The sequence below is a fragment of the Carya illinoinensis genome, chromosome 5 (genome assembly GCF_018687715.1).
Source record: "Carya illinoinensis cultivar Pawnee chromosome 5, C.illinoinensisPawnee_v1, whole genome shotgun sequence".
NCBI classification, from domain to species: domain Eukaryota; kingdom Viridiplantae; phylum Streptophyta; class Magnoliopsida; order Fagales; family Juglandaceae; genus Carya; species Carya illinoinensis.
Genome location: NC_056756.1, coordinates 38,078,864 through 38,134,059, shown reverse-complemented (window position 1 = coordinate 38,134,059; position 55,196 = coordinate 38,078,864). Strand labels below are relative to the sequence as shown.

Genomic DNA, 55,196 nt, shown 5'->3' with positions numbered 1-55,196 from the left:
CCCCATCCCCCCTAACTTGCTTCAACTCTGTTAAAGAAAAGGAAATTGATAGAGATGCCACAGGATGAATATTTTGGGGCCTAAGACAGTATTAATACGAGACCTTTTATACTACTAGTTTGTTGTTTTTTCGTCTACTCCCATTTATAATTTCTATTTCTGAGTAATAAATTAGAGTTGATCCATGCAAAAATGGCAACCCCCTCCCCCCTAACTTGCTTCAACTCTGTTAAAGAAAAGGAAATTGATAGAGATGCTACAAATATTGAGGGATGTGTTATTTGTAAGGTTTTAAAGAATGGGTTACATATTGCATATATGGAAAAGTATTTTTTTTTTAAATAAAATCAGTATGGAGTAATGCTACAGTGATTGTGTAAGTGCACTCATTCTGAAAAAGAGTGGAGTTCATCGTTAAAAAAATTAGTTTTTTTTTTTTTTTTCATTTCAGTCTCATATTTATTCATTTTAAACAAAAAAAAGTGAGTGACGTTTGCGCATTCTATGATTACAAATTGCAAATATAATTTCTCTACATTTCATAAAAGTAAGAAATTTTTCAAAAAGAAACATCTATCTGTTATGAACTTAATGAAAAAAAGAGAGAGTTTCAAGAGATTGAGAAAGAGCGAGAGAGGAGATTCTCTTATTGATCTGTTATCAAACTTATGAATTCCTTAAAAAATTCAACTATATATATAGGCGTACAAAATGGACTATGCTTGCTCACTATGCTAGGACTATGCACTATGCATATGTCGGCCAACTCACTATGCTAGTACTATGCTTTTGACGACTAGCTAAATGTGGTCATACAATTCAAGATAGTTTATAACACTTCCCCTTTAGATGACCATATTTAAAGAATATGCCTCGTTAAAACCTTGCCAAGGAAAAACCCTGTGGGAAAAAACCAATGGCGAAGGAAAAAGAGTACAGTATTCATGTGTATCGCCGAATGCTTTAGGATTGCCTCATTAAAACCTTGCAAAGGAAAACCCAGTAGGATAAAACCTTAGCGAATGAAAAAGAGTACAATCAGCACAAGTCTTCAAGACATTACTTCCCCTGAAAAGTGCATGTTAACAGGTCTTCAAACCTCCGCATTCCAATGTTCTGCACAATTTTCTTAAATGTTGCAGTTGGTAATGCTTTAGTGAGTAAATCTGCCAGATTTTACTTGACCGTACCTTCTTGATATCAATTTCAACTTTCTTCTCATGAATTGCAATGATCTTCTTGTGTGTATCTGAAAGATAACTTGCATCTGTACATCCAACTAACTGTGGACTTGATCCATGTTGATAAAATAATCACAACTGGATCTTTCTGCTGATCACTACTCTTCTGGAGTTGTACTCTTCTGGAGTTCTTGTAAATAACGCAGTTAGTGGAGAATTCATCAACATTAAACCGCTAACCTCATTTTTAATAAAAACGGTGGCCAGCCTTTTAAGATCAGACAAGTATCGCAGATTTTCAACTCCTCTGTAGGTGTCAGGCATGCTGTCAGGTGCTGCAGCTGTCAGGTGTGCTGTCAGGCGCCGCAGAGCTATGAAGCTATATTTCGTCTCTTTTCTCTCGCTTCACGAGAGATGTTGTATCATAATTTTCTCTATAAAAGAGATATTCAGCTCATCTTCATTCGCATCTCATCTTCTTCACTTTTCTGTAATCATACTGCATTTTTACTCTGCAATCTCTTTCTGCATTTTTACTCTGCAATGGCTCAGCGATCTTCTCATGGCCAATATATGAGGTACTTTGCACCTCGTTCATCAGCTGTTCCTGCTTCTACCACAGGTGCTATCATGCAATGTAATAATCTGACTCATAGGTCAGATAATGAAGCTATCTATGAGCTTGTATGTCTCGGTACCCGATACTCATCATCCATTGTCGCATTTTCTCAGCGACTGCAATCCAGAACTTGTGGAGTTGACAATCTCCACGAGAATATTGCTATACTTCAGCGACTTCTTCTGGAGTCCAACATGAAGATAGAATCAATAAAGCAAGAGAATAGGAATTTAAAATCCTTGCTTAAATCTTCTTTTCGATTGCCCACCCCTTTAGATAGGGATGCCATGTAGATTCTTGAAGTACAAGAGCGTTTGAAGAATGAGGCAAAGTGCCTCAAATTTCTGTAATTCTTGCTTCAAGATAATAAAATAATATTTCACAAATATTCATATTTGTGTATCTATCATCTGGTAGATTTCTGTGTGCTTTATTTTATTTCTCCTTTAATTATGCACACTTCTTATCAAACCCATAATATGAATCTGAAATACTAATTGTATTCAAAAGATGGTATTTCAGAACTAATAATATCATCCATCTTCCCCTTGAAGCCGCAAGGGTTTCAGATTTATATATCAAATATGTGCAGTTTTCATGAGCTCTTCTGGAACCTCAATGACATTTAAATCATATATATAAACTGCAATAATAACTTGTTCCACTTGAAGTCGCAAGGGTTTCAGATTTATATTTCAAATATGTACAGTTTCCATGAGCTCTTCTGGAGCCTCAATGACATTTAAATCATATATATAAACTGCAATAATAGTTTGTTTCCATTTGCGTTTGGATTGCTTTAGGTCATATAAGGATCTTTGAAACTTGATAGAATACATATTTCTTGATGCATTCAGATTAGAAGTTTCAGGCATTTTCTATCCTTTAGGGATTTTCATATATATATATATATATATATATATATATCATGATCCAATGATCCATATAAATATGCAGTTAATCATGCAATCCAAACTCTCGGTAACTTTCAAGCTAATAAAAATCTCAATATGATTTCAACCACTTTAAAAGCATATCAATATTGTTTCTTCAAGAAACTAACTTGTGATTTCTATATCACCTTTTCATTTAAAAGCTTCAGGCTTTTTATATTATGTATATAAATATCCACTGATATTTAACAAAAATCACATCTTTAGGTGTTTGGACTTCAAGTCCATATTTATCACATTTTACTTAGTGATATCAATTCTGCAGGAATTGAGAAACTGACTCGTGATTTATATATCACACTTTTATTTCCTTTCTATAAATACCCACTGATATTCAACAAGCATCACCTCTTTTAGGTGTTTGGACTATAAGTCCCGATGCATCATATTTTACTAGTGAATCAATTCTGCAAGAATTGTTTCTTTCAAATTTGGCCAATATTTTTACGTCGTATTCTTCGACGATTCTTGATTCACTTTCATCATTACTTCTGGTAATGTCAATTGCCATCTCATATGGAAATACGTTGTCGACAACGATTTTATTTCTATCCATAATTTCTCCATTATTCATAAAATGTAATGAGATCTCGTTATTTTCAAGTACCTGTCCCTCTTCAAGGGAAGACATTTTCATGAAAAACCTCTTCAAGAGGCACTCTTCAGGAGATTTATACTCTTCAAGAGTTTATATAGGAGAATTTTATACAGAAAATTTGGATGGACTTTATTGCTTGTTCTGTGGGTATGGCCTCTTCAGGAGCACCAAATTATTTGTGTTTTTTCCTTTTGAGATGCTCTATCTTTTGTATCAATAAGTCTCACGTGCCTTTAGACATGTCTTATGTTCATTAGACTGCTGAATTTCTTAATTGTCTTTCAGGGACTTCAATCCTCGCTGGGATTTTAGCAGCTAGAATATGAGACATTTTTATCTTATTGCATCCAAAATTTAATTATTATCTGAACTTCTGGTTCACATATGATAATCAAAATAACGTCGAATTATTTCATCTTATTTGCTTCTGGCAAATTTTTCTTTCCATTTCTGATGGTAAGACTTTATAGTAAAAGAATCTTCTGGTTCTTTTATGGACGTCCATATGAAAATCATTCGACTTATCATAATTGATTTTGGATGATCAAGATAACTATAAAAAGATACAAATATTTTGAATCATATCACCTTTTGATGCATCATAATATTTGATTCAATAATTGTATAATATCATCTCAAAGAGAAAGTTTACAACTTTTCCAATACGAGCTTCTGGCCCGAAAAGATATTCATTATCACGTACAATCTCTTAGTTTCTTTGAATGAAACGCATCATTCTTTTCACTTCAGGGAATAGAATGATATAAATTCATTATCATTCACTTCAGGGAATGATGTAGATCTAGTAAGACGTGACTAATGATTTTTATTAAAAGCTCATTATTTTGCTCAGTCACTGAAAGACCTGATACAAATTTAAAATATATTGTGAACGTTTGCATTTCATATTACTACTTCAGGAGCATACTCAATATTGCTACTTCAGGAGCACATTCGAGACGTTCATTCAAATATATATTCTTTCCACAGTTTCAATTATGCAACTTCAGGTACATAAATTATAATGAGCTTTTGGTACAAGTATCAATCATTTAAACTATGAGATACTCAAAAGCTGTTATTGATTTAGGACGATCCTTCAGGGATGCTCCATTTCCATTCTCAGATAAATCATATCATCAATAAACCATATCATCAATAAATATAACTTGTATCTAAACTATGTAAATAAACATAGAATTTATCAAGTAATAATAATGAATATAATCATAAATATTCACTTCAATAATAATATATTAAAAACTTACTTAAAGTTAAAGATCAATAACTTCAGAATCATCATAACCATACACACGCAACGTACTGAATGATTCCTCACAGCCCCTCTTTGCTGACTTTGTTGCATAAACCGAAATAGTAGGGTCCCACCCTTGCAAGTTGTACAATGCCTGCAGGTCTATTGTTAGATTTGAAAAAGGAATCATAAATAATCATGATCTTTTCAAGATTTCCGCCTCTCTCTCCTTCCAAAGACTTTTCAAACCTCTTTAATGTGTCACTCCAAAATCTGATTTTGTTTATATCTGTACTGTCTTGCCTCTCTATCATTGAGTTCTTGTCCAAGAAACAAGCAGGAAAAGAAGATACAACGACTAGTAAACGGAGATTGCGAGGACTGAAAAATCGAGATTCCAGAACTGACCACAGTTCTCTACTCTGGGACTCATAACGATAAAAGTATATATCCAGATTTTCTGTTTAGCTCGAACGAAGGGATCCTGTCCAAATCTAGAAGTTTGTCAGAGAAAAAGAGTTTGAGATTAAACTGCAGGTTCTTGTTCGCATCAGGTGATCGATCTGGTGGAGTACGATTCGGTCCTCCTCGAAGTTGATGTTACCGTCTCCGTCGGAAAATCATTTCTTTACAAGTATATATTTTGCTAACGAAACCTCAATGAAAACAAACGCAAAAGTAAACGTAAAAATAGGCTTGTACTACTTTGGAGTAATAAGCGGAGCAATAATCTACATAAAGAGGACCTGAAAATCATTGACGTCAAGGTTGAAATCCTCGCCGAGGTATGAGTCCTCCTCTCTGATCCTCAGGATCTGGCTGTGTACATACTCCACAGCTAACGCCGGATAGAGACCATGTGTCACGGCAGCACCACATCCAGAGAGAACTCGCGCACGAACGTTGTTGGCGGTCTCTCCGTTTCTCGAAGAAGATGGGCTTCAGATCTGTCCGTAATTCCGCCCAAATCCATCGATCTGGCGGCATGTCCGTCCTTGTTACCGGCGTTCTTCATTCTCACGCTCTAATCTGTTTCACTCGGGTTGGTCGAGATCTCTTTTGGCCAGGAGGAGGACAGAAGCACGAAGAGGATTGCTAGAGTAGGTGGAAGAATTTTCAGCTCATATAACGTGTTATGAACTTAATGAAAAAAAGAGAGTTTCAAGAGATTGAGAGAGAGCGAGAGAGGAGATTCTCTTATTGATCTGTTATCAAACTTATGAATTCCTTAAAGAATTCAACGATATATATAGGCGTACAAAGGGGACTATGCTTGCTCACTATGCTAGCACTATGCACTATGTATATGTCGGCCAACTCACTATGTTAGTACTATACTTTTGACAACTAGCTAAATGTGGTCATACAATTCAAGATAGTTTATAACACTATCATGTTAATTTATTTATTCTTAGTTAGACTTTACCTGACTGATACAAAATCCTGAACCATCACTGCCTATATTGGTTTAAAATCAAACATGTACTAAACCGCTCTCCTCCGGATGAGTTTCCTCCCTCCTCTGAGTAGCTTTCCTCATCAACCCTATACGAAACTTTCACTGAAACAGAGCATCACACAACACTCACCCCATCGTTTCACCTCAAAACAATCAGAATCTTAACTCCACCCATCAAAGCTTCCACCTAACCCCATTACTCCTTGAACCTATCCATCTTTGACCCTCACCCATCGTAGCTCACACCTACCCCACCTCACCAACCATTCAATCATGAAAGAATCAACTCCAGATATTGACTGCCTTATCACACAAACAGAAGCTCTAACCTGGGATGATATAATTTTAGAACCACAAACGAAGGCAGCTGAAGCCATTTCAAATCACATCCTGGTAGGCAAGCTTATCTTCTCCAAACCTCTAAACAAATATACATTCCACACCACCATAAAAGCCGTATGGAGTTTCATCTCAGGATTAGTTATAGAGGACCTGGAGCAAAATACCTTCATCTTCACTTTTCCAACCCCACAGGACAGAAATAGAATATTTCATCAGCGGCCTTGGAACTTCAAAGGGTATCACATGTTATTAAAGGAATGGTTGCCAGGTCAAAGCTTACAGGAGGTTATATTGGATTCAGATTCATGGCCTTCCCTTAGAACAGATGAACCAAGATAACGCTGAAAAGGAAGAGTTCTAGGCAATCTTCCGGAATTTGACCAACATGCAGTCTCAGTTAAAGGGTTCCTCAGAATTAGAGTTGAAATTGATACGTCAAAGCCTCTCCAAGAAATTTTCTTTCTATCAAGAATCAACAGAAAATCAACAAAAGTGACCTTCAAATATGAACGTCTTTCTGAGTTTTGCTTTATCTGTGGTCAACTTGGCCATGTGCACCAAGCATGCCCTCACGACCAAGGGAGGAACTTAGAGCTTCAGTTTGGGACGGGTTTGCGGGTTGAAGGTCAAGATCAAAAGAGACCTCTCAGGGTTGATGAGCCAGTGCATGAAGCTTTCCCTATGGAACTCTAAACTCCCACTGTGCCACTTCCACCTTTCAGAATCAAAGAACCCATGAGCAACATCAACATTTCAGTCAACAACTAACCAATCATCAAGCAATCCCAACATCAACCTGCACTAAAAGAAAAAGGCAAGCAAATGCTGGAAATAAGGGGTGAAGCAACAAAAAGCTCAAAGTTGCATCAGAGAATGCTTTTCAAGGGCAATAGTAGTGATTTTTCTGAGTTTGGCACTGTTCTTCTACTACCTTCGAACCAACAGTTCAGCAATCTAGCAAGCCCATGCAAAACCTCCACAACACGTGGCGCCATCCTAGACCAACAAACAGCACATTCAAACAAAATTAAAGATTGCAGCGGAAGTCAGGTGCAGTCTCTGTTTTCCCTAGCTACTGGCCAATCTGTTACCCTACAGGCTAGTCACCTCAATTTGCCTTTCCTAGACGAATCCATAAATTTCTCCAACCACGTGGCCCAAACTGCTTCATACATAGAATCTCCAAATACAGACAACCCGCCGGCACACACACAAAAGGCAACTCAGCCTTTATTCAATCTCATTGACTTTCTGAATCAAAGCACTTTCCTACAAAGTCCAGCATAAACCCGAAACCATCGATTTTCCAAAATCTCACTGCTCAGCTTCAAAATGCTTCCAACCCACATGCAATCAAGGCCCAAAGCCCAAAATTATCTCTGATGGTCAGCCCTTCAGGCCGAGCTTGCCTCACCCTCAGCCCACACCAAATGGATCCAACCTCATTCTCAACTCAAACTCACACACAAGTAAGTAATCTTACACATGCTCAGCCCCTCAACCCAGTAGTCCAGCTTGCCCACTTTGACCCATCAACCCCTCAATCCAGTCAGAAATGGCCAAGTGAAGTCAGTAAAATTAACCAAGCATAAGCGATCCAGCCATCTAACACAGAATTCCCTTCCGACCAAGCACCAGCCAAAATTCACTTCAATGAGGAAAAAATACCAAGGAAGGGGAAGGAAACTCCATCGGGCAGCAGAGCACGTTTATCACTCCCTAAACACAGCAGTCCCAAACCAATAGTCGGTGAGATGAAATATCAAACTATAGCCCATCTTTTATCAACACTGGAAATCAGCAACTGGGCGACAACACTACTGCCTCCTTGTTCCAATCGGGCAACACAGCAGGCTCACAGAGGTGGATATCCAGAAAGGCCCCAAAGAAGCATAGATTCTCACCCTACAAGCTAGAAGACGAGCACCAATAGGGTAATCTCTACAACTCTCCAATCATAAATCTATTCCCTTTAAATCCAAGGACCGAAGTGGCAGGGTCTGAACTACCCTCAAATGAACCATGTAGATTCTCACTTGGAATTGTCGGGGTATTGGTCGACCCCGTGCAATTAGAAATCTAAAGGCCAACATTAGGACTCATAATTCAGATGCTATCTTTCTTTCTGAAACTCTTTTGCATAATGTAAATATTGCTGCTGTTGTAAATAGACTAAGATTTTCCCTTTTTGTTTATAACCCCCCAACTGGGAAATGGGGTGGGCTTTTGTTTATGTGGCGAAATGGTGTTGATGTAAAAACTATCTTTATTTCCAGCAATGTAATAGCTATGTTAGTTTATTTGGATCCTGCTCATACTCCCTGGTTGCTCACTTTAGTTTACTGCCTAGCACAGAAAAAACACAAACCAACCTTCTGGAACATTTTAAAAGAGCTCTCTGAAAATTATCCTGGACCTCTGCTCTCTATTGGAGACTTCAATTCAATCCTTAAACAATCTGAAAAAACTGGTGATAGGCCTTTTGCAACCTCATCTTCTCCTAATGATCTGGCTCTTTACATGAAACAACAAGGCTTAGTCGACTTAGGACACACGGGACCCACTTGCACTTGGACAAACAACAGACAAGGCCAAAACAACATTAGAGAAAGATTAGACCGTAGAGTCGCAAATCTTCAATGGAATAATCTCTTCCCTGATGCCAATGTAAAAACTCTCCCTAGGATTTCCTCAGATCACTCACCAATCCTTTTGGACACATCAAATTGCCATCAAGGAAAAAAGTCTTTCAAATTCGAAGAATTTTGGATCAGGGACCAATCCAGTTTTGAAGTGGTTCAAACAGCTTGGCTCACCCATGTGGTTGGTACCCTTGCCTACATCCTTACTAGAAAACTCAAAGCCACAAAACACGCCTTGAAAAATTGGAACATCAATTCCTTTTGTCACATTCAAACTGCCATCAAGAATCTCACCTTCAAACTCAATGACCTTCAAAATGCTCTGCCAACTCTTGATTCTATCATTTTGGAAGAGAACGTCAAAGAGAATCTCAACGAGCAACTCAGATGAGAGGAATCCATTTGGCACCAAAAATTGAGAAATACTTGGTTAACAACCCTGACCTCAACACCAAATATTTCCACAACTCCACGACCATAAGGCAAAGGAAAAATAACATCAACTATCTCAAAACTGAAAATAGACAATGGACCTCAGACCCCTTTGAAATCAAGGAAAAGTTCCAAAGACACTTCCATGGAATTTACAAGTCCACGAATCCGGACATCTTTGAAGATTTTGAAATGCTTTTTCCCAACAAAATCATTGAAACTGAAAATGAGTTTCTTTGCAAATTTCCAACTGAATATGAAATTCTAACCACAATCAAGCAAATCCCTTCCACAAAGGCTCTTGGTCCTGATGGCTTTACAGGTCTTTTTTATAAGCACTACTGGTCCATCATAAAAAATGATCTTCAAGATGCCATCAAGAACTTTTTCACTCATGGGAAAATTCTAAAAGAAATGAACCACACAAACATTTCTCTTGTTCCCAAATTGGATAATCTGACAACGGTTCACCATTTTCGACCAATCAGCCTTTCAAATGTTTGCTACAAAATCATTGCAAAAATTTTGGCAAATAGGCTAAAGACCATTCTTCCAAGCTTGATTTCTCCTTACCAAACGGCTTTTGTCCCTGGTAGGCTCATTCAAGAAAATACCATTCTTGCTCAAGAAATCTTCCACCAATTGAAAAAAAAAAAGAAAGGCAAAATAGGAAACATGGCTATTAAGATTGACATGGAAAAAGCCTTTGACTATATGGAATGGTCCTTTATACTCTTTATCTTTAATTCCCTTGGCTTTAGTATTAGTTGGATAAAAGAGTGTATCCCTACTGTCTCTTATTCCATCATAGTCAATGGTTCCCCCACAGGCATGTTCCATCCTAAAAGAGGCCTTAGATAAGGAGATCCCTTATCTCATTTCTTGTTTATTTTAGGTAGTGAGGTTCTCTCGAGATTAATCCTTAGAGAGGAAATCAGGCAAAACTTGGAAGGAATTAGTATCTCAAGAAGGGGCCCCGCTCTCTCCCACCTCCTCTTCGCAGACTACCTCATTCTCATTGGTTCAGCTACTAAAAAAAACTGCCCAAGCGTTTGCAAGTTGTCTTGAAACTTGGTCTGGTCAAAAAATTAATTTTGAGAAATCCTCCATACATTTCAACAACAACATTCACAACAGAATCATAAGGGATATTAGAGAAATCCTCAATATCAAATCTTCACCTCCAGAGCTACGTTACCTTGGTCTTCCCCTTTTCATCCAAGCCTCAAAAGAAATGTTTTTAAAAAATATTCAAGAAAAAATTCAAAACAGGCTACAAGGTTGGAAATCAAAGGTTCTATCCCAAGCTGGTAGAACTACCCTCATTAGAACTATTGCCAGCACAATTCCATCCTATTTCATGTCTACTATGTGGGTTCCAAAATCTATAACCAAAAATATGGATGCATCCTTCTGAAGATTTTGGTGGGGAGTTGACAACAAAAAAGCTTTCACGCCCAAGTCTTGGAAATCCATTTGTCAGCCCAAATCTTTAGGTGGTTTTGGCCTTAAATGTAGTTCTCTATTTAACATAGCCCTGATCTCAAAATTCGTTTGGAACCTTATTAACAACACTAGTGGTATCTGGGAAAACTTTTTGACAAGCAAATATCTTAGAAATACTACTTTCTTTGAAGTGAATCCCAAACCAACGGACTCTTGGTTTTGGAAATGCCTCCTAAAGCAAAGAGATTTCATTAAATCAAGCATCTACTTTCAAATTAACAATGACACAACTGTTAGAGCTTGGCTTGACCCTAGGATCCCGTCTCTACAGAATTTTCTACCCCAACCGAACCCAAACATCCCTCACATGGATCACACTCTTAGAGTTTCGGAATTAACTTTGGAGGAGCCAAGAAGACGGAACACCATTATTCTCTAAGCTCTTTACTCAGCAGAAACAGTAAATGAAATCTAGAAAATTCATCTTTCTCTGTATAACTACTCAGCCATAGAGGACAAAATAAAATGGGTTCACCACTCTTCAGGAAAGTTCTTGGTCAAATCAGCCTATGCAGCCTTGATTAACACTCAACATAATGACCTCAATTCACAACCTGCCGAGATTTGGAAAAAACTGGAAGCTTAAAGTGCAAGATAGGTTAAAACTTCTTCTTTGGAAAATTCACCACAACATCTTACCAACTAGATCTCTACTTAAAAGAATCATTCCTTTTGAAGATGAGCAGCTTCTCTGCCCTCTGTGTAATTCTGGAGAGGAAAGCCTCACTCATCTTTTTCTCAGTTGCCCCTTCTCTAGGATCCTTTGGAGACATTCAAAATGGCCCATAAGCATTGACCAGATTACACCCCTCTCAATCACAAATTGGATCAAAATCATCCTAAATCAGGAAAGAGAGTTAGCCTTTCCTGAAAATGAAAGAGAGTTACACCCCTCTCAATCACAAACTAGAGCCCCAGGCTTTGTCAACACAAATTTTCTGCACAGCACTAATCCTAATGTAGGAGAAGCCACAGCAGCCCTGCTAGCTATTCAAGAAGCTCACAACAAAGGCTTGGGAAAGATTTACATTCAAGGAGACTCCAAGCAAGTAGTACAATCGACAAACAATCTAAAGCAAGCTTCAGACTGGAAAATGGATGAGAGACATCAAGTACCTCTTGAGCAGATTTGAAGACTGGAAAATGGTGAAAATTCATCGGTCTCAAAACCGAGGCACACATGGTATTGCGCAATGGGTAGCTTCCAATATTCTTTACAGAAGCATACGCCTGATTTCAATTCCTCCATGTCTATTAAGTTTTTATAGTGGAAAGGACCCCAATTCTTTTGTGTAAATTTCTTTGAACTTTCTGTATTTCTAGACTTTGTTTTGATTATGTAATGAAAGTATCTTGCTTAGAAAATAAAAATAAAAATCAAACATGTACTTTATTAGCCGTTGTATTTTCCAGTACTCTATATGGTCCAAACAAAATACACACACACAAATGTATACAACTTGGATTAAGAGACGTAAGATGTTAAAAGAAAATGATGTTTATTGAAAATGTTAAATGGAAATGAATAGATTATTGATATTTCCTTACCAATTTACCACCAAACTGACTATTCAAATCACTCCTACGACTAAGTTTCTGAGTATAGATTACATACAGAGATTATACAATTAATTATTTATTAAATTGATGCCTTGAGATACCCTTATAGCACCCGGCCACACTTTGCTTCTATAGAGGCACCTTCCAAATCCCCAATGAAGAAAAGTATTTTGTCCAAAATCCCTCTACAGGATTGCTTTTCTTTTAATCCTTCCCCATTGAACTCTCTTATGGTATTTAGAGTATAACCAGCTGTCGTTTTCCTTTGTCTCCTTGAACCCAGATAGCGTTGAATTTCACCTTGATGAACAAGATAGTAGTTACCACCTTCTCTTGTTATCTTCAAGCCCTTTGAAGCATTAAAAAGAAATCGAAAAACACTATCATACAATCACCACCATGCATGTTGCAAAGAGAGGGAGAGAATGAAGTGAGAAAGTGATGAAATTTGCAACATATTGGTCATATTAACTTACAATCCAACTCATTGAACCTCATATACATCTTTCCACGATTTTGAACCAACAGGGGCATAGAACACAACATGATCTCCTCCCCATCTCTCCCTGAATAGGCTAGACCATAGATTGTTGTCCACAGCCAGGACCTTCCACTTCCGACAAACTTTACAATAGCAAATTCCCACATTCATAACAGATTAAAGATAATAATTCAAGCTATGAATCAATAAGAAAAAGAAAAGGCAGCAAACAAGGGGGGAACGTTTAACATCTTAAATAGGAAGTTTTAAGAAGAATTGCATCTTACCTTTTGTTGAAGATTATACTGCCGACATAATCATTAATCAAAGAAATGTCATCATGCTTTTAACAACATCTTATATTTCATTCTCATCATGCTTCCACTTAATCATCAATAACAAAGAAATGTAAACAATGACATTGAAATCCTACAACAATTATAGTAGATTTAGCCTCAAAATACGAATCTGAAAGTTTCATAACTGCATAAGTTACAACAAAGAAAACTTTCTTTTTACATTCTTTTTTATTTTTGGAAAATTAAAGAACTTAAAAATTGTACTTTTATGGAAACTAAAAAGCTGCAACTTGAACTAACCAAATTCCTCTCTTTGGGATCTGGATTCGCAATCTGGTTTTCAATATTTGTTTTACCAATTCGAAAATTAGGCTTAGGTTTCAATTTGGAACTACATAAGGTCAATCGGCCATGAACATGATTCATTTTTCAAAACACTATAAGCAACAAAAGCTCTCAGACTCAAATCTACTCTGACCATTCAATAAAGGGATGACAGATCGCATGTATTGTCGACAGTTAACAATTCCCATCATGAAAGGGTAAGAAAACATAATTGATGAGAAAAAAAATAAGAAAAACATAGAAAAGAGAAGAAAAAAGGTAAAACTCGAGCAGAATTCTCAGAAGTTAATATCCAATCCAAATATCCAAGCACAAAAAGAAAGTTACAAACCTTGTTGTGCGATTGCAAGATTGTGGTAATCCAAGAAACAGAAAATGTTAAGGCAGATCTCCACAGGTAAACTCTCCATATTTTAGTACAGACAATACAATCTTAAAGCATGTTTGTGGCACTGTCAGAGAGCTTTGGTAATATCAGTTCCTGCTCAGTTTCTTCCTGTACAGAAAATCTTCAGTTACTCATTACTGATGTCGTTATTGATCTGGAAAGTATTCCTGGATGTATTCAGTCTGTTGTATTGATTGAGGTTGTTCATAATTATTATTATTATTATTATTATTTTGATAACCAACAATTCATAGCAACAAATAAAGTCCTTACAACAGATTGTTTTTATCAAACTAAACGGCTTGACTTATGAACGAAGGACAAAAATCCTTCCACATCTCAATATCCCTAACCTTCCAAGCATGTCTTGCCAACTGATGTGCAGCAATGTTCCCTAGTCTGTTAACATGCAAAACTTGAACTTCTTGAAAGCAAGTCATCAGTCTTCAAATATCTTGGAGTAGAAAATCAAAATCAGTGATATACTCAGTAACATTATTCAAAACATTTACCAGAAGCAAACAATCAGTTTCAAGCATTAACTTTGGAACACCCCATTGAACACAATTGCAATCCTCTTATCATTACCGTAGCTTCAATAAATTCAGAGGACACAACCTCTCTTTCCACTATGCTGCAATCGACTAGAACCTCACCCTTGTTATCTCTAAGAAGCACTCCTACCCCAACGATCTGTTGATCATAAAAGGTTGCCCCATCAACATTCAACTTAAGGAAGTCTATTGGAGGAGGGTTCCAAGATACAACTTTCTTAATTTGGTTGTGAGAAACATCAAAGATCTGAAGCTGTTTGAACTTTAAATTCAGAGATAATGCATTATTAACCACCCAATGTGTTCCAAGAAGAGTATTTATATATAAACTTGTTTCTTCTATCCCATAAAGCCCATGCTATTGCAATAAAAGTGGCCAAATCCTCTTCAGAGCCTGTCTCGAGCCATATTAGCCAGGTCCCAAAAACTCAACTCAGAATCTGCATCCCTGTACAACTGAACTTGATCTAATTAATATATATGAAGTTCTTTATTAAAAAATAAAAAAGAAAATCTTCAGTTACGATGTTGCCTTGACTACAAGTAAATTTATAAAAACTTAAAAGTTTTTTTATCAAAATTTGTGAATAAAGTTCTTTAGAAGACTCTCGAAGCTTGAAGAGCTGCAATCACCTCTCCTCAAAGAGTCCTGATAAGAATCACACACCTATACCAAGCTTCATGTCGTCTTTATCTACAGCCCCATCCCAATTAGCCTTTGTATGTCAATACTAAAGTAGGGCATTTGAGTGCATAAAACTCCCGTCATGGATCAGCTTATTTCTTGTTAAACCAGTAGTGACATGCAGCCACACCCTTTAAGCTCATGCTCCTCCGTGTCAAGCTTAACCACTAGGCCTTCCATTTTGATGAAGAATCGTGATTATCGTTAGTTTGGCCAAACCAGGCTTTGTTGGGTTGGATGGTCACGAAAGTTACTTTTGATTGAATTTGCATGGCTGGAAGATAAAGGAGCAGTCGTCTACAGAAGGATCCAACAAAGCAGATGAGATGGCAGCCAAAATTATTGGAGAAAGTGAGGAAAGAAGACTACTCCATGCGGGGTTGAAGGCTTCGGCCATGTCCTCATTTTTTTTAGGCTGAATGTTTTATGTACATGCAAGAAGTATGTTGTTTTGAATCTAACAACCGGCACTAAAAGGGGATTGTTTCGAGTCTATATGCAAGGATTTGTAAAAGAGCTTGCGTATAACTAGCAAAAGCCAAAAGGTGAGAGCATTCAGAGGTTTGGGTGGAAAACTCAATTTGGAGACTTGGGAAAACATAGATCTTCTAAAGTTTTTGAATAGGGCTTAGACTTAAGGGTGGGAGAAATAGAAACATGAAATAACCCCACAATATTTATATATAGCAGACTGAATGCGTTTCTCGAATAGTATTAAATGAAGACCATTTTTTTGTGTTTGTCTTACCTCTTTCTCAATTAAACTCCAGAGTTCAATCAGGAGATCCGAATCCGTTTTTCGATAGAGATCTGGAGCACGCAGACCACGCAGAAAGAGAAAAACTCCAGACAAGAGAGAAGACATCCCGCAAGTTGATGAAAAGGGCTTATGCCCCCACAAGAATTAACGTACGGCTGAGATTTACACAGCAATGAAACTGCATGTCTATTTTCCATTAGGGTTTCTTTTACCCGCGTAAAAGAGATTGCTATAAACTCAAAATACTTAACAAAAGTTCCAACCCCTCTCTGCCTCCTTTCTCTTCTTTCCCCAACAGAAGAAGCCTTTTATACAACACTTTATACAACTCCAAATACAGTTGCATAGCTGTTGTGGAGAGAAAAAAAAAAAAAAAAAAAAAAAAAAAAAAAAAAAAAAAAAAAAAAAAAAAAAAAAACAAACTCAACATTCTCATCCAACATTACGTGGAAGTAAAGACAAAGCAGATTGGATCAGATTTCCCAACTTCCCTCTCAAACTGCAAGAAGTATTCTTCAATGTTTCGCAAGTCTCCTCGAGGGCAAAATCTTCATGCTCCGATACATGGAGTTGCCTCTCCAAATATCTTCGAAGACTGGCCTCGGCTATGTTAATGAGACTGAGTGATGCATTTGTGCGCATAATTTTCGTAATAAGAAATCCTGCCAGAATCTGCTGACCTGCCTTCACGAGCTCCGTTATAAAAGCAGGGAAGATGACTTTTACAAAGAGTAATGAGTTGTCTCCCTCACTGCTCTTGCTCTGGTTCGATCCTTTTTGTGTAAGCCTGAATGACTGGGCTTCTTGATACTGGTGCGACAAACTTCCAATCATATAGCATAGATATGAGAAAGTCGTACCATAGGAAGATTTGGTGATGATAGTTGATGTGATCCCTGAAGATAGAACAAGCATTAAGAACTCATGGTCTCTTGCAATTGTGTCTGAGATGCCTCCTTGTTTCAGCTTCTCCTCAACTTCATCCAAGCACTGTAATCGTAATGCTTCATAAGGCAATAACAGCATGGCCTTTAAAGCAACAAAACAATCTACCTGGGTTAGAATCTGGCACAAGCTCCTAGCACCATCTTCATCAAGCAACAATCCATTAGATTTTGATAAGGATTGGTCAATCAGTGTTAGCAGATCTCTTTGCCGAGAGAGACTTAATAGTTTCTTGAAAACCTCCATAAAACAGGGGTGTAAAGGGTGAAAAGATACAGAGCTTCTCGTCATTTCTTTGTCAAGAGGTTCTACTTCCTGAAAGTTTTCCCATCCTTCATCCCAATTATCATTGACCCAGTCATTTCCTGCACCAGAGACTTCTGCAGAGGCCTCCTCATCCCTACCAATGATGAAAAGCCCCTCCCACTCTACCAAAATGGAAAGTAAAGTATCAATATGGGAATCTGTAGTAGCAGCTCCACACAACTTTAAGAAGCAAGAAACTGCAGTCTCCACATTCAAGAGATCATCAGGGGTAATTTCTATGCTAGGTGAGATGGTTGCTGCAAGCTGGGATGATTTCAGGGCAATCAACGTACTCGTAAACCTGCTGGAAGTATCCTTCTGATCTGGCAACCCCTGATCAGCAATAGTCTCCCTGTTCTTAACTGAAAATTGCAACTCATCCCACCCTTCCCATGGTAGAACGTTAGATTGTATCCCAGGTGAGAAACCCCTGATAGTTTGACCTGTGATGAATTGCATAAGCTCTAGAGCATGAACACGAACAGAACTTCGCAGCTGCAGATTACCAGAAAACTCGGCCATTCTTTCCCAAACTACAGTCCTGGCCCTCTTCAAGCCCTCCAAATTAGCTTCTAGTTTACTCAGAGATGACAATAGATTATACAAATTCTGATGTTCATGGGACTCATTGACCATATCTTGTAAAATGGGTTCCAAGATATTTAAATACAGACAGGAAAGATCACAATCTTCATTGTCACCAGCTGCTGCTGAACCACTTGACTGCTGTGATATGCCTACAGAAAACACTTCTGCAATGGCTCCAAACCCACAACCAGAGAATATCATGGCTTTGCAGAAAATGAAAATATCAACAGCAAAATCATCAATTAAACCACAATTGACATAGTTGATAATGGTGCCCCAGCCCTGACTTGGTGATACAATGTCCTCAATCACCAACCTCATAAAAACCCTTAGAAAACTCATTATGCTTTCTGGATTAAACTTGATATTTCCTCCTGGAACCATGTTAGATACAATATCCTTCATTCCATCAGTCAATCTAATCCAAAAGTTCAAAAGGACGATGAGGCACTCCTGCCATGCAGAGTTATCTGGTAGACTCCCATGAGAACCATAAATGGGTGCTATTACTTTGAAGTACCATTTCATGATGTCCAATGCATCTGAAGGAGTCAGGAGTTCGATATACCTTCTGCAGAAATCATGACTCTGCTCAAGTTGACTTATAAAGCCCTGAAGGTTCTCAGGGCTTTTAATTTTATAATCAGCCATAGCTCTAGTCTCCAAAGCTGTCAACAAACTTAGGACATAATGCTTGTAGACATCCTGCCATGTTATGAGACCATCAGGCACTGGATCAGTATAGATACTGGCAAGGCTCTGTACCATTTTTGCCAGAGCTTCCAAGCTACTTTCATTGATGTTTGTGCAGACTTCAGTGCTGAAACCCACCAAGTTCAAACCAGCTAACCCAGCAATATTTTTAAAGTTCAAGTTCTTAATAAAGGAAACTCTTCTGCATTCTTGTGCAATGAGCTTGTAGAATTGAGCAAATCCAAGAGTGGACATATTTGTTTGGTCTGTTTTAATGATTGCTAATGAACGGTTAGTTTCTTCCAGTTGTGAGTAGCAGTCAGAGAGCAGACTGTACACATAAGCAAGCCTCAACTTGTTACACCCATTGATTGCAGGGTACACAATCAAGGAAATAAGTTTGATAGTTTCTACAGCATGATCAATTATTTCTCCCCTAAAGTTTCCAATTTCAGCCATAATATCATCATTTGTCCAAATCTCGGAAACAAGGAGAGAACTTAGGCATTGCAATAGCACCTGCAAGGAAACAGAGGAAGACATTAGATTCTAATGGGTCCAAGAGGCTGGCATTTTTCCTCTAAATGACTGCTTTTGATAGATATACTCTGGCACAGCCACATACCTCAGTACGACTCAAGCCATAGGCATTAGCTATTTTCAAAAGGTCACTCAAAATGCTCTTCTTCTCCAACTTTATTGATTCAATTAGGGAGACAACAACATCCTCAACGTATTTGACATCTCCAGATAAAAAGCGTTCGGTTTCAACCCCAGGAATTATTTTCTCTAATTCCCTAGAATGATCTGCCACACGTTTTTGTTCTTCTAATTTCAGCTTCCATTCTCTCCAAAATGTGGACTGTGCTTTATCAATCTTTTCTATTTCATCTGAAACAAACAAAAGAATAACATCACACGCAGACACAGACAAGAGGTTGACCCACTAAAAAATAAAAGAGAAGGTATAAAGATTTTTTCTGCAGTTTCTTTAGTATTGGAGGACATCATATGCAGAATAGCATTGTATGAAATTTAGGAATGAAATGACGAAGTTTGCCAATACCAGAACTAAGTTGTGTGTGCTTTTCTTCAAATTTCCTCAGCAATAGCTCCCTCCTCCTAGCAGGCCCCTCACACTCTAGCCCAGAGTTGTGTAATAAGCTATATGTCATTCCCACATTCATGATGTGACTAATTTCTTCGTAATCCTTCCTTGTTCTCAGCTGCTCTTCTATAACTTCAACTCCAGTAAATGCATCCACAAGATTTAAGAGAAAGGAGCATCCCATGATGTCTTCCTCTTCAGTAGCAGGAGGTTCAATAATTGATTTTACCAGAGAGGCAATCAGATCATCTCTAGGGGCAAAACCATTCCTTGCCAACCAAGACAAGATAGTCACCACAGCCTGTGTTCTTACAGTAACATACTGCTTTCCAAGAATTAAGCCAGGAATCAATTTCTTACCATGTTCTGCTTTCCTGCTCAATTCAAGCAACCATGGAAGATGTAAAGCAGCAAAAGACACAGCTTTTCCATTTTCTCTCAGAGCAGACTCCCAATTGTTCCCATTCTCAATGGGTAGGCTTTTAGCAACGGCAGAAAATACATTTTTTATGTTATCAAAATGAACATCTCGGTCATCACCACTGACCCCTTGAACCAGTCCAAAGGAATCTTTCAAGTCAACAATATCTTGCATACTAGGGACTGGAAGTGAGACAATTGAGGAACCTTGAACTGAGAAATTGGGAGGGATTGTCCCCGTCAAATTCATTAATGTCTCACACTGGCCTTGCATATCTAAATCTTTCCATGCATATAACAACTCACCTATGGATTCCTCATCACAGTGGCTTAAAGCAAAACCTAGTAGCTGCTTTCGAGATCTGATATCCATGTTTTCGAGGGCAGGACCCCTAGCTATTGCAGCACATAAGTCCCAAATGAGACCATGTCCTTTTTTAGCCAAAACAAGGCAGAGATCAAATGCTAATTGCAGATCACCTGCAACTGCAGCTTCTCTCGCAATAGCTTCCTCAACGGCTGATATATCTTCTGGAGAGTTTAATCCAAGAAGTTTGGCGACCTCAATTAGTTCATCAACATGCAAATAAGCACCAGTTGGACTTGTGATTGCCATTTTAACAATCTCCATTGGGTCTTTTATTTGTCTGAATTGCATGGGTAGAAGAGTCACTCCAAGGTTTGGAAGTTTAACTGTAAGCGCATTGATAATGTCATCCTCTGCTTTCACATTTCCACTACTTGGATATAGATTCAGACATTCCTTGGCTTTCCAAATCTGAAACAAGTTTCAATGATAAAATAAATAATTTACAAACAAAAATTTAAAATCTGACTTCCATGATGAAATTGTATGTGCATAGGAGAAGCCACCCATTTTTCATACAGGTTGGGCAGCTACCATAAGTTCTCAAAAGAAGAAAGATTTAGGTATAATCAAGTATTAAGTCTTAGTTAGCTTTAAGTATGTCAAGCAAGAATGATACATGATTATTACCCTATGACCTAACTATTAAGATAGAAAGACAAAGTACTGATACAACAAAATCTCTATGTAACAAACAGAGGATTGTAAAATTTGAGCAGCACCTCTGTTAAAACAGCCCACCTGGAACCTGAAGTTTATTGCACAGTATTTGCCAACCATCCTGAATCAGAATAGTTGATGGAAAATGTTTGGAAAGGAGATCCCCATCTTTACCTTGGGTCGTACAGGGATGAGTGGAGTTGAGATCACTGTTAGGTTCATGTCTTGCCAAGGAAACAGTGGTGCGGGAAGGAGTCCCACCAAATCTTTTTGTCCATCCCCTCATTTCAGGATAAGACAATTTAGAGATGTATAATGTGATTCCCACTTAATATATTGCAGTTCTTATGCCTGTATATATTTATGCTGCTTGTGTCAGAAGTCTAAAAAATGATTTTCTGATTGTGCAGATTATGGTAATACAAAACAGCATGCATATTTGGTGACATTATTTGTAGTCATTCGCATCATCTTTATAGTCAACTAATCAATTCATCATGACCCACCCATTAATAGGTTAATCAGAATCTTGAATGAATTACTGCACCCCTATGCATTGAGTTTAATCAAAGAATATAGCCTTTCTATAAACTTACTTCAGTACATGTAAGACTTGAAGCTGAGAAAAAATATTCCCTTGCAGCTTGAATGACAAGATTTTCTGCCTTCTCTGATGCCAAAGCAACGGAACTTGTACCTTTCAAATAATTCCTTGCAAGAGAAAATTTCCCAGCTTTCAGCAGCCCTCTGCAGAATTCCATCAGCATGTACTCCAGGTCCAGAAAAGGAAATGCCTTCTCTCTCAAACTCATTATATCACGCCACATGTTTGCCCAATCATTATCAGCATGGCCAGGTTGTCGACGAATAAATTTTGAAAGTATCAGGCGAAGAATCTGCTTTACGCCTTTTCCATCTGAATGAGCTTCTAGGAAAAAACTCATAGGCTTTGGGACCTGCAAACCAACATGTATCATTAAAATCTAATTCTCAGAATTACACACATACAAATGCATAAATAATAGAATGAAGCAATACACTGACAAATCAGTTTGATCTACTCTGAGGCACAAAGTCAAGAGTTCCATATCCCAGTCTAATGCTCATTAGAGCCAAATATTTCATCCTTAGGAGAAGTTCAGATCATTAAATGCATTCTCCATAAAATAAAGAATACAAACCTGGTAAAATGCCAAAAGTCGTCCAGCTTCAATATGGCCTTCAGCCAGTTTCAGCCTTCTCTTGAGGCCCTCAGCACGTGTTGTGGTACCTGTACAGACAGCATGTTTCAATTCATCTAAAAAAGATCCCAATAAAATGACCATAACAATCTCATCAAAGAAAATGCATGCATTTAAATGCACAAGCCAATAAAAGTATATTATATTCCACATTACAGATATCTACAGAGCCCAAATTCCCATTTATCAAACTAATTTTATTACCCCTCATTTTGTAAGATGTTAATAACAGTATACAATATTTGAATTTTCTAACCTTGCTGATTCAAGAGTGACTTTCGATATGAAGTGATCATCCCAAATTAACAACAGAAAGCAGAAAACTTTTACTTTTGATAAGTAATAAGATATTTTATTGACTAGTAAATAGGCACAGAAAGTATACAAGAGAAAACACCTAAATACAAGCTTGGAACTAGAATAGGATAAAAGAAAATCATGAAAATTGTCACCATTCAATACAAGAGCCTTTGCCCAAATACACAAAGTACCAAAGAAAAACTCTCTAAGTTCTCCCATCAAACGTTCTCTATCTTCAAAGCACCACCCATTTCTTTCCAACCATAAACATCACATCAAACATGAAGGGGTCATCCTCCAAATAGCAACAATGGGATTATTCCCCTTAAGACATTGCCAACAAGCTAAAAGATCCACCACTCACTTAGGCATCACCCAAGCAATACCCGTTCTACCAAAAATCTCATCCCAAAACTTCTTAGCCCTCGCAATGAAGAAAGAAGTGATCAACGATTCACCATCTTTCTTACACATGAAGCAACAATCCATTCTATTAGCCACCCCTGCAGGCAAAGGAAAAAGAGAAAGGAACTATGTTGGAAGATGAGACAACATACTCCAAATCTAAGTAACTCTTCCCCCTCTAGACAAATCAATCATTTTCCAACCAGCCAGTCTCCTCTCAATCTTTTCAATCCCACCATTCCAGATCATCAAAGATTTCTGTGGAGCTCCCAAGGGAAGACCAAGATATCTCATAGGTAACGATGAGACCTTGCAACACAAGATATTAGCCAAATCCAAAATATCCATAACAGAACCCACAGGAACCATTTCTGACTTAGATAAACTAACTATAAGCCCAAAAAACAGCTTCAAAACATAACAAAAGGGCTCTCAAAGAATGAAGACGATCCTGTTCAGTCTCAATGAAAATTAAAGTATCATCTACAAAAAGATGTGAGACTTTTATGCTACCCCAAGAGTCATCTCCCACCACAAAACCCGACAAGAAACTCCCATCAACCGCCGCTTCAATCATTCTACTCAAAGCATGCATGATAATGACAAAAAAGAAATGGAGACAAAGGATCCCATTGTCTCAAACCACGGAAACTATTGAAGAAACCAACCGGGGAACCATTCACCAAAATGATAAATCTGACCGTCGAAATGCAATGCCTAATCCACAAATACCACTTCCCTCCAAAACCATATATCCGGAGTAAATACGAGAGAAACTCTCAGCTAACATGATCATAAGCATTTATCCAATTTTACAAGAACGCCAGTATTGCCTGATCTGATTCTACAATCCAAACATTTATTAGCAATTAATACCGAAGCAAGAATATGTAGAATATGTCAACCCTGGACAAATGCATTCTAAGATTTCAAAATAATCTTTTCCATCATCACACTCATACGGTTAGCTAGAACATTCGAAAAAATCTTGTGCACCCCATTGACCAAAGTGAGTGGGCGAAAATCCCTCATCTCCATTGCCCCCACCTTTTTAGGGATAAGGGCTATAAATGTAGCATTAAAACTTTTCTCAAGTTTCATAAATGAGTGAAATTCAAGAAAAACCTTCATAACGTCCTCTCGCACAATATCCCAACAAGCTTGGAAAAACCTTCTGGGCCTGGAGCTTTATCCCTCGCCATTCCTCTAACCACATCAAGAACTTCCTACCTACAAAAAAAAAAGTACTTCCTCTTCTTCAAAAGCTCTCTTCAACCACTCCATACTAGACTGATCAATGAACTCAACCACCAACCCATCCAATTTAAGTCTCCAAGTATATTCCTCCCGAAAAACTATTCAAAAAAATTCACAATATGATCCTTCATAGCCAAATGATCTGAAAGAATATAATCACTTGCATGAATAACCTCAATAGCATTATTTCTTCGATGTAGATTGGCCATTTGGTGAAAAAACTTCGTACACTTGTCGCCTTCCTTCAACCAAATTACCCTAGATTTTTGCCTCCAAAAACCTTCCTCCAAAGGAGTGATCTTCTCTAAGTCAGCAACCACCCATCTTTTCTCTCCTTATCCTCTTCCGAGATTTCCCCCAACACCTCCTGTTCCTCCATAACCTGCTACTGCTCCATAAGATGCTTCCCGACTTTCCACATTCCCAAAAACCTCCACATTCCATTAAAGTCATTTTTTAAAGCTTTAAGTTTTCCAGCCAAGACAAAACTCGGTGTACCAGAAAAATGACACAAAGACCACCAAACCCCCACCCTATCCACAAAGCCTTCATCCTCCAACCACATATTGTCAAATTTAAAATACCTACGTCCTCCATTGATGCCCCTAAAATCCAAAATGATGGAAAAATGGTCAGAACATAACCTTGGAAGACTTTTCTAACATAAATCAGGAAAATGAACTTCCCAAGAATAAGAAACCAAAAATTCTCTCCAACCTAGACCATGCCCTCCCATTGGACCACGTAAAATCACCACCAGCCAAAGGTAAATCAACGAGGTCCATCTCAAATATAAGACCTGAAAAATCAGCCGTAGCAGAAGAGATGTGAGAATCCCCCACTCGATCACTACAGAACTGAGTAATGTTGAAATCCCCACCGAACGAAGTGTCCATGACTTTCTATTTTCGATTGTAACCTCTAACTAGGTGCTTCTCATGTATACTACCTATATACCTGATCTTTGCTGTTGGTGGGATCTTCCTTGGTGTTTCGGTGGGGAGTTAACAGTTAGGAGGCCTCTCCTTGCCTTCACCTCTATTTGCAATCCCTTCCCTAGCATCATAATTGATGGAACACAATAATCTCTTCAGTTCCCTCTCCTTTCTTGAAGCAGATCGAGCCAATGAAGGTTGACAAGCCTCAATAGCAATAAGGAGAGCACTGAATTGTTCTTCAAATCCATAACAGGATATCCCCACACAATCCTTGATTTCATCCACCTTTCTCAACACCCAATCAGTAGAAGAATTAGGCCAATCAATACCTGGAGGTATAGAGCATTTAGGATCTGGGTCAGATCCAACATCATAATCAACCAACTCACCATATTCTCGAAAATTAGAGCCTTCCCCTTTCCCAAGAACCAACAGAAAGCAGAAAACTTTTTATAATGAAGATGAATTTTATTAAAACAGAAAAGAGAATTACCCCAACACACAGGATCTATTCAAGAGATCCACCGGACTAGCAAAACGAAAAACTGCTAGAAATTCTTGAAAAGAAAATAAAATAGAAAGTGGAAAAACAATGAACTAGGTCTACAAGCAAATAGAAAGAAAAAATCAGGTATCTTATAGCTGGGCTTTGTCTATGAGCAAATGGTATAAGACTCATTCATATGGTTTTATAAAGTCTTTAGCTCAATAGTCCAAGAAGGTTACCTAATCCTAAAAGGTTTAGGAAGAGTCAAAGAGGAAATATGTTTTGATTTACTCGAGAAGTACTGAGACATGCTTGCCTAGTATGTTCTTTATTCTTCTTTTTCTTTGCATGCAGTTATGGCTCACACAGCCTTGAAACAAGCACAGACTACTCTCTTTTCTTCCTTTACTATTTATAATTCATGTCCCTCTCTTACTTATCAAAAAAATAATAATTCATATCCCTCTCTTAAGCATTTTGAAAACCTAAAACCGCACCAAGAAGCTTTACCATTTAGCCTTAAAAGAGCCATCTTAACTGTGGTCACATCCAAACAAGCATAATTAGAAGCTTGTATAGCCATCAACATTCAATCTTTTCAAACCCCATCCAACCTAAAAGCTCTAAACCATTTTTGAACGAGTGACTATCTTGAGCACACTATGTTGAGTCGCACCCAATTTATAAAAGGAATAGAAACAGAAAACATGGAGAGAGAAATCCCTATATTCCAGAAGGGCTCACAACATAAACTGGGTCCAACAATCAATTAAAAGAAACTATAGAATCCTCAAATAAATCATATAAGAGGTGTTACGGTGCAAAATCAATTTAGATATAAATAGAGATAGCTTAAAGATATCCAAAAGTCATTAACCATGCCGATCCAAAAATCCAAAAGATATTAACAGTTCACATGACTTGATACGAATTGTAAAGCTTATAAAGAATAAATCACCTTGTATTTGTGGAAGTTTTGACAGTATGGCTGCCAGGGTGCTCCACCTATCTGTTACTGTGCACATATATATGCACTGCAGGGCACAATCCACAGCTTCAGCCTCATCCTTGAAAAAGTCATTTCCCTGGAAGTCATTCCATCCTTCCTCAACCACCATGTCTCCACATCCTTCCTCAATCACCACCAAGCACATATCCAATTTATTCTCCAAAGCAATTTCCTTCATCCATCTAACAAGAAATGACTCGTCATTGTTGTAATCTACCAAAAGATGGTTATCTGTCGCCTGACCCAGAGAATCTGAGGCCGCTTTAAACCTATTCTGCATGAATGGAATTGCTTTATCTCGTAATTGCTTAACCACATTTTCCTCTTTGACTCCTTTAAGCATCATTTTAAATTTATCATGGTCAGATAATTGTTCCCACTGGGCAAGACTCATCCTGATACTCAGTTCACCATCACTGTCATCAGAATATATAAGTTGGTGCAAGTACGAGACATCATCAAAGAACTGCTGCAACTCATGGATACCTCTGCGATAAGCAAAGTCAAGCAAGCAGAGGCAATTTTCCAGCTGCCCAGTAAAACTATCAATATCTCTAGCTCTATTCATGTACCATCTCGAAAGTTCAATAGTTGACGGCCAAGCCCATCCAAGGCAACGCTTGACCATGGGCTCAGTTCTGATCTGGATACCAAGCTCATAATTTTTGGGCAAACTGTTAATAAAGTTTACCATCTTCTCACATTCAACCCAATCTTCTTCCCTCACAGCAACACTAGTAGGAGGAGACCTACCAGGAAGAAGCTGCCCATATGTTTCTATAGGAACAGTTTCAGGAATAGCAGCCAAAATTGTCAACATGGAAGGAGTCAGAGAATAAGGATGACGCTTGAATAAGAGGTTTAGGGCCCCGATTTTTCCACTTTCAGCGAGTGTAATGGCAGCTTCATCAATAGGCATAACACGAAATTCTCTGTACTCCTGCATAGAAAACCTGCACAACACTATGTCATTAAACTGTGCGTCAGTAGAAACAATCAGAGGAAATAAATAAAATCAAGCATTAAAATTTATCACTATTAAGCATGCTTGGGCACTAAATATAAATGCAAAAACAAACTTCAATTTTTTCTTTACACAGGATCAAAGATTTTTTCCAGCAATATAAAAGAGAGTAATGAAATTATTCTTTTTAATAAGTTATCGAAAAAATAATCAAAAGAAAATCAAAAGGCATTGCCACAATATACAAGACGTGTACAAGAGAAATGCCTAATTAGAAACAGAAATCATGAAAAATTAGTTCATTAAAGCCTATAGCAACTGCCCATAGGAACACAGTATTGACGAAGAAAGTTTTTTGCTCATCTATTGTCTGCTCACGGTCTTCAAAATTAATATCATTCATAACCCTCCAAATACACCACAGCTAACAAGTGGAGGTCATCTTCCACACTGCAACAATTTGTGAACTCAAGAAGACCTACAAGCCTTCTAGGCATAAGCCATGCTAACTCAACTCTACCAAAGAAGTCATTCTGCAAGGCTCTAGCAACCTCACACTGGAGTAAATTAATGAAATTTCTACACGTAAATGAAGTTTTAGTCAATCTCAAAAAGTAGTGAAATTTTTTTTTTTTTTTTATCAGTAAATAAGAATTTTATTAAAAAAAAGGCGAAGCCAAGTACACAAAACATATACAAGGGCAGCACCTCTGCATGAGTGTCTAAAGATGGAAATCATGTATGTTCATGCCATTAAAGTCTATTACAATCGACCACTGGAATAAAGTATGAAGGAAAGTTCTAATCTTGTCCATTGTCCGTTCACGATCCTCAAAACTTCAGCCATTCCTGTCCATCCATATGCACCACCATAGACAAATTGGTATCATCCAAATTTCCTATCTTGTGTGAATCTAACATATTCCTCATTGATTGTTTTTTATATGTCAACACATTGGACCCTAAGGCTAGATAATGCAAGAGGCTGATTTTTTTCAAAGAAACTGAGGAGGACAGATTCTGCCACTTAACTTTACCTCTAGTACACAGACTGTAAAAACCTTAGGTAAGGGCCTGTCTAGACTTGGTTATGGTTTATAGATGTACCCTATGATAGTTATGTGATCGATTGTTCATTGGAAACAAGATGTTAATGTTTTTTATATTTTATACATGATCTCCAAATGAAACAGTTTTTTTGTAAAATTTGTCCCAAAAGTTCTGCTTATGACAATATCACATTATCCAACACGATCATTCACAAATTGAGGATTAGATAGGTGGGTGGGGCTGATATATGCCTCTTAAGGGCTGCTGTTTAGACAATTTTTTTTTTTTAAATTAATAAGAGAGTTTTATTACCAAGTAAATAGGGATAGCCCAAGTACACAAGAAGTATACAAGAGAAAGTACCTAAATACAAGCTAGAAACTAGAAGGGGCTAAAAGCAAATCATGAAAATTATCTCCATTCAATACAAGAGCCTTAGCCAAATACATAATGTATTATAGAAAAACTCCCTAAGTTCTCCCATCGAGCATTCTCTATCTTTTTTTTTATAGGTAAACAATTATAATATATTAATACGAAAAGGCATAGCCCAAGTACATAGGGGGTTATACAAGAGATAACACCTATTTAGGAAGAAGAAACAGAAATAAGAAAGTAATGAAAATCAAGGCCATTGAAATCTACAGCTTTGGCCCAAGAAATAGAGTTCTAACAAAAAGCGATCTAATCTCCTCCAAAGTCTAGACAAGCCCTTACCTTCAGTTTTCAGTTAATTTACATAATATGAACGTTCAGATTGTTCAGTTGAAGAACACTTGATGGGAGTACAAAGAATGTCAGTTGAAGAACGCTCGATGGGAGTACAAAGAATGTTCAGAAGTGCTGGGAGGTGGTGAGAGAGATGTAATGCAGGTTTTCCAGGAATTTTTCACATATGGCAAATTCGAGAAGAGTTTGAATGCTACTTTCATCGCATTGGTCCCAAAAAAAAAAGGGTGCTATAGAGGTGCAAGATTTCAGGCCTATTAGTCTGGTGGAGAGCATTTATAAGATAATCTCTAAAGTCCTGGCTAATAGAATGAGCACAGTTATGGATAAAATTATTTCTAAGACTCAAAATGCTTTTGTGAGAGGGCGCTAAATACTGGATTCAGTTCTTATAGCAAATGAGTGTTTGGACTACAAGATCAAGTCGGGAGAGCCAAGTATTTTATGCAAATTAGACATGGAAAAGGCCTATGATCATGTCAACTGGGACTTCTTGTTATACATGTTGAGTCGATGTGGTTTTGGGACAAGATGGAGAAAGTGGATGAGACATTGTGTGTCAACGGCTCGTTTCTCAGTGTTAGTAAATGGAGATTCGGTGGGCTTCTTTAATAGCTCGCGGGGACTACGACAAGGTGATCCATTATCACCCCTTTTATTTGTCATCGTAGTGGAGGCCCTAAGTCGAATGCTGTCAGCTGCGGTGGAGGGGGGATTCTTGGCTGGTTTTGTAATGGGAAACATTAACATCTCACATCTATTGTTCGCGGACGACACATTGCTGTTTTGTGAGGCAAATGCAGGACATGTACAAGCTTTGAAGGCCATTTTATTGTGTTTTGAAGCGGTATCGGGGTTAAATATTAATCTTGCAAAGACGGAGATGGTTGCGGTTGGTGAGGTGAGGAACATTAGAGGGTTGGCCAACATTTTGGGATGCGGAGTCTCTTCTTTGCCATTGAAGTATCTTGGCCTCCCCTTGGGGGCTACATTTAAAGCCAAGGTAATTTGGGAGGAGGTGTTGGAGAAATTAGAGAATAAATAGGCCGGGTGGAAAAGGTTGTATTTAACTAAAGGGAGGTGGACCACTCTTATCAAGAGCACACTATCCAACCTTCCTACATACTACTTGTCTCTATTTCCTCTCCCTGCCAGCATAGCAACAAAAATGGAGAAACTTCAACATGATTTTCTGTGGAGTGGCTTAGGCGAGGAGCTCAAATTCCATCTAGTAGGGTGGAATAAGGTGTGTACTCCGTTGAGAGATGGGGGCTTGGGGGTCCGGAATGTGAGGGCCTTTAATGAGGCATTATTAGGAAAATGGTTATGGCAGTATAACAAGGAAAGGGGAGCCTTATGGAAAGAAGTGATTGATATGAAGTATGGAAGTGAACGGGGGGGTTGGTGCTCTAAGGAAAGTAGGAGGACTTATGGGGTGGGGTTATGGAAGTACATAAGGAAAGGTTGGTGTACCTTTTCTAGTAACACTCGTCTTTGTGTGGGAAATGGCATGAGGGTCAGCTTTTGGAATGAAGTGTGGGTGGGAGACACGGTTCTAAAGGAGGTTTATCCTAATATTTTCAGAATTGCTCGGGACAAAGAAGCAATGGTGGCTGATTTGAGGGTAATAAGCAATGGTGCACAGGAGTGGAATATAAGTCTTACCCGGGATGCACATGATTGGGAAGTTACCGGGATGGTGGAGTTTCTCAGCTTGCTGTATAACACGGTTATTGATGCTACAAGTGAGGACAAGATAGTATGGAAACCTTCGAGGAAAGGGAAGTTTTCTGTGTGCTCCTTTTATGATACAATTACTATGCAGCGAAGACAACAATTTTCCTTGGAAGAACATTTGGAGGAGCAAAGCACCTAAAAAGGTTGCATTCTTTGTATGGACAGCAGTATTAGGGAAGATTCTTACTATGGACAATCTAAGAAGAAGAGGCATAATCATAACCGAATGGTGCTGTATGTGCAAAAAGAATGGTGAAACGGTAGACCACTTACTTTTACATTGTGAATTTGCTCGGGAAATCTGGAATTATTTCTTCAGCAGAATGGATATAGCATGGGTCATGCCGGGAAGAGTGATAGAATTAATTGCAAGCTGGAGAGGAATTGCGGGGACACCACAGATTGCAGCTGTATGGAAGATGGCTCCTCTTTGTATTCTTTGGTGTATTTGAAGTGAAAGAAATGATAGACTTTTTGAGGATCAGGAACGTTCCATAGAAGAGTTTAGGAGGTTTTTTTGGAAGACTTTATTTATGTGGGCCATCGCTCTAGAGCTGAATGGTCTCAATTTCCAAGATTTCCTTGTATCAGTTACTAGATCCTAAATAGGTGTATTCACATGTATACCTCCAGTGTACCTGGAATATGCTTATTAATAAAATTTCTTATTACTTATCAATATAAATATATATATATATATATATTCTTCAGTGTTCAGTTGATTTTACATATCATGACACATCTTATCATATGTTATATATATGCATTGAGCTCAATATAATAGTCCAAGTTGGCTCTCTAGATGGATTGATATTTGATTGCTTATGTTAGCATAGAAGCCAATAACTACAATTCTTGAGCTTTTCTGGTCATGGCCTTTTTGATATATTTTGATTCAACTACGCACTTTAATATTATTATGGCTATCAAATCATTTATTATAATTTATGTGTGGCTATCAAGCATCACATATGTATGCATCAAGTAAAGCACGTTATGTTTAAGTGAAGCGTGGCCACCACATGGGTGGCTCAGTTTTGGCCACCCCATGGTGACCAACCATTCTAAATTTTTGGTTTTTTCTTTTTCTTTTAAGTTAGATGTATTTTGTTTATTATAAAAATAAATAAATAAATAACAGTTTAGATATGCAGTATTGCAGCTATATGACTAGCACCCATAAATAACTTCTAACCTACCCACTCTGTGGGTTATTCATATTTCCAATGTGGGATTGAGGAGATACAGTGAGTAACCCAGGGAAAGAGCTAACCACATGTATGCTACAACCCCTAAAAGACCAGACAATTTGAAGCTTCACTAGAATCACTTATAAAGTCAAGACTTAGCACCCATGGCTACCTTTATAACTTACCCACTCTATGCAGTATAAAGGTAGTGGGTAATTCATATTCCTAAGGTGAAGGGGGAGTGAGGTCTACACACAGTAAGTACTCATCAAGAGAGTTTTAAACCAGGTCCATGGTTGTTAGGTTTTAATGACACGGTGATATTAAAGGTGTTGTTTATTTTCAAGTTTGTAACACCTTGATCCCACTTTGAAATATGAATTACTGCCGTAGAGTGGTTAAGTTATAAAGGTAGTCATGGTGCTAAGCCCCACATTGGCTACTTACTAGGAGAATCTGGACCTAATTGATTCTTGGGAAACTTCAAATTACCTAGTCTTTTTTGGATTGATAACATAGATGTGGATAGTGCTTTCCCTGGATTGTTAGTATATGGTATCAAAGCCACCTAGTTAGGCCAGTCAAGTGATACTGAAATACTACATGACATGGCCCTAACGAGCATGTCAGGAATTTTAAGAGAGAACTTGTAACACCCCAGTCCCACACTTGGAATATGGATAACCTGCATAGAGTGGATAGGTGATAAAAGTAATCATGGGTGCTAAGTTTTACATTGGCTACTTAGTGGGTGAAACAACGCTTTATAAGTGATTCTTTGGAAGCTTCAAATTAAGTCATCATTTTGGAGTAATAGCATAGATTTAGGTAGCATTTTCCGTGGATCGTTACAAGGTTATTCACATTATTACAGTTTGTTATGATATTTAAGTTATTGCACCTACAAAAAAAAATGGTAATTAAGTTATGGCGCAAGGACTTGAAGTTAATAGATATCTTATTACCTAGCTCTATGTAATGTTATGATTTGGCATTCCTAACCCACAGGAAGGAGGATGCTGCACATGCTCTAGATAAGTAAACTCATAAAGAGCTAGTCAATGGATGTGAATCATTAACAAGTAAAAGAAAGTAGGTTAGCTCCAGATAATGGTAAGCAGGAATATATGAACAAAGAAAAAAGACATTGAATTAAAACATGAATATCAAGATATATCATGACAGATATTTAGAAACACTACATGGGTATCATATTGTGTTAAATATGTTACAACAGTTGAATGAGACTTCTATTAAAAGAAATTTAAGAAAAAAAAATTATGGACACTATGCTTGGTTAGATTATTGTTATCATTTCTATTTTTTCCCTAAGAGTAACATGGTTTTATTACTTTCATTATTTCTGCAAGTAACAATGACAAATTCAGCAAAGCATAATACCTGCCCATGTTTACTCCAAGATAAGTTTCCAGCCTGTCATTGAATTGCAGTAACTGAAGTCTAGACAAGCGGAAATCACAAATTTGGTTACATTCACGTTCTTCTGGTTCTGAAAATCGATATTTGTTAGTTATGCGCAACCCATATGCAAGCAAATTCCTTACAGCATCTTCTGTCGGCCCAACCTTATCTACACATTCAGAAATTACAAAACCTTGATCCTTAATATTCGACAAATACTTATTTATTTCATATACGCCTTGGCTGGAATGCAACCACTGCGACTTTACAACTTCATCTTTATCCAGCCCATGACAATCAGCAAAGTCAAAAGCAGCCAGATACTTCAGCTGGCTGATTAAAATATTGTACATTTCAGGAACAGATCTCTCTGAAAGTGATACCAAACTCCATTGCAACCTTGAAATATCAAATTTATTAAGTCCATCTTCAGTAATCAGCTCTACTTTATGCAAGTCATCCATTTCCCCAACATTTGATGAATCGTATCTCCCTTCAGGTAATCTACTCTCCAGAAGGAAAATATTTCCTGGAAACTGCAGCACTCTTTCTAATACAGGCATGGAATACACAGTATCATCCTGCTGGACTTTTGTACCACTCAGGATATCAAGCATGGTGAGAACACCACCCCTTTTTGCAAAAGCAATGATATGGTCAGACCACCAAGTAAAGTCAACAATGTCACTTACAAAATCAATGCCTTCATTGGACAAACTATTGGTCACCATTGAATCATATATCCCTCTGCAAGCGAAACTCGAAATTGAAAAGCATTCTTTATCCAGCTTGAATATGTGTAAGCATCCTCTAACATCTAGTGTAGCAACAAAATTTACTTCCGGTGAGATTAGCGCCTTTGGACATGTTAGCTGACCAACATAACCTTTGGGTTTAGAATATATGCCCTCAAATTGAGCAGAGAATAATCGCTCCATATCCAGGATTTTACTTCTACGCCAAAGAGAAATACTACAAGACCCTGGAAGAAAATTACAAAACTGGTTACCAAATGCTTACTGCTTGATGAGTAGTCTAGGTCCAAAATCTAGTTTTCCATGTTTCTAAAAAGTGCTAGACATTCATAATAAACTTTTACTGGACAGAAAAATGGACTCTAACTGATATGGTGGTCTCCAAAGAAAGAAGTTCAATTTTCAGGGTTTTCAAATGGACACACATACTCATTGGTAGAGGAAACGTGAAAAGAAGAAATGTTAAAGCAGTACAATCTTATGAAGCTCAACTGATAGAAAGATTCAACGTTTTCTACACCATTTAAAGAATCAAAGAAAAGTAATAATCAAAAGTCATCTACTCATCCACACATTTTAGCATGCAGAACTAGTAGGAGGAGTTGCTTCTTCTTTTTTCTTTTTTTTTTCCTTTCTCATTTTCTGTGTGTGAGAAAGGGTTTGAATGTGGTAGCTGCATGTCTAATGTAAAAGAAATGGAGTTGCACAAGGACCTATAAAAACACAATGTTCACAATAAAAAAATTGAAAGAAAAAACCAGTACATAAACATACCAGAGTTCCCACCAGAGGCCAGTGAGACACTGATAGAACCACCAACAACAACTAGCAAAGAAAGTTCTGGACAGTAGTCAAAACAGAAAACATTGTCATAGAACTGCTTCTTTAGGGTTAAGCCATTATCTGAGGTGAGTATGGAGGACATAGAGGCACTCGGCTCCTGGCTGATCTCAATGTGCTGAAAGGAACCATCTGATGTAATGATAACGAAGCTGCACCTGGAAAAAATTTCCAAACTTAAACAGCTGCCAAGTGGTAAGGACTTCGAGAGTGGTCAAACATGAAAAACCAGAGCCTCCAACCATGAACTCAAGGTCAACAGGAAAATACTCTTAAAAAGAAGTCTCTAGTCAAATTTTATGCAGAGGCAGTGAACCAAAAAAAAACACACTTACAAGCAGGATCTCTGTTCATCAGAATCATTCTGTGCAATCAGGCCAACAATTGGAATAGAGATTTTCTTAATTCTCATTATCTCTTCTCCGTTTACTTTAAGAAAATACACTGTACCAGTATCATCACCAACTCCAAGTACATCGTGGGGCTCAGACCAAGTTCCCGTAGTGAATGTAGCAAGGCTTCTACCTGATACATTTGATACCAACTAGAATAAATAGAAAGAAAAAAGCAGTGACCAAACCCGACCTATACAGGTTATGGATTTCATAGTACTACAACCAAATCATTAAGATCAATCAAAATTTTTAACCCAAAATTACTGCCAACTTGACTCCTCACTAAGGCAACACCAATCTTAAAATCCTCACTCCCCCAATAACATATAGAAATTAGTTTCTTATTTCATATTGGGTTAATCCCATTTCGCAATTGTGAGTAGGCATCAATAGAAATATTAGGTTGCTGATATGGCTACTCTATTAAACCAAAATATGAAAATAGGTTATCTATCCTTATGCAGCATACAATGTCTCTGCAATTTCATTTGTATTCGAAAAAAGACCCCAGAGATGTCTCAACAGTCAGGATACAAAAAATTTAAAGAGCCACAAAATAGCATAAGCGATGTGATATTATAACATTTTCAGATACTCCTACTAGCTGACATCAATAGGAAGTAAACCTTTAATATATCTCAAATAAATTAACCCTATGTCGATGTTAGTGAAAGCACTAGGCACACTTAAGCACAAACGCCGTCTAGAGCCTAGGCACAAAGCACAAGAGCACGCCTACTTGGTGTAAAGGGCACATTTTTAAAGACAACGTGTAATAACAAATAATTGACAAAATACAATAAAAAAATGGTTTAATAAGCAATATGACAACATATTTAGCCCATTAACTCAATTTATAAACATGAAAATCAACTAATCAACTAAATGCATAAAATTTAAACGTAACATTACATAAAACTCTCTTGTGCTTTACTTTTTTTTTTTTTTTCTTTGATAAGTTGCTTTACCAAAGTTTCATATCCGAAGCGATTTTTCAAGAAACTATAAGAGTTTTATCAAAAGCCACTCTCAGGGGTCGTATCGATTGGTTGAAAGGTCTAAAAGAGAACGTTGTTCTTGGGGGGATGGTACCTATGAAACATGAAAATCAACTAATCAACTAAATGCAAAAAATTTAAACGTAACATTACATAAAACTCTCTTGTGCTTTATTTTTTATTTTTTTTCTTTGATAAGTTGCTTTACCAAAGTTTCATATCCGAAGCAACTTTTCAGGAACCTATAAGAGTTTTATCAAAAGCCACTCTCTGGGGGCGTATAGATTGGTTGAAAGGTCTAAAAGAGAATGTTGTTCTTGGGGGGATGGTACCCATTGGTACTGGATTCAAGGATTAGTGCAATGTTCAGGGCAACCTTGGGGTGAACTAGAAATGCACACATCTATGATATTTGTTAGCCATAATCAGATTAAAGTCTGTTGTTCAATCAAAATATACCAAATAGGCCATGACTGAAAAAGCTTAAGAATTGTAGGTATTGACTTCTATGCTAACATAAACAATCAATATCAATCAATCTAGAAAGCCAACTTCAACTATTAATGCAATACCTCAAATTGTGTGATTGTGTATGGGAAGATAGCAAATGGGATCCCAAATTGTTTGGGAGAGAAAATTTCAAGCCCTTTGTATTGATTCCAAAGGGCTCCAAATGTGATCTTAACTAGTCATTTTGGAGTATGGACTCCAGATGTGGCTTGGGCCTTCCATGGATTGCTAAAATGGTATCAGAGCCAAACCCAACTAGAAGATTGCAATTGGAGCTGTACTATTTATGATGGACTTGGCCCAACAAGGGCAAAGGGAGTTTGAATGGGGCAAATTGCAATACCCCAAATTGTGTGATTGTCTATGGGAAGATGGTGAATGGGATCCCACATTGATTGGAAGTAAGAAATTCAAGCCCTTTATAATAATTTCAAGGGGCTCAAATTGTTACATTGACTAGTCTTTTTAGAGTATAAGCCCATATGAGTCTTGAGCTCTCCTTGGATCGTTACAATTATATCGAGTTCAAAGTGTATACATCACATATGACAACACATGGTCCCATGGTACATAAATGTTTTTTTATTGGCATAAGGTGTTCGGGAATAGCATCCTAACTAATCCTGAGGGTGCACAAACCCTCGGAAAAGAGTTTCCTGCAAGTGCACCTCAGGTAATACAAGTGAAAAATCTTCCAGTCCGATGGCTCGCAAAGATTGTTCCAGTGGAATTCAAACATTGGACCTAGAAGGGAGCATACCACCAAGCTCACGGCCTTTACCACTTGAGCCAACCCCTAGGGGTTGGTCCCAAGGTACATAAATGATCTTCACTATCAACTAAATATTTAAAAATATTTGTTTACCTCATTTTCTCTTGAACTTTTTTATAATTTAAAAAAATACCAAAAAAAAAAATACAAAAGCATGTCTTTCTGCTTTTTAAGATCACACAAAAAGCGCATTCACAAAAGCAGGCTTTAAGCATGCTGCTTATGTAAATGCACTTAGATTTTGATATATGCAGCACTTTGGCCTGTTTGCATTTAAGCGCACTTGTACCAACATTGCTCCACATAAGAACAACTACATTTTTTTTTTTTTTTGTAAGTAACAACTACATATCACACCGATACCATAGTTTTCAAGGATTGGCTTATGAGACCAATTTAAATATATACATATATTGATCTAATTACAAAATTGAAATGTCTCTGCATAGAGCATTTAGTATAACATGCAATGTGACAGTTGACACCAAAGATGGCATGAACATAAGTAAAAAAAAAATCAACAAAAATGGATCTTACTGGTAAAAGTTCCACACGGCTCCAAGTAGTCATCATCTTTCCACAGAATTGTTATCTGATTTCCAGCAGCCACGGCCACACGTTCACCATTCGGAGAGATAAACAAGGAAATCAACTTTTTCATTTTTTTCGGTTGATTGTATTCATTCCATTTTTCTTTGAGTCGACTCCAACCTTCAAGGCATGAGGGAAAAGAACCATAAAACTTATGGACAGTGAGATTCAAAGCAATTTTCGAGGGCTGAAATTGGAAATACATGAAGAAAAAATAAAAAGAAAACATCGTTGGGGCATACAGTAATATAATTGTTCAACCAAACTATTCCTTTGGACAGCCTATATAGACTTAAGTGGGCTAACTTTTCATGATTGTCTTGTACAATCAACTTCACCTTATGAATGCTAATTCTAATAAACTAGATAACCACAACATCAAAAGCATGAGTGGAACAATTTTCTATGAAAAAAGTATTGAATCCATCATCATACAACTTCAGCACTTAGGACAAAAATAAACCAAGAATTTTCCAGCTAGCAAGTGGCTTATTATTCAAGTACATACATTAAGGAAAATATATGGTTTGAACAGCTATAAAATAATTAGTATGTTTATGCCACTAATATTCCATTATTTTCAAACAATAGGTCTCGAATAAGAGACTATTCATGCAACCTTATAGCAACAGCCAAAATAAAAACCCAATTATGAAAATCTTATTAGTACCTAAAGATTGAGGGCTCATTTGGATACTTAGAATATCTCATAATATCTGTGAATAGTAGTAAAATAGTTTGAATTTCTATTTTGTTTGGGAGTTTGGGAAAGTTGTAATAATTAGACAATTATTAGATGAAAAGATTAAATATTTGAAATTGGGAATATTTTGTGTTTGAGTGATGTTGGAAAGAAATATCTGAAAATACTTGAGAATATCTGAGAATATTTGTGTTCCCTAACGGACCCTAAGAGTCTTGCAAATATTCGAAAAGATTAAAAGGAACTTATGATCATTCATGGTTTATTTCTCATGTTAATTAACAAGCTTCCCAGAAAACAAATTTGACAAAGCTCCTCCACAATTTTATAAAACATATCTTTATGCATGCATGTGTGTGTGTGTATTACCTATCAAAACCACCATAAACCCTGAAATTCAATGCATTGAATCAATTAAGCACGAAAACAATAAGCATTATATACAGGGAAAAAGACATTTTTACTCGTTGTTGATTACTAAAATATTTTTTATCAAGCATTTTTACTCTGATTAACTAGTGAAAATGAACTAAAATTAGCTTACAGACAAATGAACAATATTTAAAACTCGGCATACCTCTGGCCGAAAGCAACGATAGGAAGCTCCCTCTATCAGCTTCAATTGCCTGGGTTCATAATAAAAATCAAATCAAGTTGCCTCAAATACCAAAATAAAAGAAAATAGAATAAAAGAAAATGAAGTGAAATGAAATGAAGAATGGGGAACGCATGAATTTGGAGTGAGTAAAGGGCGGGAGGATTCTTGGGACCTGTTGAGGGGGATAATCGGGAGTGTATGGCCTGGAAGCGTGATGACGCGTCTCGTATAAAACTGTCCGTAAATTGGTATCATCCATGGCCAGATGATACTGTTTCTGTGTCCTAGTCTCTTCGCCTTTCCCCAGAGATCTCGAAACCTAAACCTTAAAAAACACACCGCATCATTTCAAGAACGTGAAAGAGGAGAGAAGAGAGAGATCCATTTAGCGTCTCTGTGATCTGCTCTGAATCCCTATGCCCAGGTTCGTCTGTTTGTAAAGAATCGGAAAGCAAAAACCATACCAGAAAGGAAGATCTGGGCGCGGCGATGCTGGATCCGATTTCAGTATTTACCAGTTTCCTGCTCCTTTTGGTTTCTTCGCAACAAAGAATTTCCAGTTACCGTCTTTTCCTCTATATTTTCAATCAAAATAGAGAATTTTCTCAGCTGTGCAACTTTCAACTCTTCCAGTTATCAGTTTAATGGCCACATGCATTACGGGAGTTCGGTCCGGTCCGGGAGTTTAATGGATCGGACCAATGTATTCGGTCCAGGATCCCTCCCACCCTGGACCGGACCGAAACTTATAAAGACCGGTACAGTCCGATCCCATTCGGTCCGGTCCGGTCGGTCCAATCTTTTTTATAATAGTTATTTCGATCCAACAGTTAGAATTCATTAACAATTTATCTAGTTTGAAACAAAAAATACAAAAAAAAAACTTGGAAAGATAAATAAAAATAACCATAAAAGAAATTATCTATATACAATAAATTTGAATACAATATTTTACTGTCAAAAAAATAAAAAATTTCTATATACATCTAAACAATTTAAACAAGGAGATCAATCATCAATCAATCATAGCATATACCATTTAATATTTATCATATAGCAAAGTACCAACTTAATTGCAATTTGCAACTTGCATTATCTTAAAAAAGAAAGAAATGTCTTTTTTAAAAATAAAAAAAAAAGAGAAAAATACAACTAAAATCTACTTTCATGTATCTTACATACATCAAATGATTCAAATCTACCTTCTAAAAGAAAGAAAAATAAAAATCCATTCCCAAGCATATTTAAAAACTGAAAATTAAAAGGTCTTAAAAAAAAATATCAAAGACTAGAAGTCATATTTAATAAATTACATCAAAAGCACTGATACACAGTGCACTTAACAGACTAATAATAGCATAAATTACGTAAAAAAAAATGATCAACAGTAGCATAAAGCATTAACATAATTACATCAATACAAAATACAAATTATACAATTAGGCAAAGTGAGAATCAGTCCCTGACTATCAGCTACTGGATAAGTGCCACAAATCCCTCACAATCAATTTCTCCATCGAGGTTGAGATCACAGATCTGTAGATAAAAAAAAGTAAAAAAATCACAACCATAATAAATTAATCAACAATATTTACATAACCCATTATATAGCCTTGAACATGCAGAAAATACAAAATAAAGACAAGGATCAAGTTTGAACCAACATCAAATAGAACCAAACTCATGTAAGAAACATCAAATAGAATTCCAATAGTGTGTAGGCAAATTCATCATTAGTTTAGCCACAATAGTATTCTTTAACATTAATAATCTAGCTACTACTTTGGAAAACAGAGAGCCCAGATTTACAAAAAGATGATGGAGACATGAGGCTGCATGGATCATCATCAGATTTTACAAACAGAAATTGTAATGAAGAAAGAAGTAAAACTGGACAAAATAAAAAATAAAAAAAAAAAACAGATTTGACTTGAGCACAAAACAATCATTCTATTTTCTCACGGTCTCACCTTTTTGGTCTTACATCAACATTGAGTTAAGAGCTGGTAGCCATTGAATTTGATCCTTTTGCTGAATCAGTAAATTCCCCAACAAGTTCTCCTTCAATCCAAAAAAATTGAAAATAAAATAAACAAAATAAAGTTAATTTAATATAGAAGATAAGACAAAATATACCACAAAATAAATCAAAAGTAACATGATTACATACCCATATCTATATGCTTTTCAAATTTCTCCACTTCATCCATTAAAGTCCTAAGGCTTATTAGAGTAGAGGAAGAACGGAGCCAATTTTGTGCACATATGAGAGTCTCAACCATCATCAGATTTAAACTACTTCGGAAAGGGTCAAGTACACGACCAGCAGTGCTGAATGTAGATTCAGAGGCCACATTAGATACCAGTATCGCAAGTACATCGCGTGCAACCTTCGAAAGTACGCGATATCTAACTGAATTCACCTTCCACCAATTGAGTAGGTCAAAACCTTCACCTTGATCCTCACATTTTTCAGCTAGATATCTATCAACCTCTGACTTGCTTTCCAAAGAATCTTCTGACTGTAACTCTTGCTTAAATTGGGCCATCAATGCAGCCTGTCTATTTGTAGACTGAGTTGTGGGAGGACTTGCATCTTCACTTGGGGAACCCGCGCGTTGAGGAGAACTCCCTTCTTCATCTTGGATGTATACCTCATATATGCGGATAAATATATTTTTCACCTTCCAACTCAAATCAATGATTTTTGATTGATCATATGCATACATTTTTCTCAACCCAAAGTCGATATTGCATCTTATAACGAGGATCAAGAACAATCCCAACGTAGAGTAACATATTCTGATTATCTATATTCTCCCAATACTTTTCAAACTTTCACTTCATATTTGTGGCCATTAATCCCACCACGGGTCCTCCTTCTTCACACTCTATATTAATGGCATTTTTAATATTAACCAACTCCGTAAAAAAAGTATTGCAAGTTACATACTCACCCCCCGAAAAGCGTAAAGTTGCATCATGAAATAATGCAAGAAACTTCTCAAACAACTTTACCTTATCCCAATCGGATGCATTGGGAGGCCCTAACTTCTTTGACTTTCTCCTAGTCACCACATCACTTTCATCATCGTCATCATCATCATCTCCAATACTACTTAAAAAGCACATATCTTCTTCCTCCAACCGATTAAAAGCCCTTCTAAATTTTCCAGCCCTCTCCAACATAAGATAGGTGGAATTCCACCTAGTCGGCACATCTAGACAAACATGACTTTTGTATTGAATCTCTTCCAACTGCATACATTTCTTAAATGTACTCCACCTTTGGGGGGAGGATTTAACATACTTCACAACTCCCCTCACCTTCGCAATAGACTCCTCATATTCTTTCAATCCCTCACATACAATTAAATTCAAAATGTGGGCACAACATCGAACATGTAAGAATTCATGTTCCAAGACCGTATCCCTCCTATACTTGGTTTTCTTTTTCAAATAAAAAACGGCCCCATTATTAGAACTTGCATTATCAAGAGTGATTACAAGTATTTTCGGTCACCCTCAATCATGCAAACACAACTCTATGCCCTTACCAAGGGTATCACCCTTGTGATTTTCAACCAAAGAAAAGGAAAGAATCCTCTTATGTAGCTTTCAGTCATCATCAATAAAATATGCCGTGAGACACATATAATTAAGGTTTTGCACGGATGTCCATGTATCCGTGGTGAGGGAAATTCGTTGCCCTCGAAGAGCACTCCTCAATTTATTTTTTTCCCTCATAAACAAATTAAAACAATCTTTCGCAATCGTCCAACGAGATGGAATCCCTACCCACTTAGGGCAAACCACAAGCATAAACTTTCTAAAACCCTCCCCTTCAACAAACCTAAATGGCAACTCATCAACAATAATCATCTCAGCTAAGACTTGTCGGCAAGCCTCAACACTAAATGCAATTGGCACAAGTCCCCCACCGCCACTACCTCCCTCCACCTTCCAACCTAGAGTTGCCTGGGACTTATCCGTATTCTTAAAAGGGCTTTTCTTACATTGCTTCTCAATGTGATGCTTCATAGACTTTGTACCATTGATCTTTGTATCACATGCATATGAAGCACCACAATAATTATATGCAACCCTAGGTTTAGTGGGATCACCTTTTGGTATTCTTGTAAAGTGATCCCAAACTATTGACCTAACTCTACCACTTTGTGACCCACCAATGTTAGATTTATCACTTACATTGGATGGGGGTGGAGGCGGAGGCATATTTGGGCTTTGTATTGACTCCTGGACATCATTTGTTGAAGTTGAAGAATCCATCTAGAAAAATAAACAACCAACAATTAGTGTAATGAGTTTCTATAGAACAATAAATATTAAAATTTAAAACCAATTCAATCTCACTTAAAGACTATTTAACAATACTTTCAGAAAAATATAAGAAAGCAAATTCAACAATAAAGTGCTACATTCAATATGACGTAGTGACTTTAGAAAAAAAAAATTAAAATACCATAGCCCAATAACTTGAGTAGACTACAAAATATCATTTTAGTGATTTTAGATTGCACCGCTCGACCCTCGCTCGACACTGAGCTCGAGCGAACTCAGGCAGATTGCACTGCTTGACCCTCGCTCAACATGGAGCTCGAGCGAATTCAAGCAGATTGCACCGCTCGACCCTCGCTCGACACTGAGCTCGAGCGAACTCAGGCAGAGTGTAGAAATTCAACCCTAATATCCAACGAACAGCATATATATTTTTATAAAAAAAACCTACATTATTTTGTTCAATCAGCTAGAAAGCCATGAAAATTGAAAGTCACAAACATTGGAGGTCCGTAGCACACAAACACCCCTAATATCCACCACTATCCAACACACAAACCATCCTAAAATCCACAATTATCCAGCACACAAACAACTGAACAAGCCTAATATCCACAACTATCAACCAAATTAACAAAAATAATAACTAATAGGTAAGAATCTAAGATATAAAAATTATATAATAGATAGAGAGAGAGAGAGAGAGAGAGAGAGAGAGAGAGAGAGAGAGAGATCGGCGATTCGGCACTTCGTATCGCAGGCGAAGGGGCTTAACTCTTAAGAGGTTCGTACAGGGCAACGGCACGCCGCACGGCAATGGGTTACGGTCCAGTCGGTTCCGAGGGGATGCGCATGACACGGCCAGGGTTTTAGTGACTTCTTTTGAGTTCTGAGAGAGAGAGAGAGAGAGAGAGAGAGAGAGAGAGAGAGAGAGAGAGAGAGAGAGAGAGAGAGAGAGAGAGAGAGAGAGAGAAACCGAAGTGAAGGGGGAGGGAATGGAATCGGGGGGAGGGGGGGAAGGCAAAATCTAATAATGAAACGGCGCCGTTTGAGGTTAATTTTAACCCCAAACGGCGCCGTTTCATTATTAGATTCTGGAAAAAAAATATGTGTTGCATGCAAGTTTTTAAAACTGGACCTAAACGGCGTCGTTTAAGTCCAATTTTACTGAAAAAGGCACCGTTTTCAGTCCCTCCCTAATTTCATAATTGAATAATACTCTAATTGAGAAAGTGAGATGTATTTTCACTTTCCACTTCTAAATTCTAATTCTAAACAATAAAAATAATTAATAAGTTAGTAAAAATATATTTAAGTAAACTATTTAATGTGTATTATTTATTTACCTCACTAAAAAATACACTAGTTAATTGTTACTTTATTATTTATTACTAACTTAGTTACTTAGAGACTTAGAGTATATTTAGTGACAATTTTTTTATTTTTTATTTATATCCAAGAGAATATATTTAATACTTATATAATTATCTTGTAATATTAATTTAATATATATATATAAGTATATAACTAATAGTATACTATTATATATATATTATTACTATTAGTAATTTACTATATACTAATACTATTACTCTATTTTTTTTTTTTGAAAGGAATACTATTACTCTATTAGTATTATAGTATATAGTGAATTAGTAATATTTATTAACTTATTTACTATAGTCTAATAACTAGATGTAATAACTATAAACTAATAATATGCAATAACACTAGTTAGTAGTTACACTAGTACTAATAGATAATAACTTAAAGATATTAATTTAATATATATATATATATATATATATAACTAATACTATACTATTAAATTTATATATATTATATATAATATATATTAGTAATACACTAATACTAATACTATTGCTATTAGTCAATTTAGTCTATTAGTATATAGTAAATTAGTAATGTTTATTAACTTATCTAGTATAGTCTAATAAGTAATAACTATATGTAAATATCATGTAATAACTATTAACTAGTAGTGATTTAGTCTTAGTCTTAGTAAGTTAGTATAAATATTAGTATTAGTATAAAATTATAAATATTAATAATTAGTATGATAAATATTAGCCTATTAGGTTAGATAAAAATTATAAATAATTATATACAATCATAAATATTATATAAATAATAAAATATATTAAATAATATATTAATCATTCGGTCTGGTTCGGTCCGGTCCGAAACAAAAAACCCCTGGACCGGGACCGAGACCGAAACCAATCGGTCCAGGGGATTTCGGACCGAGACCGACCGGACCTACTCCGGTCCGGATCGAAATGGCCGGTCCGGTCGGTTTTGCCGGTCCGGACCGGCCGATACTCACCCCTAATTACCACTAACCCGAATTAGAGGAACACCCCCTTAAATTGACAATCCATAAAGTACTCAGAGAGCTCAATCAAGGGTCAGTTACAGCAATAAGCCACCCCGACATGATAGTAAAAGAGTAATTGAGGTAGAATATTCCATTAATATTTTTTTTTATTATGTATTATTTTTTTATCTATTTTTTCTTATTATTTATTATTTTATTATTATTTTTTACCTATTTTTCTAAACACTTCTCCCTATCCAAATCTACCAAGTTTGATAATAAGATGAGGATTTTGAATTTAAGATAAAAGTTTAAAATATTATTTTTAATATTATTATTATTTTAAAATTTTAAAAAGTTGAATTGAGATTTAAAAAAATTAAATTATTTATTATATTTTATGTGAAAATATAAAATAATTATAATGATGAGATGAGATGAGATAAATCTCACATCCAAACCTGCCATAAGCCCATTAATCATCACTTTTTTATTTATTTATTTTTCTTAAAATGCTTTAGTACATAATATTCCCAATAAACCATATATTATCCAGTTAAAATCTAACTAATAAAGTTTATTTGTTTAAACAGTCACACCAGATAACAAGTTTTTTAAAGCTATCTATATTCCATTTTAAATTTTTCTTTATTTTTGTATTCACGTCATAGTTGGAAGGTTTAATTTAAGCTAGCAATCTTTAAAAAAAAAATAAAACTCATCATATTTTCCATTTCATTTTAAATATTATTTTTCATCGCTTCTTCATTATTTCTTTATTCACATTTTCCTCTTTTTTTCCGACAATCATACTTTTTAATAAAATATTCTTTTGAAGAAAATGCTAATATGACTCAAATTTACCCACTAAGTATGCCAACTCATATTTTTTTTTAATGATTAAGAAAGTAACTATTAGTGAATTTATTTATTTCTTCATAGTTAAAGATGTTTAAAAAACGTTTAAAAGAAAAAGAAAAAAAAAACATTTACACTAGTGTGTATATTTAGTGTGCACCTTGACATTATCCTTCTTTCAACGGACATAGTTTTTCAACAGTCTTATTCTTCAAACAAATATGAGTTATGCTATACAACCTCCCACTGTTCACTCATCCTCCGCATACCAATCTACATGGCTTTTAATTTTTCATTTTTTTTAAGAAGAAAAGTTTAAACGTGTGTTTGGTTTATTCGTTTGCAGACTCATTTCTATTTCCCCCCCTTTCACTCCCCGCATTCTCTACCCCACTCTCCCAGCTCATTGTCCTTTTGCCAGCTTCACCCTCTGCCCACAACGTGTGGCTCCATCACTTTGGCACTGTGTGGCTCCATCACTCCAGCACTGTGTAACAAAAGTTCTCTGCTGACTTAACCATTGTTGCTCAGCTTCTCCCACTTCACCATTTCTGCATGGCTTCAGTCCTTCGTTGGCATTCTTGCTGCCAACACCCACCGTCTGTCGTTTGGCTTCATAGACAAGGGTAAGAAATGAAATAAAAGGTTTTTATTTTTCTCTTTTCGTTTTATCTCTCCGTTTCTAGCATTACTCATGTGAAGGACGTATTTCACACTACCAAATGCACGGATACCTGCAAGGAATAAGAGGGCAGTACTAAGTGACCGATAGAACTCCAATACTTAAGTTAAAGAAGTAACCTTAGTATATATATGAACAATTCAGAGAATTACCTCTAAGTGTTATTTATAGGGGCGTAGAGTCGTGAAGATAATCATTTTCCTAGATATATCTTCGACAGTTCTCCGTATTAATTAAAGTGATATTCTCCTAATAACCCAGCGGCGTTATCTAGCCTTTATTCCATGTATTAGTAAGACTCATAGGATCCGTCATGGGCTATTGGGCCTTCAGCACAATGGGCTTGTAAGTACTAAATATCGCAGAGTTACCTCTAAGTATTATTTATAGGGGTGTAGAGTCGTGAAGATAATCATTCTCCTAATTATTTTCGATGGTTCTCCATATTAATTAGAGTAATCTTCTCCTAATAATCCAGAGGCATTATCTAGCCTTTATTCTGTGTATTAGTAAGACTTATAGGATTCGTCATGGGCTATTGGGCCTTCAGCACGATGGGCTTATAAGTACTAAATATTCCGTGTATTAGTCACTACATTACGTGTACATTTAGCACTCCTTAGTTACATTTCAACCAAGCCTTCATCGAAATTCAAACAAGAGTCACATAAAGTTCCAATGATTTCCTGTCTCAACCACATATTTTTCTAATATGGTAACTTGCAAGTGGGCCAAGTTCCATTTTTTTTTTTATCATAAATTCAGAAGGTTAATGTTTTTGAACCAGAGTCTCATGCACTGCCAGATCATATGTGAGCTTCAATATGCTCTACCTAGTCTCTAGTATTCGCTATAGGCATTGCACTTTGACATTTGTTTAAAACTCAACTAATTAATCATCTCAATTTTTTTATTCTCTTTTGTTATGAGTGGTCTCAATTTTTTTAGCTACATTATGAGATTAGCAACCTTGCCAAAGATGCTTGCAAACCCCTAGACAAGCTCATGTGCAGAGCCAAGTATGAGCTCTCCAACCTCACCTTCCCATTACCCACTTGTGCACTAAAGATATTATAACATGAGTTATGTTGCATGACTTGTGGTTTTAGTTGTTGGTTATTGAAGTTATGAATTTCGAAGTAAGTGAATATGGAAACCTAAACATTTAGAAACTAAGGGAAAAAGAACACAAATAAGATGAGAAAGTGTTCGAACTTATCTTGAATATCTAAACTCAAATATCAACTTGTATAAAAAAGTATTATTCTTCTCAACCATTATTGTATTGCAAGTTTGACCTGACATTGGTTTACTTGTTAGGGTTAGAATATTGTTTTACGTTTACATCATTTTGGCATATCAGACATATGGTATCTGCTTATGTTAGGAAGTGGGATTACTTGCTGGTCTAACGTCGGATTTTGACATATTAAGTATTTGAAACTACTTTGATTGTGTTACAAACTTTTATACAAAATGTTAATTAATTGAGTTTGATTGTATCAAGTAAAGAAAAAAAGAATGCTAGCTGAGATGGTGCAACAACAACGTAAAATAGAGTTGGGGAATCTAAAAATGATGTTCTGTTGGGGTGATTTTGTATTACATTTTATCTAAGTTGAAGATGCATTTCTTTATTTATGTATTTGGGAATGATTATAGAAAGTTGAAGATGCATTGGGCTACTATTGTAGGAAGCTGAAAATGCAACTCTATTGTTAGGTTGATTAAAGAAACTTTTTGAACTCATGAACTCTGTCACTCTTGTTCAGAAAAATATCTTTATGTATTTTATGAAAAAATATCTACCCAATGGCTATTGTTGTGGTGTGCTATTACTATATATATTATATATACATTCAGAAACAGAGCAAGCACATTTGGAATATAGACAAGTGGGGTCATTTTAATGCTTTTTATCTTTGTACCAACTCCAAAGTTTGTTTCCACGCAAAATAATTGATGGGGGATAGGGATCAAATGCATAAATATTGCAGATATTTTCTGAACAGGATAGCACCACCATATTCATTATAATCAACGAATTGAGTTATGTATTTGGCTACTTGTTGGGTTGACTGCAGAAAATTATTTGGACATGATTTTGGTGGAAATGAATCCAATTTAATTAACATGAAAGTGTTTAAAAAAAATAAAGTCACTAAAGTATTGCAATTTCTTCCAAGAACAATATAAAGTCACTAACAACATATTTCCCAATAATTTGTCTCCCTTACAAACACTAAGTCCCTAATAACAAAGTCATCAACTGGTTGGTCGATGTATCCCAATTAGTTAGGGCTTCACTTTGATCTCAATACACACAAAACGCCGCATATATGTTTTTTGCCTTCAAAGCTCGACTTGATTGTTGTAGAGTCCCAACCCCCTCCTCCAAATCTCTTCCTCCCTCTTTTGAAGCTCTTCCTTATTTCTTAACAATTCAACTTTTCTCTTTACAAGTACTTTCTCTTTGTCTATAGTTGCAATATGGTAATCTCTAATTCTAAATCTAAATTTGTCAACCAACCATATGCATAGTAGAAATAAGCTGCAAAACAAATAGTAAAGTCATAATCATGGATAGGGCTGTACACCAAATCGAAAAACCGGCCTACATCGATGGAGACCGACCGCTGGACGAGAGAACAGGCCAAAACTGGCGAAGAACCAGTCGGTAGTCGAGTTAAATATATAGGAACCGACGTTAGCCGGTTCGGTTCGCGGTTCGACCCCAGGAAAAACCACTGAACTGACCGACATCAGCTATAACCTTTTTTTTTTTTCTACCTATAGAGAAACAACGTCGTTTCACTTTAAAGAGTGAAACAGCGTCGTTTAAGACCCTTGACTGAGAAAAAAATTTAGTGGAACGGCGCCGTTTGGCCTAAGTCAAACGACGACATTCCAAAATGGCATTAAACAAACTCCCCCCTTCCTTCTTCTCCGTCTTATTCTTCAAGCTCCATGCCATTCTTCTGTTTCTCTCTACTAGAGCTTCTTCGTACACTGATGGTAGAGTCGCAGACGCTGCTTCTCCATCACAGACAACGCTGCTCCTCCATCACAGACGACGCTGACGGCAGACCGAAGACCGCGCCGATGCTAGTCGAGACTGATGGAATTGATTTTCTCTCCCCCAGTTGATCGATTTCCACCGGTTGTAAGCAACGTTCTCCCACGTCGGTGGGGTTTCGATTTGGTGCCGAAACCGACGTCGACGCATCGGTTTTCAGCCCTAATCATGGATTGTAAAAAGTCTAAATTGGAATGAAAGCAAAGGATTGTAAAGTTGTTTATAATTTTATGTATATTCAAATGGAATTATCATTGGTGGGAAATGCAACTCCTACCTCTCCCTTCCACTCATGCACAGATTCAATAGCTTAAAATGCAAAATACATATGGTTTAAGGAAATCCACAAATGAAAAAGAGGCATGACATCGTTCTTCTTACTTCTTTCGACTTCTCTTATGTTATAAAAAGTTCTAAAGCTACAAAATACCCTAATCCAATTCCATCGTGACACCAGAGTCAAGCCTAGGTAGTTAACTTAATGCTAGTTGTTCATAGGAGTATCCATTGGGAAAACCATAAAAATCAACTACCAATCCAAGATATGCAAATCCAAATATAGAAGAGATTTTTTTTTTTTCCATTTTGGTATTTAGGAAAACCATGTACAAAAGCAAGTTGAGCACAGGCTTTAACATTTATTTATTTTTCTTCAAATGAGAAATTCTTTATAATTACACAACTCATTAAAACGTACCTATGGGGTAGTGGGCATCTAGCACAAATTTCATTAATAAAATAGTTGCTAACTTTAAGATCAAGCCTAAAACAAGACAATATATAAGAATTAAACCAAGTCAATGTATAAGAATTAAACAAAGTCATTGTATAAGAGCATCAACATAAAACCAAATTAGGGTATAAGAGCAACACAATTAACCAAATCAATGTATCAGAGCATCACAATCAACCAAATCAATGTATAAGAGCATCAAAATAAAACCAAATTAGTGTATAACAGCCAAATTAAACCAAATTAGGGTATAAGAGCAACAGAATTAACCAAATTAGTGTATAATAGTAACCAAATCAAACCAAATTAGTGTATAAGGACAGCAAAATTCTACCAAATCAATGTATAACAACATCCAAATTAAACCAAATACAACAAAAAAATTTAACCAAATTTGTGTTAGTATGGGAACCTTGTAGGGCTCAGTGAGAGAGACAGAGAGCCAAAGGGCTCGGTGAGAGAGAGAGTGGCTCGAAGGGGGTGAGGGAGGGTCTCGAAGCACTGAAAGGGGTGAGGGAGATTGAAGGTTTTGGGGGATGGAGGGGCTTCGTCTAGGAGATTGAAGGTTTGGTGGAGGGCTTCGTCTGGGTGAGGGTGGAGGAAGGGGGGCTTCGTAGAGACTGGAGAGTGAGGGTTTAGGAGGGGGGGGCAAGGGGCTTTCATTCGTCTGGGTGATGGAGAGTGAGGGGTCATGCTTTGCATAACCGTGACATTATTTCGAATCGGGTCCACCACATCAAGTGTGTGTTGTGTGATTTGAAAACCGGAGGATGAGTAGCATTTTTCAACAGATATACATTTCAATTAACTCGCACTTTCAAATAGGCATATTCTCTAAGCAAGTTTCAAATTTAGCAAACAAAAGTAGTATGGGCTAAATCTACTGTAGCACAAGCTAGCTCATTGTTTAATGTTATTTAATAAGCAACTAGCTACATTTTGCCTAAAGAAAATGACTATCTTTTAGAATTTTTATTATTGTTTTATTTCTTATCTCGTTTTTCTCCTTGCTAGAGATATTATTATCCTTTTCTAGCGATCTATTCATCTTAAATTTGAGTTTTTAAGATCAAATCAAAACCGAAGTGTACTCACTTAATAACAATTTAAATGTTCATAAAGGCAAAAGTAAGGTTTAGTTGTTCTAAAATAATGTTAAAATATTAAAACTTGCTACAGTAAAATCATATTTGTTAAGTCTCTTGTAACTCAAAGTTTGGTCAGTTTTATGATAGCTAATCTAATGTAGGCCAAATTTAATCCATGCTAGCTAATTTATAACATGGACTAGCATTTAATGCTAGTGCTTAGAGCATTAGTATTGGATTAGCTATCTCAAAAGTCAAAGTTTGGCAAATATTTTACTTTTTGACTTTGAGCTAATTATTCAAAATTTGAACTTCACATTTGATTAGTCATTACACTCTCTATAATAATAAAAATTTATTATTTATTATTTTCATTTATAATATGAATTTTTTTATTTGTCTAAATACTTTTTTATTTTCATTTTCATAATGTCCAACAATCATTTTCATTTTTACAATCTAACAATCTATACAATTAGCATATCTAGTTGAGCAACAAATTGTGCTACTTTCATTTTCATTTTCACAATTTAACAATATAGCGATTGCCCAAAATTATCACAAAAACACATTTTGCCCAAATATAACTATGGGTGTAATCGGTCCAGCCCCGTAAGGGGTGTGTTCATAGATCAAATATTTTAATCCATCATTTTTGCCAGACCACTATTAGCTACCAGTTCAATTGGTCCTTTTAGTTCAATTGGTCCTTTCAGTCCGATTCGGTCCATTAACATTTTTTCTTTTTCTTTTTTTCATTTTTTAATAGAAAAATTAATTAAATTAGTAAAATTAAAATTACGTGATCTTCTTAACATTTTATATATAGTTAATAAATATTAAATAATTTCATTATATATATAGTCAATGGTGATCCATTGGATGAATATTACATAATTATCTTATACAACTACTATATAAAATAATATATTATATATACATATAACGTTTAAATAGATATATATATATATATACATTCAGTCGGTTTCGATCAGTCTGGTCCAAAAAAATACACATGAGGACCAATAAGACTATCAGTCCAGTCTGATCGATCTTTTTAGTTTGGACCAATAGTTTTACAGCCCTACATATAACATTTTGCTCAACATATAACATTCACTATAACATTCTACCCACATATAACAGTAGCATATAATTGTAGCCCACATATTTTTACAAAAAATACAGAGCATATAATGTTTGCCAACTACAACACAAAACACATTCTGCCCACATGATCACATTATCTAAAAGCACATTATGCCTATATATAACATTAGCACATAGTTGTTACCCACATATTATCACAAAATATAACAACAGTAGTACCTATATTTAAAATCCAAAATAACAAAAAACTACAAAATAGACTAGCCAATATTTTGTTGCCCAGCCCAATATTTGTGTCAATACAGCAATTCCTCTGCACATAATTGTTGTCAAGCCATATATATTTCCAGCACATATGGCTACCCAGCCACTAAAACCAAGAAAAAAGGGTTCCATTACAACATTAATCTAATAACAACAGTCCCAAATCACTATGTCAAGCATTATGTTGTCTCAACAAAGCCATCAACAATGGACAACCCATGCATCTTTTCCAAAGCAAATGGCAGTCCATCACCCATTTTTTAGAAAAGTTACAAAAATAAATGCATTTCAAGGAGGGATAAACAAGTGAGTGAAAAGTAAATAACAAGAACATTAACATATATTAAGTTAGTAGCTTTATCCATAAACAATTTAGATCCATTTCCAAACCTAAAAGGATTAATCTTTCCTCCATGATTTTCATTTCCACCATAAGAAAATAAAATATTGGCATATCTAAATCTCATATACTAAGGCTCCATTTCGATAGTGAAACAGTGAAATTGTTTCATTATCCAAACAGAAACTTGGTTATTAATTTACATGATTCTTATATTGTAGCTGATAATTTGAAATCGAAAATTTGTGTGCTTTAAAATATCAAACGTGAGAAAAATCTCTTAATTGCTAAGTTGTTTGATTGACATGCTTTGAATGATTTCTTGAAATATGGGAATGAAACATTATTTACATTTTCTAATGATACGATTG

General features: G+C 36.4%; 2 protein-coding genes across 4 annotated transcripts; both read right to left on the bottom strand.

Annotated features, from left to right (window-relative positions):
- Positions 1-12,650: 12,650 nt before the first annotated feature.
- On the bottom strand, positions 12,651-14,082 carry LOC122310324. The gene is made up of 3 exons (XM_043124220.1): positions 14,004-14,082; positions 13,041-13,171; positions 12,651-12,896 (listed from the first exon to the last, which is right to left on the bottom strand). The coding sequence occupies exons 1-3, from the start codon at positions 14,080-14,082 to the stop codon at positions 12,651-12,653; spliced, it is 456 nt and encodes a 151-aa protein (XP_042980154.1).
- Positions 14,083-16,172: 2,090 nt separating this feature from the next.
- On the bottom strand, positions 16,173-40,663 carry LOC122311637 (MAG2-interacting protein 2). Of its 3 annotated transcripts, none has more exons than XM_043126256.1 (13): positions 40,502-40,662; positions 40,210-40,362; positions 40,017-40,065; positions 38,683-38,856; positions 35,806-35,995; positions 35,405-35,628; positions 33,855-34,857; positions 26,733-27,736; positions 22,328-22,416; positions 21,743-22,102; positions 19,658-20,897; positions 19,217-19,482; positions 16,173-19,110 (listed from the first exon to the last, which is right to left on the bottom strand). In XM_043126256.1, exons 2-13 carry the CDS (start codon positions 40,294-40,296, stop codon positions 16,492-16,494), a joined length of 7,305 nt encoding a protein of 2,434 aa, XP_042982190.1. In that variant the 5' UTR covers positions 40,297-40,362; positions 40,502-40,662; the 3' UTR covers positions 16,173-16,491. The 3 variants fall into 3 exon arrangements, with proteins under 3 accessions (XP_042982190.1, XP_042982191.1, XP_042982189.1); XM_043126257.1 differs by having other exon boundaries at positions 40,210-40,356; positions 40,502-40,660; XM_043126255.1 differs by having other exon boundaries at positions 40,210-40,663.
- Positions 40,664-55,196: the final 14,533 nt, after the last annotated feature.

Bases quoted from the DNA above. Each gene is read 5' to 3' on its own strand.
- LOC122310324 (XM_043124220.1), bottom strand. From the start codon at position 14,082: ATGGAGAGTTTACCTGTGGAGATCTGCCTTAACATTTTCTGTTTCTTG. The intron at 13,172-14,003 runs GTTTGTAACTTT...GCTATTGTAAAG, and splicing joins TCTTGCAATCGCACAACAAG to TTTGTCGGAAGTGGAAGGTC. The intron at 12,897-13,040 runs GTTCAATGAGTT...AATGCTTCAAAG, and splicing joins CGTGGAAAGATGTATATGAG to GGCTTGAAGATAACAAGAGA.
- LOC122311637 (XM_043126255.1), bottom strand. From the start codon at position 40,296: ATGGATGATACCAATTTACGGACAGTTTTATACGAGACGCGTCATCAC. The intron at 34,858-35,404 runs GTATGTTTATGT...ATTTTCTTCCAG, and splicing joins GGCCTCTGGTGGGAACTCTG to GGTCTTGTAGTATTTCTCTT. The intron at 19,111-19,216 runs GTATGTGGCTGT...GTTTCCTTGCAG, and splicing joins ATGGCTTGAGTCGTACTGAG to GTGCTATTGCAATGCCTAAG.